At 51.3% G+C, this 67,281-nt stretch overlaps 1 protein-coding gene across 1 annotated transcript; it reads right to left on the bottom strand.

Moving 5' to 3' along the window:
* Positions 1-17,692: 17,692 nt before the first annotated feature.
* On the bottom strand, positions 17,693-60,669 carry Aacs (acetoacetyl-CoA synthetase). The gene is made up of 18 exons (XM_032886629.1): positions 60,394-60,669; positions 52,532-52,635; positions 50,793-50,913; positions 45,882-45,995; positions 41,754-41,851; positions 33,985-34,099; positions 33,677-33,758; positions 30,254-30,401; positions 27,585-27,665; positions 26,363-26,487; positions 23,458-23,522; positions 23,195-23,317; positions 22,247-22,360; positions 21,766-21,891; positions 21,034-21,103; positions 20,883-20,941; positions 20,070-20,272; positions 17,693-18,886 (listed from the first exon to the last, which is right to left on the bottom strand). Exons 1-18 carry the CDS (start codon positions 60,524-60,526, stop codon positions 18,749-18,751), a joined length of 2,019 nt encoding a protein of 672 aa, XP_032742520.1. The 5' UTR covers positions 60,527-60,669; the 3' UTR covers positions 17,693-18,748.
* Between the last annotated feature and the right edge of the window lie 6,612 nt (positions 60,670-67,281).

Consider the following 67,281-nt stretch of genomic DNA (forward strand, 5'->3'; position numbering starts at 1 on the left):
GCCTAGTGCAAGTGACGGATTGAAGCAGGGAAGCTCTGAGGTGCTTCTCTGAGAGGCCCTGGAAGTTCCTCCACCAGGCCGCAAAACCAGAGGTTGTGGCACGTATGCACCTGAGTTAGAGTCTCTGTTCTACCCAACCTGCCACCAGCTTCTGGTGTCCCGGCTTGGAGTGGAAAAATGGGTCAGATCTCAAATCGGTCAGCCGGGGTGATGCAGACTGCAATCCAGCATCCTTAGCTGAGAACCCAGCTCTGCCTGTAAAAACTCAGGACAGGCGGAACTCATAACCTTCCCAGAGCCTCAGTTTCCCAACCGGAGGCATAAAGTCATGGCAGCCTCTAGCCGGGATCCCCAGCAATGCATACAGTAAACCCCTGACCCGGTCCACCAAGGACAACACCCGCAAGCTCACTGCAGCCATTTCCCTCCACGGGGCGAGCATCAGAACACTCTAGTCTTCCCAGCTGGTGAGGGGGCTGGCGGACCTACTTCATTAGTAGGGGCTCATTAGCCCAGGCAGCTCCAGGCTCTTCCATGATTAAAAAAGAAAGAAAAGGAGAAAAAAAAAAAGAAGCAGGTGCCTGGTGTTAGACCAGGTTAGTTACCAAGAACAAATCCTGCTCTGCCTGAAGCCCCCCCTTCTTAGGGAATCCTGTCTTTGCCACGCTCCTGGCAAAGACATCAATGGGTGGACAGTGGGTTCTGGGTTTCTCCTTGGGATCGCAGGTCTGTCTGTCGCCTCGCAGTGACCGAGGCTGTGGGGGGTGTCACCCGACCTCAGGATATTCTGGGTGCTGCTCCAGTCACCTCTCCTTATTTTTTTTAAAAAGATTTATTTATTTATTTATAAATTGTTTATTTATAATGTACACTGCCATTCTCTTCAGACACACCAGAAGAGGGCATGGTTGTGAGCCACCATGTGCTTGCTGGGAATTGCACTCAGGACCTCTGGTAGAGCAGTCAGCCCTCTTAATCACTGCACCATCTCTCCAGCCCCAGTCACCTCTTCTATCTCTCCTTCATTTACTCGAGAATATCACTGAGCTATGCACCTACTGTGTGCAAGGCCTGGGCTGGATGGTGATGATGACTCAGACAGTAAATGCAGCAGGCCCGCCACTCTTGAGGAATAGGGAGTGAACAGCACCCCCATGATACAGACTCCTCAGGCTCTAGCCATAGCCAGAGGAAGGCTAGGGTGTATTGGATCAGATCATCAAGAGCTAGGATCTGTGACCAGAGGGATCCTACAGCTTCCTTCGTATGGGGTATAGTGCACAAAAGGCAGGTATGAATCCTCCCAGCAAGGCCACAAACCAAGATCCATAAAGTCCCAGGTATTATGGAAGGCATTGGTTACCTTCCCCCCACCTCACACGCAGGTCCATTCAGAGGTACCTCATCACACCTCAGAGAGCCTCTCTGTTTATCCAAGGTCGAGCTGGGCTGAAGCGAGCTCCCCAAGCTCACCCTTGCTGGTGATGATGTCATGCCACAAAGAGGAAGGAGGGGTCTGTTCTGTGGGTGGCAGAGAGAAGGCAGGTGAGTGGCTATGTGACTTGGTATAAACTAACTCTTTCTGAGCTTCCCTGCTTTGGCCTTCCCTGGGTGAGGATTTCTGCACGTTAACCAAGCTTGTGTATCAGATAGTATTTATGGAAATTCTAAGCCGAGGGAAAGCCTTCATCATCTGAAGGGTCCGGAAGAGCTGAGGAACTGACAGACAGTATAACCAGGAGGCCACAAAGCTCCCTCAATAAATTCATCTCCTCACCCCTGCTCAACCTCAAATCCCCAAGTTTCACCTGGCCTAGGAGCACCAGGCAGGACCCCCCAAGGTTCTATGCATACACGGAAAAAGCTGAGGTCAGAAATGACTCTCCCCCTGGTTCTGAAGTGTGGTAAGGGAGATCTAACCTGGCCTTGAGGTGTATCGCTCCGGCCACTCCTACCTAGCAGGTGGTTGTCCCCTTCCGATCCTCCCAGGTCTGGCCTCTACCAGGTGCCTCTGGGCTTCGGACAAAGAACAACATTACCATCTTGTGGCCAAAGCCGGCAGTACATTCCGAGGTGGTGCAAGTCCTCGCCCCAGGGAATCGGGAAAGCTGGGGGCGGAGGGTCTCCCAAAATAGAAGTCCTTCTAACTTAAAGAGTGCGCTGAGAGTCAGATATTTCAAGATTCCGTTACGTGATAAGTGGACTCCTGATGGGCCACCTTCCCTTTTTCTGAAGTGTTCAAACTGCTGATCCTCCTGCCTCCTCCAGAGGGCTAGGATAACAGCCTTGTGGCAACAGGTGTATGCAGGGGGGATCGAACCCAGGGCTTTGTGCATGCTAGGCCAGCACTCTACCCACTGAGCCACATTCCCAGCCTCCTTCCTAGTTTTATCTTCTACAGAGCACTTGCTATCACTCTGGCTTTCCCCGTTGGAATACAACCTTCTATCCATCCCCGATAGCTGGGGCCATGGCTAAACCATGCACCAGGCTTGACACAAGGAACCCTGAGTGCCAATCCGGGGAAGAAAGGCAGGGAGAAGGAGACGAAACTCGGGGTTGGAGAGCAGGTTAACAAGAGACTAGAAGCCCCCCCATAAGCCTGTGGGTTGAGACCAGAAGGGAGGAAAAGCCAAAGAATTCATCAGGAAACGACACTGGCCCCACACACCTGACTTCAGTCCCTGGAGTCCACAATGGAAGGAGAGAATTGACCACCACACGTGTGCTATGCGACATATAAACCACCACTGCCCCCACTTCATAGTCATGCACAATAATAGCTTTTTTTTTTTTTTAGTATAGAATAAAATTTATTCACGGCATGGGGAGGGGAGCTGAGAGAGAGAGAAAGTGGAGAAATAGAAGATGGCCATGAACAATTGGAGAGAGGGGGAGGAGAGGGGAGAGAGAGAGGAGAGAGGGGAGTGGAGAGAGTGTGGGGAGTAGAGAGAGGGGGGAGTGGAGTAGAGGGGGAGAGGAGTGGAGAGAGAGGGGAGAGGAGTGGAGAGAGAGTGGGGGAGAAGAGAGTGGAGAGAGAGAGGGGAGAGGGGAGTGGAGAGAGGGGAGAGGAGTGGAGGGGGGAGGGGAAAGAGGATAGAGCATGAGCAAGAAGGCAAGAGCAAGAGCAATAATAGCTTTTTTTAAAATTATTTTACATTCTAAGATTTATTTATTTATTTTATGTATATAAGTACACTGTAGCTGTCTTCAGATACACCAGAAGAGGGCATCAGATTCCATTACAAATGGTTGTGAGCCACCATGTGGTTGCTGGGAATTGAACTCAGGACCTCTGGAAGAGCAGGCAGTGCTCTTAACCTCTGAGCCATCTCTCCAGCCCAATAATAGCTTTTTAAAAATTGAAATGCTCTCACCATGTACTCCTAGCTGGCTTGGAACTCACTATGTAGACTAGGCTAACCTCAAACTCACAGAGTTCCATCTGCCCCTGTCCCCCAAGTGCTAGAGTTAAGATATGAGCTGAGAAATATGTATGTGTATAGTATTTTATAGTATATAATGTATTGTATGTTTATAATTTATAGAATATGTATAATTTGGGCTGAGAGATGGCTCAGCCGTTAAAGGCTAGGCTCACAACCAAAAATATAAGAATATGTATAATTTATATATAATATGTAATTCATATATTGTACAAATATATATATTCCTTCTGCATACACACACACACACATATATATATATATATATATATATATGACAACGCACAACCATCAGTAACTCCAATTCCAGGGGTCTTCATGCCCTCTGCTGGTCGCTGCGGGTATTGCACACATGTGGCATGTGGCACACATACATGCAGAGAAAACACCAGTACATATAAAATAATACATATTAAAATATGTATTAATAATAATAAATAATACATATTAAAAAGAGCTGTGATGACACCACCTGGTTGGGACTTTAGGACAATTTTCAGTAAAACGTACTAGCAAAAAAGATGAAGCTGGTAGTCACAGGCGAAGCCAGAGCATTCACACAAACACCGAAGGTGACAAAGTCCACATTGCCCACCGGGACCACTGGGATACGGAGGATAAGGAGGTGTTGCCTTGTTGGAGTGGGTGTGGCCTTGTGGAGTGGGTGTGGCTTTGTTGGAGTGGGTGTGGCCTTGTTGGAGTGGGTGTGGCACTGTGAGCATGGACTTTAATACCTTCGCCCTAGCTGCCTAGAAGTCAGTCTTCCGCTAGCAGCCTTCAGATGAAGATGTAGAACTCTCAGCTCCTCCTGCACCACTCCTTCCTGGATACTGCCATGTTCCTGCCTTGGTGATAATTAACTGAACCTCTGAACCTGCAAGCCAGCCCCAATAAAATGTTGTCCTTAAAAGAGTTGCCTTGGTCATGGTGTCTGCTCACAGTAGGAAAACCCTAACTAAGACAACCAACCCCTCAGAGAGAGTCATGTGGTGGCATTGCTTCTCCGAGTATTCTATATTGAGAGCATCTCTCCTGCCGTGTAATAAGTATTTCTCTGTGTGACAATTTGAAAGGCGTGCCTGGCCCTGCCCTTAGGGTAGTCCTTGTTCAGTTCCATCAGTTTCCCTGAGGAAAAACCAAGGGGATCCCTGCAGCGTTTCACTGTGGGAAAACAAAGGTTTGGGACTGGAGTGCGGCTCGGAAGTGTAGCAAGGAGCGAGTTCCACCTTCAGCATGGCAGAGGGAGGGAGGAGAAAGAAGGATAGAAAGGGGGCAGAGAGATGTCTCAGTGGGTAAAAGCATTTGCCGTGCAACCCTGAAGCATGGAGTTTGAACCCCAGTCCTTTTGTAAAAAGCCAGATGTGGCCACAGACGCCCAGAACCCTTGAAGTATGGGATACATCACCCAAAACAGGAAAGTGTGAGAGACCTTGTCTCTTTAAGGTAGAAAGTGATAGGACACTTGACTTGATGTTCTATTTCAGCCTCTACGTGTGCAAAAACAGGAGGGTACACACACACACACACACACACACACACACACACACACACACGGAACGGAGAAAGGGAAAAAGACAGAGGCAGAAAAGAGGGAGAGGGCAAAGGAAAGCCTGTCTATGCTTTGGTAGACATGGTCAGTCCCCAGGATGCACCATCAAATGCACACTGTGAAGGAAAGAGTCTCATCAGGGGTTGTCTAATGCAAGCCTCCTTATAAAACACACTCAAATTCCCACACATTAGTGGCAGCAGCCGGCAGCCTCATAGCTAATTCACAGGCCCAGACCCAGGCTTCTCTGCCTCCTTGAAGCTTTGGTTGTGAGCCTTAGCCTTTTTTTTTTTTTAAAGATTTATTCATTTTATTATATATAAATACACTGTAGCTGTCTTCAGATACACCAGAAGAGGGCATCAGATCTCTTTACAGATGGTTGTGAGCCACCATGTGGTTGCTGGGAATTGAACTCAGGACCTCTGGAAGAGTAATTGGGTGCTCTTAACCGCTGAGCGATCTCTCCAGCCCGACCCTTAGCCTTTTAAGGATGGAGTTATATCTGCACCCACTTCACTTCCTTGATTCGGTTTTAATGTGCCATCCCATTCACTCAATATATGGAATATATCAACAGTATTAGCTCCTTACCCACCCCAAATCTGTAAACAATAAGATGCTCACAATGAAATCTCGAGATCACTGCCACCTGCAATGTCATCACCTTTTATAAATATTCACTTAATTTATGTGTAGGAGTATGTGACTGCCTGTATGTGCACCATATGTGTGCAGTACCTGTAAAGGCCAGAAGGGGGCAGCAAGGCCCCTGGAACTGATGTCGCAGACTGTTAACAATACTCTTAAAGTCACTGTTGCTCAGGGTTGGGGATTTAGTTCAGTGGTAGAGCCCTTGCCTAGAAAGCACAAGGCCCTGGGTTTGGTCCCCAGCTCCGAAGGAAAGAAAAAAAGTCACTGCTGCTTGTGACTTTTGTTGCTACTGGTTTGTTGTTCTTGGTTGCTTGCTTGTTTGCTTGCTTTTTGTTTTGTTTTGGGGAGTTGTTTGTTTGTTTGGGTTGGTTTTTTGGTGTCTCTGTGTGTGTGTGTGTGTGTGTGTGTGTGTGTGTGTGTGTGTGTCCGTGTGCTAGAGGTCCACTCATAACCTGGAATTCACCAGCAGGTGCTCCACCCCTGAGCACCTTGCTAGCCCCTCTCACGGTGTTTGAATCCAGAAGCTTTGGAGAAATCCAGCATCCTTCTGTCTGCACATGGGGCCTGGAGCCTCAGGACACCACAGGCTTCCCCCATCCACACGCACTTTCTCTTGACCACATCTGCCTACGTGGATTTTTAAATCGTTTCTGTCTCTCATAAATTCTACGTACTCTCTCCTCTCTGTTCAGGAGCACTTCCTGCGGGGAAATGAGAGAGTGTTTAGTGTCACACCAGGATTCGTGCTAAGTGGCTTCTAAGGTGTGAGGAGTCCACAGTCCCGTGGTGGGAAGCAATCCCTCAGCCCAGAGCAGGGTAGGGAGACCTTGGATTGTCTCTAGAGGGAACACCTTTGGTCCCACGTGATCTTCTGAGCAAAGCGGGCTGTAAGCAACTGGCTCTCCTCATCACCGCGTGTAGCCAATAGGGAGCTGCGAGTTTCCCCCTGAACCACAGGGCCCAGCAATGGCACTCTCATAGTGACAAACCCCTAAGCAAGTAGGGACTCAGGGCTTGCAGTGTCTGTGGCTTCGGGTCCAGCTGGTGCCATGGCTCAGAATCTTCAAGGTTCACGAGAAGGTTCTCAGCAGTTAGAAGAACAGGAAATAAGGTTGACAGGATGTAAGGTCACAGTGATGACAAAATGACCCTTGAGGGTGTCTGGGTAGGAACAGAGCCTCTAAATGCCAATAAAGCAGTCTTGGTGCTGATGATGAATCCTTATTGCAAGGGTCCCTTTAATATTTCTCCTCAAAATAGGCTAAGATGCTGAGGTCTGGGCTGGTTACATTCCCTAATTAGACCTTCCCTGGCTCTAATTTTTTTTTTAATTTTAAAGATTTATTTATTTTATGTATATGTGTACACTGTGGCTGTCTTCAGACACACCAGAAGAGGGCATCAGGTCCTATTACAGATGGTTGTGAGTTACCATGTGGTTGCTGGGAATTGAACTAAGGAACCTCTGGAAGAACATTCGGACAGTCAGAGCTCCTTTTTTTTTTTTTTTTTTTTTTTATCTTCATTAACTTGAGTATTTCTTATTTACATTTCAATGTTATTCCCTTTCCCGGTTTCAGGCAAACATCCCCTAATCCTCCCCTCCCTTCTTTATGGGTGTTCCCCTCCCCACCCTCCCCATTGCCGCTCTCCCCCAACAATCACGTTCACTGGGGGTTGGTCTTAGCAGGACCAAGGGCTTCCCCTTCCACTGGTGCTCTTACTAGGATATTCATTGCTACCTATGAGGTCAGAGTCCAGGGTCAGTCCATGGATAGTCTTTGTAGTGGCTTAGTCCCTGGAAGCTCTGGTTGCTTGGCATTGTTGTTCATATGGGGTCTCAAGCCCCTTCAAGCTCTTCCAGTTCTTTCTCTGATTCCTTCAACGGGGGTCCATTCTCAGTTCAGTGGATTGCTGCTGGTATTCGCCTCTGTATTTGCTGTATTCTGGCTGTGTCTCTCAGGAGAGATCTACATCCGGTTCCTGTCGGCCTTCACTTCTTTGCTTCATCCATCTTACCTAATTGGGTGGCTGTATATGTATGGGCCACATGTGGAGCAGGCTCTGTATGGGTGTTCCTTCTGCCTCTGTTTTAAACTTTGCCTCCCTATTCCCTGCCAAGGGCATTCTTGTTCCCCTTTTAAAGAAGGAGTGAAGCATTCACATTTTCTCCAGCCCATCAGGGCTTTCTTTAAGATTTTTATTTATGTGGTGTGTGGTGTGGAAGGATAGGGGAGGGCAGGCAAAGCGCACCTGAAAGCAGTAGCCGCAGAGGCCAGAAGGGGGCGCCAGATTCCCTGGAGCTGGAGTAATAAGCAGTTGCAATCCATCATGGGTGCTGGGAACCAAACTCTGGACCTCTATAAGAGCAGTATATGCTCTTAACTGCCGAGCCATTTCTCCAGTCCGTCCTTGTCCCCTTCTAGGATTTATCATGAGTAGAAATGGTTGAGCAAGTCACACAAAAAGAGTGGACAAGCACACATTCAAATTCCCACCCATCAATGGCGGCGGCCCGCAGCCTCACAGCTAAATCACGCTAAATCACGGCAGCCTTCTCTGCTTCCTTCGAGTTTGGATTGTGAGCTTTAAAGGATGGAGTTAGAGCTCCAATCCCTTCACTTCCTAGATCGCCACCACAGTTGCAGAGGTGGTGGTGGCCACATCAACAGCAGTGGCAAGAGGGGAGCAGCACTTGGGGCAGATGTGAGAAGAAACGGAGGTGTGAGAAGAAACAAAGAGGGCTAGAGGAACGAAGCAGGTAGGGTGAAGAGTCAAGGCAAAAGGCAGAAGGCATGAGGAAGCAGATTAGATCCTGAGCGCGGCCAACTTACAGAACGGTGCACTGTCACTGTCCCAGCACTCGAGGACCATCCAGGAGCTACTAAGCAGGCACACTGCCTGCTGTTCGTGCTGCTACAGCAGCTAGTGGAAGCTGGGAATTACAGAAATAGCTGAGCCCCAAGGCCACTGGTGGTTAAAGCACGGGAGGTGAATCTCCAACAGGAGCACCGAGAGCCCAGTCTCTGGCTTAAGCCTAGAACAGTGAGTCTCTAGATCTCTCACTGAGCTGCAAACCTCTGCATCTCCAGTCCTGCCCCGGGGTCTCCAGCCCCGCCCCGGGATCTCCAGCCCCGCCTCTGAGTCTCCGACTCCGCCCCTGGGTCTTGAGCACTCTAGAGCCCTGGAAAGAATGTCTCCTCACCTACCCACAATTCCTAACGAGATAGAGCAGAGGCTGGCTGGTGGCAGGATGCCTATCATTGGCTGGTAATTGTGCCCAGCGATAGACTATAATTGACCGTCTGTGGATCTGGAAGAACCCACTCTGTCCAGACCACACCCACACCCAGCATCTTCACCCTAGACCCCCCAGGTGCCCCAAGTTCTCATGGGTAATAGTCTGAGAGAGGCAAGCACATTACGCAGGTGACAGCAGACACAGCCCAGAGTGTCAGGCACTCAAGAGTGCCATTCTGGAATGTTCTGGGAAGTTCTTCCAGCATGCCAGTCCCCGTCACGAGCTTCAAGGAGAAAGCATGGGCGTGTGAGCTCACACCTGGCAGAGGGTCACCAAATATCTGATCAGCTGAAAATGCTGATTCTGTCTTGCTGTTTACACAGTGTTCCAGCGTGACAAGCCACTTACACTCGCCCCCTGTAAGATGGAGTGTTTTACTTCATTTAGCAGAGGAGAAAGCTTGATTTGCCCCACATCAACCAAATGGTACAGGTGAAGTTTGAACAGAGATCTGGATAGCCTCTGGCTGTCCATCATGGCCTGACCACCCCAGGCCCTCTCAGCCTGACCACCTGACCACCCCCAGATTCTTTCTCTCTCTCTCTCTCTCTCTCTCTCTCTCTCTCTCTCTCTCTCTCTCTCTCTCCCCCCCTCCCCACCCCAGACACACACTCTCTCTCAGCAGACCATCCATCCATCCGTCTGTCTGTCTGTCTGTCTATCTATCTCATTCCCTGACCATCCCAGGCTCTCTCTCAGTCCTGGCCACCCCAGAAACACACACACTCTCTCTCAGCAGACACTCCATCCATCTATCTCTCTATCTATCTCTCTATCTATTTATCTATCTTATCTATCATCTATCTATCTTATCTGTCTATCTATCATATATCTATCTTATCTGTCTATCTATCTATCTATCTATCATCTCTCTATCTCATCCCCTGACCATCCCAGGCTCTCTCTCAGTCCTGGCCACCCCAGAAACACACACACTCTCTCTCAGCAGACACTCCATACATCTATCTATCTATCTATCTATCTATCTATCTATCTATCTATCTATCTGTCTATCTATCTATCTATCCATCTCTCTATTTATCTATCTTATCTGTCTATCTATCGTATATCTATCTTATCTATCTATCTATCTATCTATCTATCTATCTATCTATCATCTATCTATCTCTGCCCCTGACCACCACCCCCCCTCAGCCCCTGACATCCCCAGGCACTCCCTTATTTTCCAGTGATCTTCCTCCACCTCAGGAAAACTTGGATTTTGCTGGTTGGTTTGGTTTCTTTGGGTTGGGTTTTGTAAGGTAGGCTAGCCTGAAACTCCTCCTGCTTCAGCCTCTCATGGTCTAGGGGAAGAGAGGTGTGACTACCATGGCCATCCTGGAGACACAGACAGACAGACAGACAGACAGACACACACACACACAGACATAATATATAATACATATATATAGATATATATAAAATTTCACACATGAATGCTTTCCTTACATCATTTCTACCCCACCCTCTCCAACTCTAGCTATGTCCCAACTGTTCTTCATGTCCATCTGTAAAGAGCTCTGAGGGATTTGAGGACTGAGAGAGGCTATGGAGATGCCCAGGAAAGCCAGATGTGGTGGTTTGAATAGAAATGGCTCCTATAGGCTTATACATTTGAATGCTTGGCCACTGGGGTTGGGGATTTAGCTCAGTGGTAGAGCACTTGCCTAGCAAGCTCTAGGCCCTGGGATCGGTCCCCAGCTCCGAAAAAAAAAGAAAAAAAAAAAAAAAAGAAAAAAGAAAAAAAAGAAAAAGGAATGCTTGGCTATAGGGAGCGGCACTATTAAGAGGTGTTACCTTGTTGGATGAAGTGCATCTCTAGGTAGTAGTCTCAGAAGCTCAAGCCCAGGGTCAGTAGCTCACACTCACTGCCTGCTGCCTGTCACTCCAGATGTAGCACTCTCAGCTACCCTTCCAACACCATGCCTGCCTGTGTGCCCCCATGCTTCCTGCCAAGATGACAATGGTCTAAACCTCTGAACCCCTAAGCCAGCCCCAATTAAAGGTTTCCCCTTATAAGAGTTGCTGTAGTTGCTGTGGTCATGGTGTCTCCTCACAGCAATAGAAACCCTAAGATACCAGGGTTCCCTTATCAAGTGGGGAAGTCACCCAGACAAGGCATGACAGCCCCACTTGATGGTGGCCTCTGTAGGGCAAAAGTCCCTGGTTATTTCTTGCCTCGTGTTTGAAAGGTGTATGACATCTGCTAGCCAGGGAAGTGTCACCCAGCTGCTTGAGGACACAGTGACACCTAACTTGTCCAGTGTTTTGATGCCTGGCCACAGAGTGAGAAGGCATCTGGGGCTTCCTTCAGAAAGAAGAGCAATGTCCAACCCAGGACCAATTTCCTGGCCTGGCCTTTTCCTCAGCCCCAGCAAGGCAAGTTCATTCCCACTGGACAGTGCTTGAAGCATGGTCTTGGCCCTACAGGTCTAGGGACAGAGAGGGACACTGGCCACAGGACAGGGGCTCAGGGACGAGGGGCCTCATGGTACAGCAAGATCTCTCTATAGCATTGTGATGGTGTCTGATCGTGTCAGCAACAGCCAGTAATGCTGCGTAACAAACAGGCAGGCTCGGCGGCTTCAAGAGCACATTACTTGTGCTCTTACACCGGCCATCTGGTAAAGCCAGACATTCCTGGCAGCTATAAGCACTCTGGATCCCAGCATCTCCTACCATCCAAGATAGCACAACAGACCTCAGTGGTGCAAGTCTGGCCATAACAGACATTCCCACAGTCTACTGCATCCTGGCCACTGATGTCCCATTGACCAAAGTGTGTCAATAGCCAAGCACCATGCCAGGGGGAGGGACACTCAAGAGAGAGGAGCTGCAGTGTTGGCCACAGACAGCATCTCTGACAAGCCACCACCACAGCTGTTTTCAGCCAGGAGTGCCTTTATTCTTTTTCAGTTTTTAGGTGCACACATGCATGTGCACGCTTGCCACTGCACAAGAATGTCTCAGAGGACAACTTGCTGAGAGGTCAACTTCTACATGTAGGTCCTGAGGACCAAACCAAGGTCATCAGCCTTGTTGGCAAACACCTTTACCTGCTGGGCCATCCTACTAACTTCCTTTTATCTTTTATTTCCAAGGCCAGTTGGAATTAGTGACCAGGCTAGGCAGTAGTGGTGTATGCCTTTAATCTCAGCACTCAGGGGGCATAGGCAGGTGGATCACTGTGAGTTTAGGTCTCCAGAGGGAGTTCTAAGACAGTGAAGGCTACACAGAGAAAACCTGTCTTGACAAAGCAAATAAATAAACAAACGGATACATAAATAAACAGTCTCTGGGGCTGGAGAGATGGCTCAGAGGTTAAGAGCACTGACTGCTCTTTCGGAGGTCCTGAGTTCAATTCCCAGCAACCACATGATGGCTCACAACCATCTGTGATGAGATCTGATGCCCTCTTCTGGTGTGTCTGAAGAGAATAATAATGTAATCATATACATAAATAAATAAATTAATTAAAAATAAATAAAAATAAACGGTCTCGGTTAGTATAGAACTAAGAAGCGATATTTGGAGGAAACATCCATTTTTGTCACCAAGGCCAGTGACACGGGCTACCCCCACATCCCTCTCTATTCCCAGGACATAACACTAATTGAAATGTTTCTATAAACAGGGACAAAAGAAAGCACTGAGGGCGGGCTGAGCAGGAAGAGGGTTTGTTGTTGGAGGCTCAGCTAGAAGCCAGGACTCACACCTTGTAAGAAATACAGGGTCGTTCGCTCCCCGCGACATCGCAAATTCTAGCCTTGTACCAGGAGTGACCGCCTCCACTCAGTGACTTCCTTAAAAGAGCTCTACAACAAGGCTGAAGAGGCTCAGAGGGGTCAAGCCAGTGGATTGAGATAACATAGCTTAGTCCAGACAGTGCCCTTTGCTCTCTACCACTTAATCCCTTGCTTCCCTCTTGTGATTAGCAGGACAAACCCCCCCTCCCCCACTAGCCTGTGCCCCTGCTGGGCTGTAGCCAAGGCCAGTGTCTCCAGGTCCCCAGGGCCTCTTGGACCACAGCAGGAGACTCATCTCCCTGCAGAAGTCAAGCTTGGCTCCCTGAGCTCTCAAGAGAACTCCCAGGAGGGAAAAAGAGAGGAACCTTCGCAGACAGTTCTACAGACAGCCAGTTATGTAACAACTGCCGAGGCTTGCCAGGAACCAGGAGGCTCAGCGCACGGTGGTCTTCCTTAAACACTCATTCATTCGCCCCAGGGACCCGCCCAGGATCACGGTCAATTCCCTAGTCACACCAGGATGGCACCCTAGGCAGGAGCAGGTGGTCAATGAATGAGGAAGCTGTAAGAAGAAAATGAGATACAAGAAAGTAAATGTGAGAGGTGGGGCGGGGGCGGGGTTTGAGTGGAAAGGAGGAGCTTAAGCATGGGCAGGACGGACTGATAGGGGGACATAAGAGTCTTAACAGAGAATGAGGGAAGGAATCTCTCGGGCTGAGAGGAAGCCCTGCAGGGGGCAGAGCCAGAATGTGCAAAGACCCTGGGGTAGGATTGTGCCAGCATTAGAGAGGCCCAATGAATTGCACAGCCAAGACAGAGGCTCTGCGGACATTGGGCAGAAGAGTTTTGCTCCCAGAGTCAGAGAGTCACTGTAACTAACAGGGATGGAAGGGAGGAAAGGGACACCAGGGGAGAACTGTTAGAACCCGCAGACTCCTGGCCCCTCGCCCTCAGGGCTGACAGAATGGACCGCTGAGCCCAGATCAGAAAACCCTGGGCTCGCCATGGGTGCCCCAGCTCACATCTAGAATTCCAGCGCTTGGCAACGCTGAGGCCGGGGGATGGCTGCGAGTTTGAGAGACTGAGACACTAGCCCCAAAACCAAAACAAAAATAGTGGCTTCAGATACTTTCCGAAGCCAGAAGCGTGAAGGACTCAGAGCCAAGGGACAGCACCTGCTGGTGGCTTGGAGGTTGGAGGGGAGGATGGGACCCAGGAGCCTCCAGGTCAAGATGCAGCCCAACGGATGATCACTGAGAAATGGCCCCTAGATCCCCAGCCTTGGTCCCGGAAGAGGCCCCCACAGTCTTTGCACCAACTGTCCCCACTGCCCAGAGTACCCTTCCTTCAGATCGCACCTGCCTGGCACCTTCACATCCTTCAGGGTTCCCCAGACTGCCCACCCAGCTGTTCCTCTATGGTAGAGATCCTGCTCTCCTCCAGCACCCTCTCCCCGGTGTGGTCTGACTCATGTATAATGGCTTCTAAGCTTGATGTGTAAACTACACATCACAGGAAACCGTCCTGATGACTGTGTCCTGGTACTAGAGGGGTCCTGGCCTGGAAAGATACACAACAAAACAGAAAGATTGGAAAATTCCTCTGATCGGCTGCTGGGTATCTCGATTTCTTCCACAGGGAAGGGGCGGGGAATGGAATAATTCATATAAAAATTAAAATCTTAAGACAAAGTGGGGCATGCATTTGCATAAAGACTAGCTTCCGATTTTTAATGTCGCCCACCTCCAGAGTGAAGGTGGCAACCACCCAGGCAGGGCCGGAAGTGGTTCAGCCAGCCCTGTGCCTGTCACAGAGGAGTCAGAACCCTCTCAAGGCATCGTTGGCCAGCTCAAAGCAGCCTTGATGTTTGCCTTGTCGTTTATGCACAGCCTTGAACACCTTTCCAGCTCCCTCCTCCTTACTCATCCAGGGTAGGAAAGCTAAATGCTGAGTTTCCCAGAATCCCTTGAAGATCTATTTCTGGACCAGACACTACTCAAAGAGTGCAGATGCCTGACCACATCTCACCTCTTCGTGCTTTGAACGTAGCCTCTGTGACTAGAGCCATAGCGGTTGTCTTGGGATCCTCGGAAAGCCAGGAGACTCAGAGAGATATCTATCTGGTCCTCAGTTGGTGAAGTGCTTGCCTAGACTCATGGGCCCCAAAATCTGTCGCCGCATAGAACTAAGCATGGAGGCAGGAGGATCAGGAGTTCACAGACACCCTCAGCTACATAGGGGCTAGCCTGAGCTACATGAGACCCCATCTCAAACACACACAGCTAACCAGGGCCTGACTCCTTCAGAGCTTCTGGGTCCAAGAATCATGAGCGTTTCTTCTGATTAATGCAGGGGACATAATAGAACATCATCTGAACAAGGGTCTGAGATTTCTGACCGTACTGGTTGGTCCTCCCCAGTCTGTAGGATGAGAGGCAAGCCTGGAACTTTTGTGTGGCTCCACCTCAGAGCCGGCTGGCTAAAAATAAACCTGGGGTCTGAAGACAGAACATTTTAATGACACTGTCATTTTGACGGAGTGTCTGACAAAGCCACCATGAACAGTAGCCATCTATCATAGACCTCTGCCTTCCCGTGTAGGGAGCTGAGACACCAGGATGGAAGGGGACAGGTGGGTGGGACTAGAGGTGAGTGGCTACCTAGCCTAACTCAAAGCTCTCTACCCCATGGCACCCCAACACTCCAGTCAGTCCCCAGACTACTGCCCTGAAATCAGATAAGCAGAGGGGCTCATCCCCAAATTTAATTTGCAAGATCAACCAGGCAAGAAGGCAGACCTCACAGAACTGTCACACCCTGAGTCCCTGCTGAGCCAGTATAAGAAAACAATGACTTAGGGGTTGGGGATTTAGCTCAGTGGTAGAGCACAAGCGCAAGGCCCTGAGTTCGGTCCCCAGCTCCGAAAAAAAGAAAAAAGAAAAAAAAAAAAAAAAAGAAAGAAAACAATGACTTATGGGATACAGAATTTGTAAGAACCTGGGTTCTCACAGAGGTGAGACTGGCACAGTCCAATTGTTTGGCTCAAAGGTTAAGCAAGAGCATTGGCTGCGGGGTTGGGGATTTAGCTCAGTGGTAGAGCGCTTGCCTAGCAAGCGCAAGGCCCTGGGTTGGTCCCCAGCTCCGAAAAAAAAAAAAAAAAAAAAAAAAAAAAAAAAAAAAAAAAAAAGAGCATTGGCTGCTCTCCCCAGGACTCACAAGATGGCTCCTCACCTGCCTGAACTCCGGTACTAAGGGATCTGATACCCTCTTCTGGCCTCTGTGGGCACTGCATGCATGTGATTCACATACATATATAAGGTAAAACATTCATACATAAAATAAAGCCTTTTTTAAATTTTTACTTTATATAAGTACACTGTCGCTGTCTTCGGACACACCAGAAGAGGGCATCAAATCTCATTACAGATGGTTGTGAGCCACCATGTGGTTGCTGGGAATTGAACTCAGGACCTCTGGAAGAGCAGTCAGTGCTTTTAACCGCTGAGCCATCTCTCCAGCCCCATAAGTCTCTGTTTTTAAATGGGCTGGCATATAATTCAATGCTATATAGCACCTGCCTAGCACACGAGGCCCCAAGTCCCATCCACTGTAAATTATCAAAATAAATGAACGAAACAGGAGATGGGAAGAGTAAACCGCAGACACATCCTCACGGTAGAAACCAAAGCGGGTAGCCCCCTAGAAATCACACAACCCACCTCCATGATGGCCCTTCCTCCTTTGGGGACCTGTGGGGACATGTGTGACATGAGGGGCTGGGGAACTGGATGCCTACTAGCACATAGCAAAGGGAAGAAAACTGGTGGTCACAGCATTAGGTTTTCGAATCTCGGCCCGTGCCCGGACCGAACACACCCCGCCACCATGGTTCTACGTGGAGAGGTTTAATGTGAGAAGAGTAGAAGAGTGGAAAGGCGGCCGGCCATGGGCACGTGGAGGGGGTGTGGGGGTGGAGAAGGGGACAAGAGCAGCGAAGAACAAAGAGTAAGAGAGAAGTAAGAGAGGGTAAGGGAGGGCAAGCAGCCCCTTTTATAGTCAGGCACGGCTGGCTGTTGCTAGGCGACTGTGGGGCGGAGCATACCCGGCTACTGCCAGGTAGCTGTGCGGGTGGAGCTTAGACAGAATACCAACACTCAGGAATGGCCAGGGTCTAAGATACTACAAATGGGATGAGAGCCTACCAAGGCTTTCCAGATAACAGAGAGGCCCTGGCTGAGGAAGGAGACACCGCTAATAAAGGAGATACCCCTAATAACCGGAAGAGGCCAGAAGGGACTCATGCAGAACCTCTAGGAACCTGCCCTATGCACACTGGTGGGGCCACCTCAGACTCTGAACTAGGAGCCGCTGCTGGTGGCTTCAAGCCTCCGTGAGGACTGACCCATGGGAAACTGCGAAAGGTCCCCTCAGTGCTAGGTCCCCTGTAAGCACAGCCACTGGGTCCAGCAGCTTGACCTTGACCAGGAAAGCCATCAGTCTGTTGACCGAGGCACATGAGGCCAGGCGTCCATCACTTACCTCTTCCTGCAGGAACAGAGATGGAAGGCTTGATGGGAAAAAGCCAGACGATACCACCAGGCAGCAGATAAAACAACCAGGAATGATGGAATGGCGCACAGCAGGGACTGGATGCTCCTTTGTCCTAGAGGTTGGGACTGCCGCCCGCTGTCTCTGGTGGGAAGGCTGTGTAGGACTGAACTGGGGTCTGTGGCTCGCTGGCAAAATCTAGGGAGACTCCCGGGATAAAGCTGCCCTGTGATTCAGCTCCAAGAGGCACGGGAGGGCCAGGGTGTGACACTGGCCTAACACAAACTAGGACAACGCTAACCACCAAGAGCCCAAAAAAGACCATTACACGACTTGTGCTGGGCCACACCTCCTCACGGCACCAATGTCAGCAGTGGGCTGACATTGGTACGGCCAACCGAACGTGCAGGTCTGATCACCTCAGAGAAACACAAGAATACTGCGCATGGATAGGCGTGCATGGCACGGGTTTATTCCATAAAATTCTTCATAGCACTTTTCCCTTATAGACTTAAAATCCAAGATATTTTTAAAAGGTTTTATGTTGTGCTCAGTTTAAAAAAAAAAAAAAAAGAAAGAAATACAAAAGTATAATCACCAGGATTTATGACATATTCCGTGTGCTAGACAAGAAGCACCATTGAGTCCTGGCAGCCAAAGCCTGAGACGTCATTTACAAACGTGGAGTACAGTCAGAGAGAGAGCCCGGAACTATTAGGAGGGAGCACGCGGCCATTTTCCTCTGAGGCCGGGCAGCTCCATCCCGGGAAGACTCCAGGATCACACCGCCCAGCACACAGCTAAGTGGTAACCTAGGGTAGACACCCAGGGGATTCAAGTGCCTCCAGACGGCAGATCCTCCAGTAACATTGACGTTTGACCCATTCAAATACTTGTGCTGTTAAGACCCAGAAACAGTTGGGGACGCTCGCCAGCAGAGGGGACTTGCCGCAGCAGAGAGCTCTTGGCTGTCTGGAGGATTCACTCCCAGTTCCCTAGAATTGTGTTCTGGCCTTGGCAGACAGAGCCGTCAGCCCGGGCATCCCAACAGCCAAGTGTGAGGTGATAGGCCGGCTGGGCCAGGTGCCCTGGCTTCAGGCAGCTCTCGAGAAGACAGTACACCTGAGGAAGCCAGACCAGTTAAGGGCAGAGAATATAGGTAAGATTTCACCTTCACAGAGCGAGGTGGAACTGCGGGCTCATGAGGTTGAAGGCCACATCGCTCCTCCAGTGTGTTGTCACCAAATGTCACCAGCCCTGCGCCTGCAAGGCTGTGTGCTGACCTATAGCAGCAGGGCCAAGACAGGCCTCAGTGTACCCTTTTGGTCTCCGAAGGCCAGGCACATCCTGGAGCTCGGGAGACAGACCTGGTCCCCACCCATGACTCCGAAACAGGGAAGCGGTCTCTGAGCCCGTGTGGAGTGCGCAGTGCCTGGGCCACCAGAGCAGCTGCTGTCCCTAAGTTCCATCACATGCACAGCTGGACCGAGTGCAAGCCATTGGTTCAGAAGTCCTGCAGCTCAGGGATGTCCCGATACAGGTCCAGGGTCTCAGGGTTGGAGAAGGCCCCCCGGTGCTCCACAGTCTTCCCAGCTATCACCTGCTTCACGGCCACCTCCACTTTCTTGCCGTTGATTGTGTACTGTGTGGGACAGGCACAGAAAACACAGAAAGCAGTGTTTAAACCAGAGATGGCAGATCAGCCTCAACTCAAGTTTCTCCCCACATCCTCTCCCAAAACGACCCACAAAACCAGATATGCAGTGGTTCTGAACGCAGGCCACAGCAGACACCTGAGGGGAGCCTCTGGAGAGGACGGCCGACGCAGCACTGATACTGTCCACAGAACCTGCCACACCAGGACCCCATGCCTGGGTCAACACCACGTGAGCATGCAGGAGTCTCCAATGCCGTGCACTGCACCAGGCGCACATGCAGGTGCCCTGGCGTGGGCACACCTGGGGCCACATGGCCCTTGTCCAGAGTGGCACCATATCTGCAGGTGCCAGCCACTCCTTCTGACGAACTGTTCCTATCTATCTGATTTCTTCAGATGTGAGACGGTTGTAAAAACCTGACCCGCGGGTGTCAGGAGGCCCACGCTACACACACACACACACACACACACACACACACACACACACACGCACACACACACAGTGTACACCTCAGGCTCTCTGCCTCCCCACCCCTAGGTGGCCAGGAGGCCACAGTGAGAACTCTTTCCCAGGCAGCGTGCAGGCCACCCAGGTTGGTCCTGGTACTGGAGATCAGTGTACCAGGACGGTCCAGCTACTGTCAGCACGCTAGGGCTTCGCAGCCAGCTCAGCTCAGCTGAGTTCAGCTCCAACTCCAGGTCTGCTCGGGGAGCCGCCAAGCCAGAAGCCGTGTTCCCACCCATCACCTACTGAGCAGCAGCCCGCAAGCACGGAATGGCAGTCTCACAGCAGGGATGAATAACTGTGTGCACATGCATGCCCGCGTACCCCAACTCCAAATGTGACTGGGCCAGAATGGGGAGCCTGCAGAGGCCCCTTCCCCAGACCCCCACAAACCCCAACACACATACACCTGCAGCTCCCTTCAGACTTCACATCCCACAGCTGTCTGCAGGGCATACCCGGGCCATCAGCCCCAATAAGCCATCCCACAGAAGCTGCTGGGAATGTTGTCTGTTTGAGAGAGAGAGAGAGAGAGAGAGAGAGAGAGAGAGAGAGAGAGAGAGAGAGAGAGAGGGGGTTGCTAGGCAACATGGTACCCATCTAGAAGCAAGAGCAAGCTGCAGCCACCCAGGCTCTCATAGGCCCTGGTAAGACACAACGTACTGGAATGCCTTGGGTCTCCAGGATGAGGCTGGGCACGTGGCGAGCAGACAGGCCAAGGCGGATGGCATCACGGATGTGCTTCACGAGGTCAGGCTGGAAAGTGTGCCCAGAGGCCATCTTCAGAAACAGGACTACCCGCTCCTCACCATCCCTGTTGTACTGGGGCACACAAAGGCTGTCCTCCACCTCATCGAAGGCTTCCACTGTGGAAATAGAAAGAAAAATAGCTTTTTTTTCCACAGCAGCCACTATGCTAAAGACACCTGTCAGAAAGGAAGGCCACCAGGCCACCTAGGCAGTACTGCGGCTGCACCTGGTCTGGGGGATGTCCAGGTGACAGCATACGACATACAGATGTACTAAGACGGCACTGACAGGGAGAAAGGGGCCAGGCATGACAGGAATTGAGTTCAGGTCTCACCTGGCAACACTGACCTGGCACTACCTGGGGCCCAGATCCCAGCATGACAAAGGAGGCCACCCCCTAAGAAGGGTGACTTTGGGGCCTGGGCCAAGACTAAGTTCCTAGGCCAGAAACTTTGAGAGTCCCTCACAGGTATGCATCTAGTGTCCTGGATTGTGCTGTGTGACCTTCAGCCTTCACACACCCTCTCTGTGCCTCTGGATCCTTGCCCAGAAGGCGGAGAAAGGAGTTCTTAGGAGGCGACACAGTGGCGCCAGACATGTTCTGGAAGAGGAGGCATGCATGGTGACCAGCCCTCCCACTCTCCCCCGGCTCTTTAGGAATCAGGGTCCTGGTCCTGTGGACCACCCTGGACCTGAGTAAGAGGAGCAGAGGAGAGATGTACGAACCGATGTTGTAGATCTCCGAGCTGCCGAAGCGTACGCCATTGGGGTTGAGGGTACCATCACTGCAGAGACAAGAAGCACATGGCTAAGGGATGTGGCAATGCCCCCGATGTGTCCCCGAGCCTCCAGAGGGAGCAGCAAGAGGTCCCCTTACCTCCGGCCCAACATGACGATACCTCCTGTCTTGGGGTTGATCCTGCAGTAGTCGCCGTGTGCCCAGATACCTTCGAGAAAGGCAGAAAGATTGGTCACACTGAGGGGGTGGGCTGGGATACACCTAGACAGGCCCACGAGGCAGGGACACAAGGGAGGGGACCCTCCCTGGCCACAGATTTCAAAAGTCTAGGAACAAGCAGTGTGCGGCTGAGCACTGAAACCAGCGAGGGATGAGACAGGGGACTGCATGAGTCAGGGGTGGTGACACATGCCAGTGACTGTGCACATGTCCTATGGGGACTGAGTATGTAAACAGCGTCCGTCACCAAGGCAGGAGAAATCAGGGCCATGGCGAGGAGGGTCCTGACGAGATGAACTACAGTGCCAGAGTAAATGCAGCAGGCCTTAGTCAACCTGGTGCTCGAGCATCAGTCACCCTCCACTGTGCCCAGAGCCCCTCCCCCAACTGTCACTTTCACTGAAAAGCAGAGAGCGGGCAGGCAGCCCTCAGTTCCCCGCCCAGGGGCTCATGTGGCTCTCTGTACAGCTGGTGTCTGGAGATTGAGTGCAGGGATGAGTTAGGATAGACTGAACCAAGCCAGCGATCTTGGGTGTCTTGACACCGATAAGATGCTGAGTGAGACCCACAAGGAGTTGGAGGGGTACGCGCATGCGCGGAGACGCCCAGCCCCAGCTAGACAGGGCGTGGCGCCAGCCTGCTCCCGCCTACCTGGGTATTTGGAGAAGTAAGCCTTCCTGTACTTGCTGCCATTCTCGTCGTTCCAGAAGTGCGTGGGCTGGCAGGGTATGGGCTTGGTGCAAACCAGCTCGCCACTCGCTCCCCAGACGGTTTTCCCTGGCATACGAGAGAAGACTGAGCCTGGCGTGCTCATGAGCACACCCCGGCACACGCTCCCTTCCTGACGCTCCTACTTGGGACACAGCTTTGCTATGTACAGGCGAGAGTGCGCCCTGCATGTACACAACTGCAAATCTGCCTACAGCCTGCTACCCATTCAGCTCTCACGGCACTCCATCTTAACACCTATTTCTCTGAGATTGGGGTCAGGGAGTCTGTGAGTGCAAAACCCACCCGTGGGAAAGGACATGGTTCCCTATAGGAGAGTGCTGGAGAACCATGACAAGCCAGGGGCGTGTCTGCGCATGTGTTCCTCCCTTCTTACATCCCAGGGGGTCAGGGAGTCATTCACCTTCCTCGTCCCAGGCTTCCACGGCCATGCCGAGGTTCCGGGCTTGGATCTCACCCTTGTACACAGGAATAGATGAGTTCTGGCCCATGAAACAGGAGATGATGTCAGTGCCACCTGCAAGCAACAGCAGAGGACAGGCGACCCTAAGGGAGAGGCCACCCTTAGGGTTCCCTGTAAGCAAGATGCAGAGCTGCCTGGACAGGCACCACCCCTGCTGCAGACACATGCATGAGAGTGAGGGCTTCCTTGCAGAGAGAGGCAGCAGTGACCCAGACTGGACCCAGCTCTATCTGTCCCTGTGACTGGTGACATTCTCCCTGACTGAGCCTCCCTGCCTAAAGACTCGGAGAAAATGTTCTCAGCTGGTCACATGGAAGCCCAAGCCTTTTTTTTTTTTTAAGATTTATTTATTTATTATATATAAGTACACTGTAGCTGTCTTCAGACACACCAGAAGGGGCATCAGGTCTCATTACAGATGGTTGTGAGCCACCATGTGGTTGCTGGGATTTGAACTCAGGATCTCTGGAAGAGTAGTCAGTGCTCTAACCACTGAGCCATCCCTCCAGTCCAAAGCCGGAGACTTACCTGATGGCACTCACACACCACACACACACACACCTTCCCTCCTCCCCAGGCACACATGCACACCACACACAGACATATTCACTACACCACACATGGACACACACACACACACACACACACACACACACACACACACAGAGGCAGACATGCACACCCCACACAGACATATTCACTACACCACACATGGACACACCACACACACCACACACACACACACACACACACACACACACAGAGGCAGACAGCGATGCTCCCCTCACTACGTATCTAGATGCCCCCCAAAACCATGGCTTCCGAGGGCCACCCGTGCCTCCCTTCCTATTTGGCCATTCCCCCGGCAGCCACTGTCTTCGGCCCTACCTGAGATGGAGCCGAGGAGCACGGTGCTCTTGATGCACCTGTACACATACTCGTAGCTCTGGGCTTTCAGTGGTGAGCCGGTGGACAGGATCGTGTGCAGCGTGTGGAGGTTGTGAGTTTCCACTGGGGGCAAAAATGACCAGAGATGAACCCAAGCCCACTGCCTTCAGCCAAACTCACATGTCAGACTCAGTCAGACCAGATGCCAGCTCCTGAAGGGGTGGTGGGTGGTTCTGGGAACAGGGACTGAGGGGGCCACTCACTCGGCTTCATGTCCTTCTCCTCCAGCACTGACAGCCACTTGGCTCCCGTTCCCAGGATGGTGATTCTATGACACGGGTGAGAGAGAGCATCCTCAAGTCCCCAAAGCTTCCAACCGTCAGTCAGACTCCCACCTCCTGGTTTCCCATTTCCGTTCCCAAACAGCCCTGCCCTGTCGCCAGCCTAGCACCCAGGTCCAGCAGGGATCCTCCAGGAACACATGCCCTGATGACAGTGAGAGGTGACCGACTCTCCCCAGGGAAGCAAAGGCCACTCCCAGTGAGGGCTATCTTATTGCCACACCGCCTTCACAGGTGGGCGACTACCGTATGTCCCAAGAGGAAGAACTCAGAACTTTGGCTCCCTCTTTAACCAGAACCTTCTCTGCATGGGCTCACCTCCATAAGAAAAACCACCCTCCGGAAAAAAAAAGAAAGAAAGAAGGAAAGAAAAAAAAGAAAAAAAAAGAAAGAAAGAAAAACCACCCTCAGAGGGCCCAGTCTAGCCTGGGACTTAGAACTGGCGATGTGTTCTGATGCCAATTAGGACCTGATAACCAGTGTAAAGGTTCATTCCTAGCTTGTGTTCATGTATGAAGAACTTGAGGTCCTAAGGATGCTGTCAGCTTCCTGATTCTGACCAGAGCCTCTGGCGCCAAGACAAATGGGTTTCTTCTTCTTTCTTTTTTTTTTTTTTTTTTATATGTTTTTATGCTATTTATTTTGTGGTAGAGAGAAGGGTACACATGTAGAGGCCAGGGGACAACCCGAAGGAGTCTGTTCTCTCCTTTTACCATTAGGTCCTAAGGGTTGAACTCAGGATTATCAGGCATGGTGGCAACAAGTAACTTTAGCCACAAAGACCTTTTTTTTTTTTTTTTTTTTTCCTTTTCTTTTTTTTTTCTTTCTTTCTTTTTTTTTTTTTTTTTTTTTTTTTTTTTTTGACAGAGTTTCTCTCTGTTGCCCTCGCTATTCTGGAACTCACTCAGTAAACCAGGCTGGCCTGAAGCCTTGAACTCCCAGAGATCTGCCTGCTTCTGCCTCCCGAGTGCTGGGATTAAAGTGTTCCACCTCCACTCCCAACCACCAAGACATCTTGCTGGCCCCAACAACAGGGTTTTTGTGAGTGTACTGACCCTTGCTTTAGTCTCAGGACTGGTTGAGATGGGGCACCCTACCCACTACCCATCTACCCCACACCTGTGCTTCTCACTGCCATTGAAGGCTGAGCAGGCCCTTGAGGGCCGCAGCCCTTGACTAGGGACCAGGCTACGGCTGCCATGTTGGGCAAAGGTGCCCAAGTATGCGTGGTACCTGTCAAGAACATGTACTGGGGCGCAGGCTCAGTGCACACACCCTGCATGGGACCAACTCACAGGTCTACGAGCACACTGGCTTCACGCTCATGTGCACATGCACATAGCTGCAGTTCACGCCCATGCACACACATGCTTATATAATTTCATACACGTGTGCACTCACTTTCACGTGTGTACATGAACATATAGGCATAATCCCATGCACATGTATCACATGCTACATTGGAGCTCAGGGCCCCGGGGACACTTGCTTCCTTCTCCATACCCCTTCCAGCAGCTTCCTCCACTCCCCACTACACCCGCCCCACACCAAAACCAGTTCCTTTTCCTGAAGCCCGGCCAGCAGGTACCAAGGGATGTGATTAACCTTTGGTGAACTACAATCTCACTAGGTAACAGACTCCTCATTAACTGTGAGCTACATGTTGGGATTTTAATGCCATCATCCTGGCCAGGCAGGTTTATGTAAAATGTTAAGGGCCCAAGATTTTAAAACACCATGGTGGGCCAGCTCAGTGGGTAAAGGTGATTGCCGCCAAGCCTGTCGACCTGAGTTTAAGTCCCCACGACCCACATGGTGGAAGGAGAAAACCAACTCCACAAAGTTGTTCTCTGACCTCCACTTGCACACTACAGCATGCACATACCCACATACAAAATAATTAAGTGTTAAAATGTTAAAAACAAAACTAAACAAAAAACTGTGCAGTGGTGGAACATGCCTTTAATTCCAGCACTTTAATCCCTGTCTTGAAAAGCCAAAAAAAAAAAAAGAAAAAGAAAAAATAAAAAAAGAAAATAACAGGGCTGGAGAGATGGCTCAGAGGTTAAGAGCACTGACTGCTCTTCCAGAGGACCTGAGTTCTCACAACCATCTGTAATGGGATCCGATGCCCCCTTCTGGTGTGTCTGAAGACAGCGACAGTGTGTGTGTGTGTGTGTGTGTGTGTGTGTGTGTGTGTGTTTGTGTATGTGTGTGTGTGTGTATTTTTTTTTTAAAAAAGAAGAAGAAAAGAAAAAACAGAAAACAAAACCAGCAATAACAAGGGAAGCCACGGGGTGGGGGTTTAGCTCAGTGGTAGAGCGCTTGCCTAGCAAGGGCAAGGCCCTGGGTTCGGTCCCCAGCTCCAAAAAAAAGAAAAAGAAAAAAAAGAAAAAAAAAAAAAAAAACAAGGGAAGCCGCTAGCAGCTCCTTCTGCGTCTACCATGTTGGCTCCAGCTAGTGACGGACCATGGCAGAGCAGGACTCCTGACACCGGAAGTCTGAGCCTCCGTCACTGTCAAGGGGTTCATCCACCAAGTGCTGGCAGCACAGGGTGTCTAGGGGTCTCTATGGACAACATTTTCATAATCCCCAGCCACCGGAAGTTGTTGATGCTGCGTCCTGCCCACTCCACAAGCATCAGTGCTGAGGGTGGGACCTGTCCCGTCCTCCGTCCCCTCTGCTTCCAGCACCCTCCAGCACTCAAGCGGAAAGGTAGAGCACTGAGACAGAGGGGGGGTGTTAGCTCTGTCTGAGGCTGACCCTTCCCCAATGACAAAAATGACAGCTCGCTGTTCTGTCAGCCGAGCAGGACCCAGGTACCTACCCTATCCTGTCCACAAGGTCCCACAACACATTGGGTGTTGGAACCAGCGGGGAGCCATCGTACAGGACCAAGGATGCTCCTGTGGCCAGCGCTGACACCATCCAGTTCCACATCATCCAGCCGACCTGCCACAGAGACACCAGGTAAGCCAGGCAGAGGTGCAGGCCTGGAATCCTAGCACTAGGGGGCAGCAGGGAGGGAGACTGAAGAACTGCAAGTTTGGGGCTAGCCTTAACTACATTGTAAAGCCCAGTCTAAAAGAAACAAACCAAAAAAATCACTTTTGGGTTTTGGTTTTTCAACCCAGGGTTTCTCTGTGTAGCCCTGGCTATCCTGGAACGCACTCTGTAGACCAGACTGGCCTCCAACTCAGACATTCACCTGCCTCTGCCTCCTGAGTGCTGGGATTAAAGGTGGGTCCCGCGATCGCCTGGCCAAAAGATGTCTTAAAAGAAAATGGCACATACAGGCCCACTAACTATCCCTCCATCTCTCAATCCCTCCATCTCTCAGGGTATGGGGTAGCAAAACACAAAAGCGGGGGCAAGGTTCAGCAGGAGTCCACTAACATGGAGGGCAAAGGGGGCACCTAAGTTCCCCTACATGAGCCAGAGGGACAAAAGACACATTTATCTGGGAAGCCTAGGCAAACTCTTTGGGGGCGGGGGTGTCTGTGTGTCACCTAGCACCCTAGGGTCAGTACTGGGGGGTGGAAATAGAAATACAGCTAGTGAGGGTGTGGTGGTGCACGCCTGTAATTCCAGGATTTGGGAGGCTGCATGGCAGGGAGTCAAGAGGTCAATGCTAGCCTGGGCTACATCAATGCTAGCCTGGGCTATGTCAATGCTAGCCTGAGCTACAGGGTTAAGGTCCATATAGCCTAGACAACTCAGCTAGATGCTACTGCAAAATGAAAAAACTCAAGGACTATGGATGTGGTTCGGTGGTAGAGCACTTGCCTAGCGTGCTTGGGGACCTGGGTTCAATCCTAAGCACTGGAAAAAGGAACATGAGCCAGTGCAGATGTGCCACCCAAGAAACACTGCTAGATCCTTCTGGAACCTCTCCAGACTGGACAGGAACACCCCAACCCCCAACTCAAGCTCTGGGTTAGTGGCAGCGCCCCATGCTGCTCTAAGCCATGTGGCAGATAGAGGCTACACCCATCTTCCATCCCTTGTACTGCAGCCCCGGAGGGGCAGCAGGAGGCCGCAGGACACACCGTGGTGTAGTAGAGCAGGATGTCACTGCTTGTCATGTTGCCATGTAGCACGTGCTCCTTCAGGTGCTGGATGAGGGTGCCCTGCAGGAGGGAGGGCGAGACACGGGTGAGACGGTGAGAAGCATCACCCATCTCCCCTTCCCTGAGAAACCCAGCTGGAGCTCTCTGGCTCGAGGGACAGCCTTGATGTCATCTGACACCAGAGCATCCATCAATCAAAAACCCAGGACACCTCACCTGCCTTCGAACTCTCAGTGCCCATCCCAACAGGACGCCATCAGAGACACCCTAACCTCACAAAGAGAGGCGACTCACTGAGATGGGAGAGAGAGCTCAAGGGACAACAGCAGGTGCACCCCCACCCTTGGCTTCTCCTGGGAGAAGATATCTAAACCCGGAGCTCGGGGACACCTCCTGCCCAACCTCCACTTTTAGTTTCAGTGCGGTAGGCAATATTCCCAGGCTCCAAATCCACAACTAGGAAAAGCCCTCCTCTCCCAGTCCTTCACCCAGTTCCTCCTGCTTCCCCAAGGCCCCCTACCCTGCTCTCGCTCAGGCTCAGGCTGGAGGCTAGAAGGAGGCGGTGGGGGAGGGGAGACTTCCTTCTCAGAACTGAGTTCAGCTAGCACAGCGAGTGCCCACTGCCCAACACTTCACCCTCGACCACGGCTTACCTGCCTCTATTCTGGATCCCCTATGAGATCCCTATGAGGACAGGTTGGGGATGTCACCCTTTCATGGCCCTAGAATGTTCAGTTCACTGTCTGGGCCTAACCCACAGGTTATGAGCAACAGGTTCACAGAAAAGCCACGGGGCTGGCACAAGACCCCACGTGTCACACACTCACACTCAAGAGAAGTCAAAGGACAGGCCAATTGAAGGGGGTGGCCTCCATACAAGGCTGTAATTTGAATGACAGATGCCCCCATAGGCTTGGATATGTGAACACAAGGCATCCAGCAGGGGGCGCTGTTTGGGAAGTTATGGAACCTTAAGGAGCCAGAGCTTTCCTGGAAAAAGTGTCCAGTAGGTCTTAAGTCTGGACTTCCTGTTCTCCAGTCCCTGGCTCCCAAATGCTCTTGCGTTCCTGTTGCCCCTCCTTCCACACCCTGATGGGACCTGTTAAGCCAGGAGAATCCCTCGTCTTCTCTAAGCTGCTTTTCGATGGGAAATTTACCACAGGCACAGAGAAATAGCACACACAAGGTTGAGTAGAAACCACCTCCCAGAGAGGGTTCTTCTTCCACTCACTGTGGATCTGCAGCGAGAGGCCTCCCCATGCAACTGCTCACCCTCAGGTTCTAAGCTCAAAAGAAAGCAAAGCTTTCTCTCCTCCAGGTTCATACCTTTGATTGTTAAATGCCCATGCGACTGCCTTCCCTCAGGGAGGTGACACAGTAGTACGGTCCCCTGGGTCTCAAACAAGAGTTTCATTTTTTTCTTTCAGAACCCAGGGTATGCATGAGCCATCGAGCCGCAGCCCTGGCCCTAAGTAAGTTCAAGGAAGGGATGGGACACTGCTTTCAAAAGCCCTGTCATAGGGTTGGGGATTTGGCTCAGTGGTAGAGCGCTTGCCTAGCAACCGCAAGGCCCTGGGTTCGGTCCCCAGCTCCGGAAAAAAAAAAAAAAAGCCCTGTCATGAACACAGGAATGGCCTCTGACCCCCACACACCAGGGCAACACTCCCCCCTCACCTGGTCCATGACTACCTATCTTCAAGGCAGCGAACTCTCTACTGTAGAGTAGTAACACGTGCCAGCGATGCCAGTGTTCAGGAGGCTGAGGCAGGAGGATTGCCATGTTCAAGTCCAATCCAGGCTAGTCAGACCTTGCCTCAAATAACAATAACAACAAATGGGGGGGTAGGGCTCTCAAAACCAGGTAAGATGCTTAGTTGGAGACACAAGGGTGGGGTGAAGACAGAGAAAGCGTGACCTTTCTATCTGCCCCTCTTAAATGCACCAGGCAGGAAGAATGGTTGCCCATGAGCCCTCACCAAGTCCTCCCTTGTTGGAAGCATTCAGATCTAGAAAACAGATTAAAGCCCAGGTTCCTCATGAGAGGCCACCTGAGGACTTGTGACCCCAACCAGGCAAAGACAGAGGCTATGACTTGGCTTCATTTCCCACCCCTAGAAAGCAGGTTTCCCTCACGTGAGCTCTAGTCTCACAGCTCAGGAAACTCTGAGGGAAGTAGACTTTTTACCATAACCTAGTAGTTTTCAAGAGTTTTTCTGACCACAACCTACAGTCCCACGTAAGTCTCAAAGGCCGCCCAGCTCCTGCTAGACTCCATACACACATCCCTTGCCAACCCTGTGGCCACATCCTTTGCAAACCAGATGTGCTGGCACAATCTGTCTTCTTTCCTACTTGCCTTTTGGAAATGACAGCAGCCCACCCCTCTGAGCTCACAATCCCCTCTGGGCCCCACAACCTGCCATGTTGAAGTGGCTGGTTCTCCGGGTACACCCTGCCAGGGCTACAGCATGCTCCGCACCATCCCTGGCCTATCAGAGCCAACACAGCCCCAGGACTGCAGTGCTCCACTGCCCTGGGCCCAGCTCCAGGTCTCCCCTAGGCATCTCATTAGAGAAAGCAGCACCCTGAGGATTCTGCAGAAGGGACTAGTCTAATGACTGCTAGCCAGGCAGAGGCAAGACACCTACCCCAGCAGAGTGCACCATGCACTTGGGCGCTCCTGTCGTGCCCGAGGAGAACATGATGAACAGGGGGTGGCTGAAGGGCAGCTGTTCAAACTCGAGCTGTGGTGCCTGTGCACCTGTCCCGCTTGCCAGGAAGTCATCCAGAAACATGCTGTAGGCGGGAACATAAGCAGCCAACAGTGAACATTCCAGAACACCAGAATAGCTCTGCTGATTCTGCCCCCAGCTAGATACAGCCCAAGATTGCTCCCCTTCTACCACAAGAGCCTGGAGCTCTGGCTTGCCTGGTATCCAAGGATACTGAGTAGGCAAGGAAGGAAGCCCCAGGCCTGAGAAAGAGAAGAGTTAGGCTCCCAAATCCAAAATGGCTACAGGGGAAGTCATGGATCATGAATATTAGGCACTGGATCAAGGGCTGGCTTTTAGAGACAATACACGCGCGCGCACACACACACACACACACACACACACACACACACTCCAAATCAATACCTCGCTACATTGCTGGGAAGACTAGCTCATGGCGAGTCTATCTACTGTCCACAGACCCTAGGACCAGTATAGACCAGTCCACTTCCTTGTTCACACTTCATCTTCTTTCTGATGAGCAGCCAGGAACAGGGGTGCCTGCCCCACTCCTGAACCTGAAGGCTTCTCCACCCTGGAGCAGAGGCAGCAAGGCAGCCTTCAGGAAGGCAAGGCAACTGGCCCAAAGCTCCCATAAGCAAATCTGTGTGGCCCTCATTTATTACGTCCTGGGGCCTACAGCAGCCATGTGTAAACAGCTGACCCAGAATAAAAACAACTAACCCAAGCCTGCCCTGCCTCAGTCCACAGCCGCCAGAAGCCACCAGATGTGGGTGGCCCAGAACCACAGAACAAACAGGAACAGCGCGCCTCCATTTTCTGACAAATCAAACTCTCTCTTCCAAGCAAGGAGGTGGGATGTCATTAAACTGAATGATTTGCTGAAGCTATGACACCAAAACCCGCCCCACCTGGCATGAGAAGACATGCCTCAGAGACCAGGGAGAGGAGATAGCCTTAAAAAAAGACATTCAAAATGATTCTGACAGCCGCACCCCCGCGCACACCTCCCCCGCAGTCCTGCTCTATGAAGTGCCAGTCTAATGGACACTTCCCGTAGAGAAAAGTCCTTTCTTTCAAAGGCTCTGTAAATCACAGTAAATAACCATTGCTTTTGTTTCTCTTCTAAAAATGAAGAAAAGAAACAAAACAAAACAAAACCAGGGGTGGCTCTGCCCTGTGCTCTCTGAACCAGCAGTCCACCCTTGAGGTTTGCCTGTGACAGCCAGCAATCTTAAGGAAACAGTGGCAGCACCTGGTGCCTGGGGTCTGCTGAGAGGACTGCTGAGTGTTATACAGGGCAAAAGCAACCGTCGAATGCAGTTCTCCTGGCTACCTCACTTTATATTAGTAACCAATAAACTGAGGTGAGCCCTTGCTCTCCTCACTTCTGCATCACAGCCTCCATCAGACACATGAGGGCTAAGATCAGACCTCCACCATCTGGCTAGGTGCCTGGGTCCACAGGCTCAAACACCTGGAAAGGCTCACAATGGATTCATACACTGCCGTGGTGGTGGGTGACTTCAAGGGACAGAAGCCACTGGGACTCACCATTCGTTCCCTACAGCTAACTACACACTTGTGCCAACACTGAACTATTTAAGTCACATGTACCATCCACATTGGAGGATGCAGAGACAGGTGAATGATGGTCACAAGGCCACCGGGCTGGAATCCCCCAAGTTGGGGAGACTCTAGCAGCCAGGCCTTGCCAAACTGCACACTGCTCTCAGCACTCTTCCCAGGAAGCAAGGGCTCCACGGGGGACAAATCCCAAGGGCAGTCAGCAGTGTAAGAAATATCACACAGGAGTCTTTCCTACCAAATACTAAAACTCTGTGTTTAGTACAAAGAATTTAAATCTTTGCATCACCCCCCACCTTGTATGACTTTTATGCAAATACTTTAATCCCCACCTACTAAATCTTTGTTTAACTAAAGACTCCTGTTAAATTCCAGAAATTTAATGACCTGAGACAGTGACCCCCTTTCCTCTTGAGCAATGACCACATCCCCCCTCAGCCCTCCCCTCCCCCCCTCGCTCCCCAAACCTCCCACCCCCACCCTCTGTGCATTTCTTTTCAGACTAGCAAATCCACTGAGACTATAAAGTCAGGATCCAGCCAATGGGGAAAAGACACAGTCTCCACCTGAGTCACCAGAGTTATTTGACCCTCTGGATCAAAAGTAAGGTTTGCCTTGTCCAGACACTTCAGTTGGAGGGGCAGTCTTTTTCTTTGTGACCCTGACTTGTTTCTACCAGAGGCAACCACCCTGGATGTCACAGGGAAGCAGCCAGGCTGATAGCAACTCCAGTGTCCTTCCATTCATTCCTGGCTGATGGATGGATACATTGTGTCCTATGGACCTAGCTGTCCCCCACCCAGAGGTGTGTCTCATCCTCTGGGGCAGATGGCACCTGCAGAGGTCAGGACACATGCTTCACATCCAGCAGGGTCCCAGACCACACTCTGCAAAAATCGGTCTTCTCAAAGGGCACAAGGCCCCTGGCAATGTCCCACAACAGAAGTCTCATATAGCAGCCCATAAAGGGGCAGGATGGGAGCCTGCCTTTAGCAGGAGCTAAGGCCAAAGGAAAGATCCCTGCAAGGGCAACCAGGTCGCTTCAGTTGTCCCTAGAAGATCAAAAGATCCTCAACAATAAAAAGACACCCTTGGCCTAATCCACCAACAAACTACCTATGCCAGAAAAGTAAAGGAGGGGTCATCGGCAGCCAGAAACAAACAGCATTGTTCCCCAGTGTCCTGGGGAATGTGGGATCAACACCTACCCCCACCCCTGCAGGGACCAAAATCTGCAGGGGCTTGGCCTGTAGGCAAAAGTTGACAGTATCAGCACAGGCTCCCAGCCTTCATCACCTCCAGAGGACACACAGTGGGAATGCTGTGTAAGCAGGGCCCCACCCTCATAAGGTCAGCACATGCTCAGTTTTCCAAACGTGTGCCATCAGTAGTTGGTGATATCCACAGGTGAGGAACCCACGGATTTGGGTCGGCTGCATACACTATCCACAGACATGTCCCTCCACACAGCATCCACAGGCAAGAACAAACCTGAGTGTGACACACACGTGTGAGCACACTTGTGTACACAAGTTATGTAACACCAGCCTACTCTGCCCAGCTCAGGAAGCCAGGCCTGGAGCCCTCCCAGACCACAGCAAGACAGGAAGCAGACAGTCGGTTCATTGCTGTGTGGTCTGAAGAGATCCATCATGGAGGCTTCCCATGCTCACCACAGTGAGGTTTTCAGCTAATGGCTTCCCCACCTCAGATATTCTACAGGACCTAGTCTTGGGGTTGGTGGCTCCTCACCTGTTGGGGATCTTGGAAATGTCTATCTTCTCCCTTGGGAGGACATAGGGGATCAGCACCACTCGCTGAAGGTCAGGAAGTCCTGAAGGAGGAGTGGGACAAGGTCAGGCTGCAGCTGTTGTCTGCGCATGCGCCCAGCACAATCTGGGACTGTGGCCCACAGGACTTCTGGGGCAACCCCTCTCTTCATACACGTGCACGTACATCCAGACCTCCTGGGGAGAGCCCCATCTCTGCGTGCACATACATGCACATAAATAAACTCAGGACTCCAAGAACACACCCCCCCGGGGCAGGACCCCAAGTACCTTTCACGACTCGCTGCAGCTTCTCCAGGTGGCCGTGTTCCTTGCCGTTGTAGACCACAGCTTCCACCGAGAAGATAAGTTTCGGCTGAATTTGAGAAAAGCGGTCCAGGACACCCTGAAAAATGAGAGGAAGGGCCATCGGAGACTATACACGCAGGAGAGACATCAGCGTCAGGGCTGAGCACTGCCACTGTCCCCAGCACCTGCAGCTAATAGAGGCAGTCCCTACAAACTCCACCCACATCTAGGAAGCACATCTAGGCCACAGCAAGGAAGGCTGAAGACTCAAACATGTCCTAAAACAGAAAAGGTTCAACTCCCCTGCCAGAAGGCCCTCACTGCACAGAAAGGTATCCTACCACGGCCCTCCACGGACATAAGCCGTCTGCCTCCTAGAGGGCTGCCAGGTTCTCTGAAGCCTTGATACAAGAGGAGCCTGCATCCTCCTCTAAGTGTTCACATTCTCCTGGAGGAATGCGTACGCCTCAGGAAGCCCTGCCTGGCTAAGCAGGGTTCCCCACACAACTGTGTACCACACACGGGAATCCACAGCCAACCAAGGGTAGCCCTCTCCTGCCTCCCATACAAATTAACGTGGACAGACACAGCCTTGGGACCCCTCTGCTGCACCCCCAAGGGGGACAGATCAAAGCACTGAGGTGGACTTCCTCAGCCCCCTACCCTACCCAGGAGTGGCCAGGAGGCTGGCATCACTGCCAGGGAGGCATCTTAGCCCAGGAAGGCTCTACCCCTCTCCCCTCTGTGCTTCTGCCAAGCAGCTGCTGGGAGATACCCACAGTGACAGCACACATCACAGATGGGGTCCCCACATGGCTGCAGGCCCAGCCACCTGCAGAGGATCATTTGGTTAATTAGGGCCCTAAGTGTGACTAATTAGCTGCTCCTGCAATGTTTCCAGAACTCCCTGGGAGACTCTCAGCAGAGAGAGGTGTTGACTCAGCAGGAATCTAAAAGGGTCGGGGGCAGCTCTAGGTGGGGCCCCCTCACCCGCTACAGCAGCATCCCCTCAGCCCTCCTGGAGTTTTCATGCACCCTAACACCTGATCACCTCAGAGTTAAAGGTTCTGAGAATCCGTTCACCTCAATACTTTTATTTTCCCTATCCACACAAGCACAGAGGGCCCAATTCCACCTCCTGTGTGCTGGGCACTGCCAGGGAACCCACGAGGGACCCCACACTCCAAAAATATGGACAAAATCAGAAAGCCACAGGGAAACAATGGTTCCATTGCTTCTGGTTCCAACTCTAAAGGAGGATGTGAAGTGCAGACAGCTCGGCAAAGGAAGGTACCAGGCTCTTGCTGCTCACCCCTGTCAGCCCAGCACCCAGAGGCTAAGCAGAGGATCGTGAGTTCGAGGGTTCAAGCTCAGGCTGGGCTCACAGTGAGAGCCTGTCTTGAAAACAAACAAACTGGCTGTGGGGATGGCTCAGAGAGAGGGTGGAGGTACTGGTGGACTTCAGTCCCTGAAGCCATGTAAAAGTGGAAGGACAGAAGTGACTCTACAAAATTGTCCTCTGACCGCCACAGACACACATACACCCACACATAATTATATTATTAGTGCACAGACACAACATACACACATAATTAGTATTATTAGTAGTCTAGTAGTAGAAGAGGAAGAAGAGGAAGAGGAGGAAGACGACAACAACGGAGAAAAGAGAGTTCAGGTACGGTGGTGCACTCTAATCCCAGCACTGACCCTGAGGCAGAGGCAGGAGGATCTGTGTGAGTTTGAGGCCAGCCTGGTCTACAGAGTGAGTTTCAGAATAGCTAAAGCTACAGAGAAACCCTGTCATGAAATATAAAAACAAAAGCAAAGCAAGGGGTTGGGGATTTGGCTCAGTGGTAGAGCGCTTGCCGAGGCGCAAGGTCCTGGGTTGATCCCCAGCCCCGAAAAAAAAAAAAAAAAAAAAAAAAAGCAAAGCAAGGCAATCAATCAGTCAATCAATATTAAAACTAAAACTGAAAGGAAAGAACTGGACAGGTAGACTTCACTAGTAAAACTTATTTTTTTCACAGTAAAATAAAATCCTTGCCAAATCTGACTGAGGAGAAAGTCAGCACCGCTGGCTCTCACTCACACAGCCCCTCGCTGAGTAGCCATCGCCTCAGACTGTCTCTGTGAGGGACATCGCCACCTGCCCACCAGTGAACCCAAGTGCGCAGCACCGGGAGGGCTAACCTTTTCTGTGAGGCACTGTCAGCCCTGGGAGTTCACAGAACCCCTCTGTGGTGTTCTGGTCAGAGCAGAGGGAAAGGGAGACTCCCCTTAGAGTAATGAAGACCCAGCCTTCCTGCCCCATTCTCCCTCCCCCTGCAATGAAAGTCCCCTTTGGGGCTGAAGAGATGGCTCAGTGGTTAAGAGCACTGATTGCTCTTCCTGAGGTCCTGAGTTCAAATCCCAGCAACCACATGGTGGCTCACAACCATCTGTAATGGGATCCGATGCCCTCTTCTGGTATGTCTGAAGATAGCTATAGTGTACTCATATACTTTTTTTAAAATTTTTAAAACTAAAGTCCCCTTTGTACCCAAGGCTTCCCCGGGACAGGGCTCCAGCAATGAGAGCGTTCTCCATCCTCTATCCTTGTAAACATGATTCCCCTCCAACTCCTGCCTTTTGAGCGCCCAGGACATGGGTGGGTGCAATAACAATGGTATCCTGCCCCTGTCTCCCTCCAGCCTCATCCACCCCATCAACAACACATGCCCCAACATCACAGGACTCCTGAACACCTGCAGCACAGACACCGGGCCTGTCCTAGTCTTTGCTATAAGAAGCGTCCGACCTTGGGTTGGGGATTGATTTAGCTCAGAGGTAGAGCGCTTGCCTAGCAAGCGCAAGGCCCTGGGTTCGGAACCCAGCTCCGAAAAAAAAAAAAAAGAAGCATCCGACCACACAAGCCCATGAACTCTGTGCCTGCTCCATATCTGGCCCTTGAACAGGGATGGAGGGAAGGCAGGAAGAAAACAATTGTCTGTAAAAATACAGAACAATGTTGGAAGCGCTCAACCTGCAGGCATGTTCACACCTCTAAGGGCTAAAGCGGCTGTCTTCAGACACACCAGAAGAGGGCGTCGGACCCCATTACAGATGGTTTCGAGTCACCACGTGGTTGTGGAACACTGAACTCAGGCCCTCTGAGTTCAATTGTCTAAGGCACGCCCTCCTTTGATTCTCGTGACATCAGGCTTGAAGAATACTACTGAGAGGAAGGACTGAGTTAAGGACTTCGAGCAGACAATGTCAAGAAGCCAGAGGCTCAACTGGGATTGCAGCCTGACCCTAGGGACTAGGGCTAACTGCCCATAGGCTGCTCTGTTGGAGAAACACACAGAATGGATAGCAAGACAGAGGTGGGTATTTCAATGTCCAGGCAGGGCCAAGGATGGTGGTCAGATAGAAGGAAGGTCAAGCCTGCTATAAAGCTCAAGGCCAGAAAGGCTGGGAAGGGGGTAACCCCGGTGTGGGGCCTCCATCTCAGAGGACCATCTCCATCCATGGGTGGCCATAAGGAAGATCCAGCAGCCAGAGGCCTAAGGTTCAGACATGGTGGAGACTCCCTCGGTCTTGCTGACAGTACCCAGACAGCAAAGACAACAAGCATTCCCACATCCCAGTCTGCACGCCGCAGCTGACATGTGAGGGAGAGCGCTCGGAGCTTGTGCCGAGCGGCTAGCATGCCAAGCTCCACAGAGCTGTGCAAACTGCCTTGTGCTACAGTGAACATCCCACCATGGTGGGTCTGACCTGAACCAGTGCTCACCAACCAATCAGGTGCTGAAACCGGTGGCCCATGCGGAGTGACACAGATGGCCAGTCACTCAGAGTGAAGACGGTCGCTGTCCTACTTCCATTCAAGGAACACTCAAGCAGCTGGAGCGTATTATGAGAACGAGGGCAACAGGCTGCAGGCTGAGCCCCTAAGCATGTGGGTCTTAGAGGGTGGCCTCCCTGAGGTCTCTAAAACCACCAGGAGCTCAGAAGAAAACAGAAAAAAAACCCGAAGCGGTTGGCAAGAATGGCACTGGGTGGGTCACCTCCTGTGGGACAATGGCCCACAAGCCCACACGTGTGTGCTACACAGAGCACAGAGAATGACAGCCGGCAGGAGGGCATTGATAGAGAGACTAAGGCAGACCAAAACAGACCCCATCATCACAGATAAATGCACCCCTGCCCTCTCTAGAGCACCACAGCCAAGGGCACAGCCCAGAAGGACTCCTGGTCACTGACAGTGATTCTAACTGTAAATCCACCTGCCTGAGCCCCGCCCTACTATAAAATGCCTGGCTCAAAAACAGACAAAAACAAACAAAAAACCCACCAGGGCTGGGGATGTGGCTCAGTTGATAAGATTGCTTATCTAGTGTATGCAAAGCCCTGGGTTTCATCCCCAGAACTCCATAAAACCAGGTGCAGGGTGGCACACCCGTAACCCCAGAGAGGTAGAGCTAGGAGGATCAGAAGTTCAAGGTCATCCTCAACGACACAATGAATCTGAGACTGGCTTGGGCTATGTGCTAGGGTCCATGTGGATCTGGGCCTGACCCCACCAAGAGGAGAGTCTCTGTCATGACAGCAGAAGACACTAGATGAAATGGGAAAGACAGTCCCACTCCACTGCAGGTCTCAAAGAGTGCATGACTGGCACTTAGCTGGGCACAGTGGCGCAGGCCTTTAACTCCAGCACTTGGGAGGCAGAGGCAAGGAGTGTAAGTTAGTATTTTCTTTTCTTTTTTTTTTTTTTTTTTTGGAGCTGGGAACCGAACCCCGGGCCTTGCGCTTCCTAGGCAAGCGCTCTACCACTGAGCCAAATCCCTAGCCTAGTATATAGGAGTGTAAGTTAGAGGCCAGCCTGGGCTACACTGAGAAATGGTGGCAACATCTGTCTCAGCATTTTTATACATAAATATATATCTCAGAAATTATATATAATATATATAATTTGATATATAATATATCTGTGTGATATTTAATATATTTGCTATACATAGAAAGAGAGCAAAAAATCAAAGGGGTTGTGGAAAGCCTAAGACGAGGCGCTCTCTCTCTTCAGGGAAAGGCAGAACTCAGAGCATGAGCCCCTGGCCGGGCCTCTGACCAGTTCCAGGTCTCTCTCTGTTCCCATTCCAGAACCTCCTTCCGGCTGGTTTTCACCCTGAACAAGGATGGTCAGTGTTAGCTAAGCAGTCTTAGCTTCAGTGACTTTGGATCTATCCCAGGACACATCCCCAGAAAACAGGTGTGGAGCAAACAGGGGGCCTGCCAGGGGGTGGAGGAAACAGTGGGCCTGCCAGAGGATGGAGGAAACAGTGGGCCTGCCAGGGGGTGGAGGAAACAGTGGGCCTGCCAGAGGATGGAGGAAACAGTGGGCCTGCCAGGGGATGGAGGAAACAGTGGGCCTGCCAGGGGATGGAGGAAACAGTGGGCCTGCCAGGGGATGGAGGAAACAGTGGGCCTGCCAGGGGATGGAGGAAACAGTGGGCCTGCCAGGGGATGGAGGAAACAGTGGGCCTGCCAGGGGATGGAGGAAACAGTGGGCCTGCCAGGGGATGGAGGAAACAGTGGGCCTGCCAGGGGATGGAGGAAACAGTGGGCCTGCCAGAGGATGGAGGAAACAGTGGGCCTGCCAGGGGATGGAGGAAACAGTGGGCCTGCCAGGGGATGGAGGAAACAGTGGGCCTGCCAGAGGACAAAGGACCAGGGGTCAGCAGGCAAGAGACTAGCTTCCTATATAAGACAAGGGAGAGGACCAACAAAAGGAGACCCTCCCTAGAGGCTGACACGGAGTAGCTAAGCACAGCATCCTCCTCTGGTCAGACCTGAGGTACAGCGGAGGCCCAGCAGAATGGAGGAGACAGTGGCGCCCTACTGCCCTCTAGTGTCTAAAACAGCAAACAAGCATCATACACCCAGCAAGCAGCCTGCAAGGGGGCACTCCAGACTGCAGGACCAAAGCCATGAAGCCACTAACTGGAAACCAATCCTCTGGAGTCACAGCTGGTAACTTCCGCCCAGAAAAGAGAAGTCCAGCCCACTGAAGGGTGCTCCACCACCCCGTTCCCACCATCTGATGGCTAATTCTAGAGCTGTACCTCAGGTCCACAGTCCCACAGGCCACCCCAGCACTGATGACAACTCTCCCTCCTGGTGAGCAAGAGCCAATACTTACTAAACCCACAGTCAAGAGAATCCCAGCCACACAGTCTCCTGCGTCGTCCTCTCAGTACCCAGAGAGGTGCATTGTGGATCCCCATCGCAGGCTCTGGACCCCAGGTGTGCAGTCGCATACTAAAGGCCTTTCTGTCTCCTTATTCTAGCGGCTTCCTGAGAGACCCAAGCAGAACAGCAGCTAGGGCCACCTTGCTAGAACCTCCCATGGGGACTCTACGGGCCCCAACGAGCTCATACAACCCCACAGACGATCCTAGGGCTGGGGGCTACCTGTGGAGTTTCGATCTAAGTCGAGCCTTGTTGATCCCAGTCTGGGAGTTAGGTATGGGAAAGAGCACAGGAATAGGCAGAGAAAAGGCACCGGAAGTGGAAAAGGACACACAGGCATCACCTCAGCCCACTGGGCTATGGACCTAAGTGAGGGGTCCTGAGCAACGCCCACTCTCCTCTATGGGAAGATGAGTTGATACCTCAAAAGCCTTTGCCAAGACAACACACTTTAAAGCAGACATGAGTTTACACATTCATCCCTGCAGAGTGAGCCAGGGTGCACCACTCACACTCAGCCCATGTTCTACCAGCCCAGTACCCAGACCAATCCTCAGCTGCTGGCCACACCAACTGACCCAACCTGGGTCAGAAGCAGCTGACCCCAGGAAAGCGACTGGCAGAGACACCACGTGAAACAGCTGGCATGGACACCACGTGAAACAGCTGGCATGGACACCACGTGAAACAGCTGGCAGGGACACCACGTGAAACAACTGGCAGGGATACCACATGAAACAGCTGGCAGGGATACCACATGTCCTCCTAAAGTCAACATTCTCCTGGCACTTGTGAGTCTATGCTGTCCACAGCCCCACCGATCCAACAATTCTGGTCAAAGCAGGCCTTCCTCAGTGGCTATAGCAAACTCCAGCAAGCAGGGTCACTCTAGAAACACCCTGAGTACCAGGGTTCCTCAGAGAGCCCAACCCAAGATCAGAGCAGACATTCAGGAACCTCACAGAGTCCCAAAGCCTTCATAACACCAGACCAACACTGATCGCTACACAAGCCACCCAATAACCACACACACACACACACGCTCGCTAAATAACACACTTCACCCAATAACTGAGAAGCAAGAACCAGTGGGCAGGACTTTGAAGAAGGAAACAAGAACCAGTCTGCTGTTCACTTGAAAACAAGGTCCAAGACAGGTGAGGTGGCTTATGCCTGAAATCCTAGAACTAAGGCAGGGGGATTGCCTCAAGCTCAAAGGCAATCTGAGCTTCCGAGTATGACTTTGTCTTTAAAAAGAAAAAAATTAAGTTAAATTAATACAAACCAGATCCCTGTTCAGTATGAGTGTGTGTGAGGCCATGTCATCCATTGTTCAATCCTCAGCACCAAGGACAAGATCCGACTCCTAGCAGCCCTCCCCCTCCCTCTTATGGCGGCCCAGAGAGACACTGGCAGCTCCACTCAGATGATCAGAGGCTCCAAGGGGTTGGAGAGCCCCGCCCCACCAAGGACACTCTCTGAACGGGTGGTACCCCTCCAACAGGACCCCAACTCACATTCACACCAAAGTCTGGCGAGGTAGAACTCCAAATGGCTCCAATACTGGCAGCAGCCAGCATGGCCTCCACGGCATGGGCACTGTTGGGGAGATAACCTGTGGGAGAGAGGGGAGAAAGCCTTGTGTTTAGAGAATCAAAGCCACAGACTTCCAGAAGTTGCCCCAGGAGGCCTAAAATATCTGAGAAGCCGAAATACTCTACCTCACTGATCCATTTTCTACCCTTGAAGCAGAAGGACCCCTATGGCCTCAACAGACAACACTACCCTTCCCAGTTCTTCTCCCTCACGCCGCTGACGCAAGTGTTCTCCTGCCCCAGGGCCTTTGCACAAGCTGTTGTACTTCAGCACAGCGACGCACACACCAGTTTTCCACACTCAGCACGCACCTGTTTTCCAGCTTTTAAATCACACAGCCCTTCCTCAGGGAGGCCTTCTGTAAGCTAAGACGTAAGGACCACAATGGGGCTTCCCGCCTGACCTTGTGTGTACCAGGTATTTAACCTGGGGTGAAGGCCTCAGGTGAAGGCAAGGGCTTTCCCTGTCTCCATCTTTGCTCTGCTGAATGCCTCTCAGACTGCCCTATACACCCACAGACAGTGGTTCTCAACCTCCCCAGTGCTGCGACCCTTTAATACAGTTCCTCATACCGTGGTGACCCCACCCATAAAGTTACTTTCATTGCTACAGCATAACTGTAATTTTGCTATTGTCATGAATCGTAATGTAAATATCTGTGTCTTCTAATGGTCTTAGGGGACCTCTGTGAAAGGGTGGTTGACATCCAAAGAGGCGAAAACCCACAGGTTGAGAAGCGCTGCCCTGAGAAATGTGCTGGCTGGCACATGGGTGAGCAGAACAAGAGAGGACGGGCAAATACACACACACAGGGAGAGCTATGTGTAACCCTTTGGGGCAGAATGAGTCAGGGCCCTATCACCAGGGAGGTTGGCTCAGAACAGGGAGGCAGAGAACATTTGTTGATGGTCAGAGGGTTCACCATCCACAAAACAGACAGTGCCAGGGCTCTGGGGAAAAGGGACGTGGACAAGCACCCACCTGGGGACCTGAACAACCTTCTCCAGAGAGACAACAGCAGTCTGGACTCGATGTCTGAAAGCTCATATGTGGGGGTTGGGGATTTAGCTCAGTGGTAGAGCGCTTGCCTAGGAAGCGCAAGGCCCTGGGTTCGATCCCCAGCTCCGAAAAAAAGAACCAAAAAAAAAAAAGAAAGTTCATATGTGTCCCCTGATAGTCCACAGATACTCGGAGGGCAGCGCTTGGGCACTGTTCCCCTCAACCCCACGAGAGCACTCTGTTGCCTGGCAGGTGACAAGGCCCACGCCAGAACTGCTCACTTGCCCGTGAGCACAACTGAAGAGGCTCTCACTGTGGTTACCCGAGGGAAGCCAGACTCACTGCCCAGAGGAATGTGCACTCCAGCAGGCTCCCGGCAAGCAGCCCGCCCTTCTCCTAAGCCATCAGACCTAGCTAGGGGACCATACTGCAAACAAAAGAAAACAGTGTCAACTGTTTAGTGCGGCTCCTCACCATCTGATACTTAGTGACTCTTCCTGTGGAGCTGCAGTCAGGGCAGAGGGAAGCCGACTGACCAGGAGCCTCAGAAGGGCAGGCCAAGAGCCAGCCAGACGGAAGAGCCCTGACTTCTGGAGAAAATCATCCTGTGTCATGAGTGTGTCATCGTCACCCCACCCACCTCAGGAGAGCCCAGTCCCAGAAAGGGTTTCAAATGTCTCCAGGCAACCCTGGCTCTGTTTCCCTTCTCTCAGAAACACCTGCTGCTGCCCCCTGATTTGAAAGAATGCAAATGAGGGGCTGGCTCGAGGCTCGGTGGTGGAGCCTTGCCAGGCATCGGCTCTGAGTTCTGATCCAGCACCAGAAAACAAACTGGAGGGATGAAAAACAAAAATCAGAAGAGGTTTCGGCCTTGCTTAGCCAGATTTTAAAAAGTGACAGCTGGAGAGGGGCTGGAGAGATGGCTCAGGGGTAAAGAGCACCGACTGCTCTTCCAGAGGTCCTGAGTTCAAATCCCAGCAACCACATGGTGGCTCACAACCATCTGTAATGAGATCTGATGCCCTCTTCTGGTGTGTCTGAGAGCACTCAGATACATAAAATATCCAGATAATCTTTTTCATTTATTTTTCACTTATTTACTTTACATTCCAAGCAATCCTTTTTAAAAATTAAAAAACAAAAAACAAACAAACAAAAAAATCAGCTTACATAGAACCAAGAAGGGCACAAGAAAAGTGAATTTTCAACCTTTAAAGCCCACGCTGGCCCTAAGCAAAGCATAAAGGCCCTGGGTTCGGGTCCCCAGCTCGAAAAAAAAAAAAAAAAAAAAAAAAAAAAAAGCCAAAGCCCACGCTGGCTGCACGCAGTGATACATGCAGGAGGACCAAAGTTCCAGGCCTGGGTCACATAACAAGAGCCCGTCTAAAATACAAACAAACGAAACCCTGAACAGACTGAATGCTGGCCCGGCCTCACGCGTATTCACCTAACAGCCATTTATTAGACGCCAGCTGTGTGCTTGGCCTTCCACAGCAGGGATCGGGCCCAGAACGGAAACGGGGCCTATCTTCAGGGACAGACGCACGCAGAGCCTGTCCCTGGGGGCTGCAGAGCAGACAAACAACATACAGATGACATCAGAGGCCACAGCTCACAGAGCAAAGCCAAGCTGATACTGCAGATAGGGCCAAGCCTTGCCTGGGTAGCCTGAGTGAGCAGCATCTGCTCACCCTGATGCCGGGTACAGCAGGTACACGCAGAACACGGGCGACAGCGCAGGGCCTGCCAACCAGCACGGGCTGTGCTCATGACCTGTCCCCGGCCTAAGAAGGAGCTGCAGGGCTCCCGCGCCAGCCCTGGACCTGGTCCCTGCTCTGTGGCTGCAGACCAACCCTCTGCGAACACAAGCTGGCGCCTGCTGGCAGGCAGTGCCCTCAGGAGAGGCACACTCTGCCAGAAACAGCACATAACGACCCAGAGCTGGCCCTGGCCTATGGCCTTGTCCAACTGAGGGGCAGGAATTGAGCCCCATGCTGCCCTGGAAGAACAGTTTGCCCGAGGCACACCCTTCTGGCACTAACTCAAGTTACTGGGTGAAGGAAGGACAGATCCCCATAGGCTTTCCTGCTGCTTGGAACTCAAGGCCAAAGGAGGCCTGGAAAGGCGGCTGAGCTCTCAGCAGGAAGTGTGATGCCACCTGAGGGGAAAATCGGGTGCAGGGACATTCAGGAGGGACCTCCAAGCCTAGAGGCCAGCAGACTCCAGGGTACCTCCTGAACAGCAGTCCCCGACAAGCTCCTGGACCCAAGTCCAGAGGTTCCCCTCTGCCCACTCCCACTGCCTGAGGGTACTGCACATCTCTTTCCTTGCCTTGTGTCAAAAAGGGGGGCAATGAGGAGTAAGGCTTAGAGCAGGTCGGGGTGGGGGCAGGTAGAAGAGGAGAAAGCCATGACAGATCAGGGCTGGGCATCTGTCCCAGTGCCCTTGTGCCTACAGACACCTGGTTCCCAGCAGCCACAGGGCCTTTGCACAGGCTATGGCTACTGTCTGGCTCTATTTCCTCCTTCATGCTGCCCCATGGCAACAGAGCTAACTTCTACCTACATGCACCTGTTAATCCACGGACTGCACAGACCACTCGTGGACATTCTTGCCCCTTTCCATCCATGAAACACAACCTCCGTCCATTCCGGAACAATGAATAGAGATTCTTGGTTTATCCTTTTTTATCTTTTTTTTTTAGTTGCTATTGGTTTTCTTCTGAGACACGATCTCCCTGTGAAACTGGTCTGACAATCCTCCCACCTCAGCCTCCCAGATTCTAGAAGGATGGGTGTACCAGTACATCAAAGACTCTTTATGCAATTCACCCTGTGTCAGCCCTGACCCACGTACACAGTCATACGATGGTGTGTTCTACACACGGCTAAACTTTTCCCGAATTTCAAGTCTCTCCACCTTTTGTTGTTGGTTTGCTTTGCTTTGGTTTGAGTCTGGGTTCTAAGGACTGAACCATCAGAGCACTGAAAGGTATTTACCAAAGAAGGGGAGGGGAGGGGAGAGGAGGGAGGGGAGGAGAGAGCCCTTACCGACCACACGGTCCCCTTTCTTCACGCCCATCTTCCTCATGGCAGCTGCAAACAGAGCCACCTGCTGCCGAAGCTCTTCGAAAGTCACCTTCGCAATCTCCTCTCTGCCTTCCCCTGAGGAGAGAACAAGGACCACTCAAGCATGGATCAGGATGAGGATCAACCGGTGCCCAGGACAAAGGGATCTGGACATGGGAGATGTGCCCAGGAGAAGGGAACCTAGACATGGCCCGGGGTGGTGCTACTCCACAGGAGAACCAGGCAGGGTGGAAGCCAGGCTCCAACCCCAGGCAGGATGCCCCAGGAGGAACTGCTGATGAAAATAGCAGACTGGTGTGATGATGGGAGAACCCCACAACCCTGGAGGTTACGTTGTATGAATAGAGAGTGCGATATGGAAGCCTGGAAACTAATATGGAGACAGCATGTGAACAGCGGTCACCTGAAGTGCCTCCAGGGCCTGCCACATGCCTGTCACCACCGAGTTATTCTTTGGTCACAAGCCCCTCATGGTCACCTCCATTTCCAGATATCTGAGTAAGGAAAGAGGTTTCTATGGCCAGCCCAGCCCAGCAGCCCAGCCGCCCCCCAGACCCCCTTGAGACGAGCCTTGAGCTTGCCCTCCGTGTGGCACACCTCGGGCTCTCTCTGCTCAGTTTTCAGCAGTAGTCGCTAACTCCTTCTCAGTGCTGAGGAGCTGTCTACCCTGGGCCAGGCTTTGATAATTACCTCTTGACTGACTAGCTAGTGCCAAAATTAAATGGTGCAAATTAAAAAAATAAAAATTAAAGGAGCAGAGTGTGGTGGCCCAAGCCTTGAATCCTAGCACTCAGGAAGTAAACGCAAGCCAACCTGTAAGTATGAAGTCAGCCTGGTCTACATAGGGAGTTCTAGGCTAGCCTGGGCTTCATAGTGAGGCCTTGTTAAGTGTCCCCCCCCTCAAAAAAAATTAAGTGACCACTGTTGCAGGCGGAGGCCTCGCTATGAGGGTCTCTCTAAGGCCCACAAGAGTCCTTACCCAAGAAATTATGTCAAAACATCAATGCCAATTTTTACCTTTTCATTAGGAAGAACTAAAAATGGCAGAATAGGTGCCTCACACAGCCCCTCCCAGCTCCACAGGTCTGGTCCAAGGTGACCAATGGGTCATTGTGGGGGCCACAGAGTGACCGCTGAGCCTTGGTCACAAAAGACATCATAGCAGCTGGGCCTGGTGCCTCAAGACCGTCATCCCAGCTCCTCAGAAGACCGAGGCTGGAGAATTACATGCTCCAGTCCAGCCGCAGCCATTTAGCGACTGACACTGTCTCTAGGTCAGTGCTTCTCAGCCTTCCTAATGCTGCAGCCCCTTAATATAGTTCCTCGTGTTGTGGTGACCCCCTAACAATGAAATTATTTTCACTGCCACTTCGTAACTGTAATTTGCTGTTATGAATCATAATGTAAACATCTGGTATGCCACTCCTTTTTCTTTTTTTTTCTATTTTTTTTTTTTTTTTTTCGGAGCTGGGGAGTGAACCCAGGGCCTTGCTCTTGCTAGGCAAGCGCTCTACCACTGAGCTAAATCCCCAACCCCATGCCACTCCTATGAAAGGGTTGTTTGACCTCCAGGTGGGAGCCACTGCTCTAAGCAGAAGTAAGATCGACTGTCAGATAGAGCTCAGAGAGGACAGCACATGATTATCTCAGCACAAAAACAAGATCCTGCACCTCCCCCGTGGTCCACTGAGGGGAGCCAGCAGCCTGCTGTGAAAACTCATGCAAGCCTAGGGAGAGGCCTTTGCAGGTAGCCTTTGGGTTAGGCACACTCTGTCGGCCATCCAGCTAAGCCAAAAGGACTGAGGTGGAAAATTTGTCCAAGGTGGGCTGTCAGGTGATCTGTCACAGCAACTCGACTATGCTGTGGAGGAACTGGACTTCTCCTGGAAGAAACAATGGCCTTGGGAAGGCGCTAGCCCTTCCACCATTATCTCTGAGGCAAGGTGCTTTCCACAAGTGAGTGAGCCTCCTCATCCTGAGGCCCACACCTGGTGTCCCCCATGTTCGAGGGACGGACGTAAGCCCACCAGTCTCTCTTTGACCATGCTGGGCTGGTCCTGCAGCCACACCTATGTCTATCAGGCCTGGCCATTTCTGTCAGGCCAGTGCACTCAGAGACAAAGTGTGCTGTGCAGACACCTGTGCTGACAAAGCCTGGCGGGGCTGAGGAGCTGGCTGCTCACTGGAGCACGAAGGCTAAAGTACCTGTGGTGTTAGAGAAGCAAAGCTGAGTGCTGCAGTGGACGCCTGGGTGAGCAGGGCACAGCCAGCCAACATCTGTCAGGGGCAGGTGGCAGGGAGGGGGGAGGGCAGATGACACCCGTTTAGAAAAAACAGAGAAAATGTAGGCCAGCCTTGGGACTTGGGGAGGCCAAGTGCGAGCCAGGGAGGAGTGCAGCTCAGTTTGACGTGTTTGCTTCTAGGCACCTGAATGGCTGTCTGACAGAGGTTTGTAGGCCATCAGAGTAGAGTAGGCATCCGCCACTCTAAAGCTGTGAGGAAGGAAGCTGGCTCACCAACGCTCCAACCTTAAAGGGAAGGCCCCAGGGAGACTGAGACAGCGGCCTCCTCTGCCCACTCAGAGCAGAGCTTCCACAAATGCCAGCTCAGGTGATCTGCATTCCTCTGAGAGAGGGGATAGGGTGACAGGAACTGGGGATCATCCTTGGTTCAGTGCCCACCTGGATGCCCTCACCACGAGCACTGACAAGCAGCTCCTCAGTTTCCCCGAGCATCAGGAATGCCACTGTGGCTTGGGATTTTTCAACTAGAGACTGTTCCCATTTTGTGGGGGGAGAAAGCAAGAGCTCACGGAGTACTGAGTGAAGCACTTAAGTTTATATGGGTCCGGAGAGGAAGGTAAGTTGGTGTCAGGCTAGAACCCTGGGCATAGAACACAATGGCCTTCCCCAGTGGCCTTCCCAAGACTCAGATGGACACACACATACTTAGAAACCCAGGAAATAGGACTTTGTCAGTGTTCAGGAAGATAACATGAACAGATGCAATGAGATAGACCTTGAAAAGCTGAGGCTAGCCCAGAGTGGTGGTGCATGTGTTTAATCCCTGCACTTGGGAGGCAGAGGCAGGTAGATCTCTGTAAGTTCAAGGCCAGCCTGGTCTAAGTCTAGGATAGCCTGGGCTACATTGAGAAACCCTGTAGAGAGAACTACCTCCCCCCACCAAAAAAAGAAAGAAAGAAAAGCTGGTGCTGGGTGCCAAGGCCATGCAGCATGACTCCAGGGACAGGCGACAAGGAGTAGGTGAGTTCTCAGAAAGAAAAAGCAGACACTCTGCACCAGGCAGCTCTGACCAAAGCCGGTCCCCCTCAGCCCCTCAGCCCACCAGTTCCTACCTCTTGGACTATCTTATTTGTTCTTCCTAATACTAAGGCCTCTCCCTTCCCTCCCCTCCCCCAGAATATCAGCCTCATGAGAGCAGGGAGTTTGTACCACGAAAGGCTGCAGTCCTAGCATCTGCCTGGGTCTGAGGAGCAGGTGCATGAGGGGTTAACAGAGACACCAATGCTCCTAAGAGCAGGAGAGAGGCTGGCAGGCATCTACCTGAGCCAGGGCCTCAGACTGAACTACACCACAGGGGAGGAACCCAGGGGAGGAAGAAGTAAAGGGTGATCAACACCCAAACCCGACATGAGCCCTGTGCTGAATGTGTGTGTGTCAGAAGTGACTGTAGGCTCTGAGACCTCAGGCCTGGTCCTCCCTGAGGTGCTCCGTGAGAAGCTACTGTGAGAAACAGACAGCCACCATGTTGAGAGCTGCACTGATTTTCAACCTAGAACCTTGACAGAGGAGCCCACCTGTGCCAATGAGCTGTTCTCTCTCTCTCTCTCTCTCTCTCTCTCTCTCTCTCTCTCTCTCACACACACACACACACACACACACACACACACACACACACACACACACACGAATGCCCAGCTCAACCCAACAACAACCCTGAAGTAGGTGTTATCATGGGTCCCACTTGGTAGTGCAGAAACAGCCAGAGAGGCTGAGTCACTTACCTAAAGTCACACAGCAACAGCATGAGGCTGGGCCTTGAACTAAAATCCTCCCTCAACCTCATTCAGTCTTACGCCAAGCCTAAGGATCTGACCCTTCCCCTGGCAACACTTCTGACTAAGTAAAACAGAAATTGATAAATAGTAGAGAAAACTGGCCTCTGCCAGACCAGGACAGTGACAGCAAAGAGCACAGCACACCGAGTTCTTTTCAGAAGCCATTAGGGCCAAACACCCGACGATGCTGCCACTGTCTGAAAAACTGAACCTTCACTTACAAAAGCCAATGGCTCCAGGAAGCTCCACCCACCCCCTACGGGGTGATCGAACTGCCTGACTAAAGAGCGAAAGTGTTATTACTCAAGGGGAGCCTGCACCACTTGAAACATCCATCTCCACAAACTACCTCAGACTAGCAGGGACCCAAGTGGTCCTCTTGTCTCTCACGAGCACACGTGCGCCTGTGCACTCCTGAACATGGACGAACATGCACTGCACACGCAAGAATGATGGGAACAGACGGGACAGCGGTGATGCGCACCCTGAGTCCCTGGCCCTCTGATAGCAGAGGCAGGAGGATCTCTGTGAATTCGAGGCCAACCTGGTCTATAGAGTGAGTTCCAGGACAGCCAGGGCTTCGCAAAGAAACCCTGTCTTGGGTGGGGGGGGGGGGGGTTGGTGTCAGGGGAGATGACAGAATCAACAAGAGTCTCTGGCCAGCCCTCTCTGTCTCCCAGCAGAGGTGTCTGTTATGCCGGAAAGATGCTGACACTGCTGAAACCCTCCTAGGAGCCCCTCCACATCCACAGGGCCATACACGGTCACCACCCCAGGACACCCGTGGGACTCACGGGCCACGTAAAGGGCGACTCTGTCGTTCTCCTTGTGCCGCAGAAGGTTCTCTGCGTAGTTGAGGCGGCTGCCTCTGAACCACTCGGGGACATCTGCAATTCCTTTGGATGTGTCCACAACCTGCAGAGGGACAGCAGACAGAGGCTCAGCACAGAGCCTTGTGACATCACCCATATACCAACCTGAGGAGATAGCACAGCCCCGCACCCGGGGAAGCCGTCCCGGAAGTTCTTACAACAGAGATTACCGAGAACCTAACAAGACAGCTGCTAAAGAGGAAGTGGAGGAAACGCCCAGGCCAAAAGTGGAGTTCAGGCCCGGTACCTGGGAAGTGGAGGTGAGAGGATCAGGAGTTTGAGGCCAGCCTGGGCTACATGAAATCCTGTCTGAAAAGGAGGAAGGGAGTCAGAGTGGTGGTGTGTGTCTTCAATCCCAGCACTCAGGAGACAGAGGCAGGTGGATCTCTGAGTTTAAAGCCAGCCTGGTCTACAGACTGAGTTCTGGACTGGCCAGGGCTACACAGAAAACTCTGTCTCGGGCGGGCACGGGTGGGCATACACTGTCTAAAACTGAAACTGGGCTGTAGTTCAGCACCCCAAAGACCTGCCACCCCCCATTTGTCCCCAGCACAGAATAAACGAAGAAAAGAAAACCTGTTGGAGAGCCTTGTCACACAGACACGCTGAAAATAGGAGGCCCCGGTCCCCTCAACCCACAATTCTGTGGGAAAATGACTCTGCCTTTCCTGTGGTGCTGAGACCTTAGTCTCTGTCTCTGAGAGCTGGCAGCAAAATGTGCTTCAGACAGGGGGCTCTTCCTGGGTATCATTTTACTGACCAGGAGCTGAGAGCTCTCTGAAAAGTCTCCTCAGAGACCACAGTGGCATGGATCTGCTTATACCTCCGACTGCACACTTCAAAGCCATGCCCACACTACATCTCCCGCCAGTGTAATGTGAGGAGGAAGGTGTCTGGGGTTATCTGAGACAGGGACTTCCTACAGCTTCGGTCTCCTGTGTGCTAATTTTAATTTTTCTTATTTTATAGTTTGTAGGGGCGTTCTGCTGGCACGAATGTCTGTGCACCATATGTGTGCAGTGCCTGTGGAAGGCAGACGAGGACATTGGATCCCCTGCAACTGGAGTTAGAGATTGCTATGAGCTGCTGAGAAGTGAACCCAGGTCCTCTGGAAGAGCAGTCAATGCTCTTAACCGCTGAGTCACCTCCTTACATTTTTAAAGTGTGCATGTATGCATGTATGTGTGTAAGGGGTATTGCATGTACTACCACACATATGAGATCCGAGGACAATCTGCAGAAGTCAGTTCTCTTTCTTTTCTTTCTTTCTTTCTTTTTTTTTTTTTTTAAATATTTTGCTTTCTTTTATTTATAGCACACTGTCACTTTCTTCAGACACACCAGAAGAGGGCATCAGATCCCATCACAGATGGTTGTGAGCCACCATGTGCTTGCTGGGAATTGAACTTAGGACCTCTGGAAGAGCAGTCAGTGCTCCTAACCACTGAGCCATCTCTCCAGCCCAGTCAGTTCTCTTTTCTACCACATAGGTGCCAAGGATCGAGCTCAGGCCATCAGGCTTAGCAGCAAGCACCTTTCCCCACTGAGCCATATTGCTGGTCCACACATGGGATTTGCAGGCATGATTCAGTATTCCTTAAGCAACGTTTCACTTGGAAACAACCATAAAAGGAGTCAAGAGTGTGGCCAGATTCACTTACCTCATCATACATGCGAGAGTAGACGATTCCACTGAACTTCCAGAACTCAGCCCAGAAGTCTGAATACGACCGGACAGACCAGTGGTATAAGTCATCGTAATTCCCTAAAAAAAAACAAGCAAAACAGCAATTCTTCAGCCTGGCCTCTAAGGGTGGCCCCGTGGTGGGAAGCTACAGGTCTAAGGACCTCACGTGCTAGTGACTCGGTGACTCCACCACCCCTGGATGACTGGGAGGAGCTAAACCTCATGGGGCAAACCCTTCATTCACAATCCCCAGGAAGCACAGTGAGATGATGAGGATGAGGATGCTGCTGCTGATGGTGATGGTGGTGATGATGGTGATGATGATGGTGATGGTAATGCTGATGGTGATGATGATGGTGGTGTGTGTGTGTGTGCGTGCACATGTGGAGGTCACAGGTCAACCTCAGGTTCACTCCTCAGTCATCATCCATTTATTTGTCTGGTTTGTTTGTTTTTTTTTTTTTAATTTGTTTATGTGTATGTATGGGTGTTCTTGGATGGATGTCTGTGTATCACGTGTGTGCCTGGTAGCCGTGGAGGTCAGAAGAGGGAATCTGGCTCCATGGAACTGGAATGACAGATAATTGTCAGCCCCCGGGCTGGTGCTAGGAACTGAATCCAGGTTCTCTACGAGGACAGCATGGCCTCTTAACTATAGCTCCTGCCCCAAGCTCTTTTTTTTTTTTTTTTTTTTTTGAGACAGGGTCTCTTACTGGGACCTGGAGCTGACTAAGTAGGTGAGCCTGGCTGGCCAGTGATCCCCAGCTATCCGCCTGTGTCCACGTCCCCAAAGCAAGGATGACAGGGACACCCAGTTTCGTTTTACGTGGGGCTTAGGAGCCATCAAGTCCTTGTGCTTGCGGAATATGCATGAGAACTATCTCCTCGGTCTCCCTGATTTTATTTATAAATATAAATATAAATATATTAAATTTGGAACTAGTACACATACCACAGCACATATGTGGAGGTCAGAGGATGACGTTCAGGAACCTAGTCTCTCCTTCCACTATGTTAATTCCAGGGATCAAACTCAGGCCATCTATCCTAGCGACAGGGCCTTCCTTCCTGAGCTACCTCTCTAACTACTCTGAAAGTTCGTGTTCTCTGTCTCTGTCTCTGTCTCTGTCTGTCCGTCTCTGTCTCTGTCTCTCTCTGTGTGTGTGTGTGTGTGTGTGTGTGTGTGTGTGTGTGTGTGTGTGTGTCTCCTTCTATCTCTCTGTCTCTCTTTTGGAGATAGAATCTCACTGAGTGCCTCTGGCTGACCTCAAACTCACTGTCTAGATCTCAACCTCACAGGGGATCTCACCATCGCTGACTCCCAAGTGCTGAGATAAAACACTTGCGAGTCAGAGACAAAACATATGTGCCACCACGTCAGGCTGTCTCCCAGTTTTCTCTCTCTTTTTCTTAAATATTTATTTATGATATATAAGTACACTGTAGCTGTCCTCAGACACACCAGAAGAGGGCGTCAGACCCCATTACAGAGGGCTGTGAGCTACCATATGGTTGCTGGGATTTGAACTCAGGACCTCTGGAAGAACAGTCAGTGCTCTTAACCCCTAAGCCATCTCTTCAGCCTGTGTCCTAGCTTGCTTTCTTTTTTTTTTGGAGCTGGGGACCCAGGGCCTTGCGCTTTCTAGGCAAGTGCTCTACCACTGAGCTAAATCCCCAACCCTGTCCTAGCTTTCTTAACAGAATTTATGAAAAATGTCATATGGGCCTGGTTTGGTGGCAAGAATTCCAGCTGCCCCAGAAGCTGGGGCTGGGAGATCAGAAGTTCAAGTCCAGCCTGGGCAACTTGACTGAGACCCTGTTGCAAAATAAGAGTAAAGAGGGGACCTGGGGTGCACCTCAGGGGTAGAGGACTTGCCTAGCATCCACAAGACCTTGGGTTTCATCCTCAGGATCACAAAGGAGAAAAAAAAAACATCAAATGGCACAGTCTCCTCAATCGTGGGGCTGCACCAAGTAAGCACTACTGGAGAAGAGAAGCTTTGAAAGAAACAGAGCAGGGATAGAGTGATGGCTCAGTGGTTGAGAACACTGAGTGCTCTTCCAGAGGTCCTGAGTTCAAATCCCAGCAACCATCTTTGATGGAATCTGATACCCTTTTCTGGTGTATCCAAAGACAGTTACATACAAGTAGAATAAATACTTTTTAAAAAAGAAAGAAAGAGGGTTGGGGATTTAGCTCAGCAGTAGAGCGCTTGCCTAGCAAGCGCAAGGCCCTGGGTTCGGTCCCCAGCTCCGAAAAAAAAGAAAAGAAAAGAAAAGAAAAGAAAGGAAAGGAAGGAAGGAAGGAAGGAAGGAAGGAAGGAAGGAAGGAAGGAAGGAAGAAAGGAAGGAAGGAGCCTAGTTTAGCCATTCTGGGATTTTTTTCCTGATTCACTTATCATGCAGGTCAGCCCCCACCTCCACCCCCCATAGGCTCAGGAGAAGCCACGTGTTCTCTCAAGCGAGGGCAGGGTATCACTGGAATCTAGAACTCACTCCCTCAGACTCCTGCCTCAGGGGATGCAGGGCTGGGGCCTGGTCTGAAACCAGCTATGCATGTCTGTATTTCTCAACAGGACAAGGGAACACTATGTGCAAGGAACCCAAGCAAACTACCTGAAACAACACCCATGAGAACTCAATGCTTTCAGAGACGCTGGCAAGACAGACGCATCTGGGGGCCAGAGGGAGAAAGCAGCAGGCGCTGGTGTGCTACAAGACAGCCAAAGCCATCGCCGAGATCCCCTTCTGCAGATCCTGCCCAGCTAAATTAAAAGCTGGGGGAGCTGGGGTAACAGCTCAGAGGTTAAGGCGCTTAGTGCCCAAGAGCCCACAGTTGCAGGGGAGGGGGTGGACACAGGGACAGAGGGGGCGTGGCAGAGGGAAGCACAAAGTCTGGAGATACAGAGCCAGCCAGCTCACAGATGGGAAAGCCATAGCAGGGCCAAATGTGAGACTTTCTGGCTCTGGGCTCCAAGGAAGGACCTGGACAGCAGCTGTAAGATCTCAACTCCCTGCAGGCCCCGGGCAGGGTGTATACAAAGTAAATCTAGCAGGAAAACTACAGGGTCCAGGGCTTGTAATGCTTGAGGCTGCACTGACTTTGCTGGGGACCTCAGACCCTCAGACAGACCACTCTGCCACCCCAGGACACGGTTTTCCCCCATGGGTTACCTCGGTTGTCAAGAGGCAACAGATCCTCCCACAGCAGTGGAAGAATTCACTCTGGCTCCAGATCAGGCACCCACTCTGCCGCTTCTGAGCAAATGGCCTGGGGCAAGTGGCCCTACTTCTCTGCAGTGGCGTTCTTGTCTGAAGAGTGGGGATGTTGTGAAAACCAATAGGATGCACTGCTTAAGAGCCATGACAGAAGCTGGAAGGCCGACGGCTCAGCAGTTAAAACTCCATATGGCTCTGACTGAGGACCCAAGTTTGGTTCTTAGCACCCAGGTCAGACAGCTCCCAGTGTAACTCCAGTTCCAGAACTTCCGATGCTCTCTTCTGTGTGAGCGACTGCGCTCACGTGCATGACCGCACACGGCCATATGATTACACATAATTAGAAGTAAAAATACTCCAGTGGTAGTGGTGGTGGCGGTGGCAGCGCAGTGGCACACGCCTTGGATCCCAGCACTCAGAAGGCAGGGGGAGGCGGATCTCTGAGTCCAAGGCCAGCCTGGTCTACAGACCAGGACAGCCCAGGCTACCCGCACAAAAACAAAACAAAGCAAACAACCCTCTTACATTCAATTGTCTGTCTACCACCCTTGCCACTCTAAGTGATCTCAGACACTTCATATGAGCCTCAGTTTCTCCCCCTTTAGAGGAAGCTGATGGTGCCCACCCTGGACCTAGGAAGTGCCCAGAACACTTCCTGGAGAGGAAGGGCACCCAATGCCATCTGTTACTGATGTCACCCCTCCATTTGCATGAAGATCACACATGGCACCTCGGCGGCATATACTGAACCCATCCACATATGGCCAGCCAGCAAGAGAGTTAATATGCAGTAGTGTGTGGCGCTTTAATTGAGCCAGGCGTAGGGCAGCACAAGGCTTGGGCAGTTCTACTGGTGAGACAGCTTTGTGCACCTGTGGGAACCAACACCAGCCAAACAGGCCCCACAGCCCCTCTCCCTCCCTCAGGCTGAGTCACCTAGGTCCTTGTAAATGGCCAGCTCTCGATGCAAACGTTTCCCAAGCTGCTGAGACTGGCTAGATGCTAGAAATCTTCTCTGGACATAAAGGTGGATTTAGGCTGGGCCTGTTGGCTCAGGTCTATAATCCTAGCTACTCAGGAAGGAAGCTGAGGCAGGAAGTTCAAAAGAGCCAAGCCTGCCTGGTCTATGGAGCAAGTTCCAAGCCAGCCTCAACAAGTTTTTTTTTTTTTTTTTTTGGTTTTTTTTTTGGGGGGTTTTTTTGGGTTTTTTTTTTTTTTTTTCTTCAGAGCTAGGGACCCGAACCCAGGGCCTTGTGCTTGCTAGGCAAGTGCTCTACCACTGAGCTAAATCTAACCCCCCCCCATTTTTTTAGATTTATTTATTTATTTATTTATTTATTTATTTAATGTATAGGAGTACACTGTAGCTGTCTTCAGACACACCAGATCTCATTACAGATGATTGTGAGCCACCATGTGGTTGCTGGGAGTTGAACTCAGGACCTCTGGCAGAGCAGTGCGGAGCTCTTAACCGCTGAGCCATCTCTCCAGCCCCAGCCTCAACAAGTTTTAAGACTGGGCCTGGCCAGCCACGTCTTTAGTCCCAGGGCTCAGGAGGAAAAGGCAGGAAGAACTCTGTGAGTTCAGTGCTAACCTAATCTACATAGTGAGTTCCAGGATACCCTGTCTCAAAATAAAATAAAATTTTATTTATATATAATTATATATATGGGGGGGTATTGGAGTGTGGCTCATAGTAGAGCCTTGTCTAGCACGTGGGAGACACTGGGTTCAATCCGTAGGAATTTAAGAGAACAGAAAGGCACCCAGCAACAGCATCACTGAGGGGTGTGGCCAGCCCCACAAACCTAGGGAACTTATGGTCACGTGGGTATCTCAGCACCTCCAGGACGTTGTGTGGAGACTTGCTCACTGTTGTATCCTATCTCCACCACATCATGGGGTGAGCCAAGAATTCTCTCAGGTACTGCAATCGGAAGCGCAGGTGACCGCAGGCACATTTGGTTCGGTGTGTTGTAGCACCAAGAGTCGAAACCATGCGCTAGCATTTAAAACCTTAGTTTGAAATGAAAGGGGTGTGTGTGTGTGGTGCGTGACTGCAATCTCAACACTCAAGAGTTAGAGGCAGGGGGCTGGAGAGATGGCTCAGTGGTTAAGAGCACTGACTGCTCTTCCAGAGGTTCTGAGTTCAAATCCCAGCAAACACATGGTGGCTCACAACCATCTGTAGTGAGATCTGATGCCCTCTTCTGGTCTGAAGACAGCTACAATGTACTTACAAATAAATAAATCTTAAAAAAAAAAAAAAAAAAAAAAAAAAAAAGAGTTAGAGGCAGGAGGATCATGAGTTCAAGGTTAGCCCCATGTGGTGGACCATGCCTGATTTTTAATCCCAGCACTTGAGAGGCAGAGAAGCAAATGGCCTCTCTGGGAGATTGAGGCCAGCCTGATCTATATAGTGAGTTCAAGGTTAGCCAGGATTACAGAGTGAGACCCTGTCTCAAGGGAGAGAAAAAGGAACTGGGAGGGAGCCATTGTGGGGGGCTCTAACTCTACAGAAGAACGCTCAACAACCATGAACCAGCGAGACAGCAAAGCCCTAAAAAATGCACATGGATACTGGGAGAGAAAGGACACATGACAGGGGAAAGACAGCATTTGAGGTAGACCTGAAAGGTGCCCAAACCTCGGGGCCAGGCAGGTCCGAAGGAAGGAGAATGGAGGAAGTTTCCGGGAAAGGGAGGGGCCGTGCAACCACCATCGGTGGCTGCTGCGTGAGGGGACTGCGCAGATGGCAGACAGGCTCCGGCTTTCCACATCCAGCCCCTCAGCTTTATTTTGTTGTCATTCTTTCTGAGACAAGATCTCCCTCTATAGTCCAGGCTCTCCTTGAACTCGCAGCAATCCCTCTGCCTTAGCATCTGAGTGTGTGTCAGTATAGCTAGTAAGCTTTGAAACACAACATAGTCAACGGAGCTTCTAAAGAACTAAAGAATGGTGAAGCCAGGTCCAAGCAGGGGTCAGGTTACAGCTCCTAACTGTTACTCTAGCTAAGGAGAAAGCCCTGGCCCACTTCAAAAAGGCTGCCCTCAGTGGGGTGAAGTGCCAGCCTACCAAGCCCCACGGGAGTTTGTAAGCCATATGGGTACCCTATCACTGCTGACAGGAGACAGATGAAGTCCAGGAAGAGACGATGGAGGACAGAAAAATGGGTGCAATGCCGACAAAGATCTAGTTAGGTTAAGGTCCTTCTCCTAACACCCACCAGCAGACCAAGTACCCAGCCTGCAAGCCCTGCAAGTGGCCAGGCAAACATCTGTCTCCAGGTGAGAGGACTGAGAGGGAAAGGGCGGAGCCATGTTGGGAAGGAAAAAAAAAAAAAAAAAAAAAAAAGCCCGAGGAAGCTCTACTTTCGATCTCCAGGCTCTGCAGCAGCAGCGAGCAGGTGCACAAGCAACAAGGGGCGGTAGAGAACCTGGAAGACCTGCACTTGGGGATTACCCCAGCCAGCAAGGGGGTGCACCAGGCAGAGGGGACAGAAGCAGGATAGCCAAGTGCTGCTGAGACACTGAGAAGGAGACCCAGAGGACTGGTGCTCAGGGTGGGGAAAGGATTCAGGAAGGATCCCCTGAGACAGATCCAGGGAGCAAAACAGACATGAATGCCAACGGAAACAAGGGAGTCCCTGCAGTTAAGAGCGGTAAAAGAGGTGAAACGAAGAAGGCGACCAGCGTGAGCTGCAAACCCCAGGCAGACAGGGATAGAGAGGAGCAGAGCAGGCAAAGGGACTAAGCAAGCCCTATGGATCCGGGGTGGGGGTGGGGGGCAGATGGACAAAGGCCTCACCTGAGAAGGCCTCTGCCCCACCCATAATCACACAGACCAGGGTGGTGGCTGGAAGCAGGATGTTTGGCGCTGGGGAGTTTAAACCTAAACAAGAACTCTACCATAACTCTGAAGGAGGGAGGAGGAATGAACTCTGACCTTTTCAGGGACCTGAAATTTCAAGTCGGTCCCGAGCAGAGACAGATGGAGGGAGCTCGTCACGTGAACCCCGTGAACTCAAAAAGAACTGTAAACACATCCGGAAGGAAGCCCCCATACGCTGGAAGTCAAGACCTCAGGAGCCTCTTTCCAAGCACGCGAGCCCTTAGCAAAAGAGCCGAGGAACCAGAGAACATGTTTGCCACTTCCAGAGGATGAGACTCACCTGCAGAAAGGAGGCCTCTACAGACAGTGATATCTCCCAAACAGTGAAGGATACGCCATTAGAAGACCAGCACCTCCTAGAGGAGGGCCCAGAGCCAGGGAGCTCCCCCAACCCAAAAACAGGGACACTAGCCATCCATCCATCAGAAGCCCATGGCAACAAGTAGGAGAGACCTCTCTAGAGGGGACCCCAAGGCAGCGGAGTCATTCATCAAGGTACCATCCTAGCAACTAAGCAGGGAAAGGGAGGAACCTCCCTAGACGGGGTACCCCCAAATCGGGGGCTTTCCTAATCCTAAAACAGGAACGCTGGTCCGATAACCATTCATCTAACAGGTTTTTATCCCAACAGCTAGAAGGGACCTTCCTAGAGAGATCCTCCCTGGCGGGAATAGCTTCCGGGAAGGCCCGTGACCGGGGTGCACTAGCCGCGTGCCCCGCACTCACCAAGCGCCAGGCCGCAGGCGGTACCCACGGCCGCCCGGAAGCGGTCCATCTGCGTGTCCTTCTTGCTGTCAGGCTCCCACATCACCTGGCACTCCATGATCTCCTCGCGCTCGAGCCGTGCCAGCTTGGACATGGTTGCGGAGCTGCGTGGCCGGGGCTGCCCGGGCTTTGGCTGCGGAGACAGCGGAGAGCGCAAGGCGTGGAGCGGCTCAGCGTGGCGCGACGAACCACAGCGCGAGACTGAGCCAGCGCCGGCACGGCCTGCGGGACATCCGGCCTAGTCACACCCCCAAGCAGGCTTCGCCCCGCCTCCAGAAGGCCACGCCTCTTGAGACCACGCCCTCTTCTGTAACCCTCCGCCGCGCGGAGCCGCGCCTGCAACTGGTGCGCTTGCTGCCAAAAAGAGTGCTCGCCTGCGCAGGCGCGGTAAGCATGTTCCACACCCTCACTTGTAGAACTTAACCGGGTGTTGCTCTCTTATGGCCCTCGTTCATTCATTCATTTATTCATTCATTCATTTATTCAGAATTAAGTTGCTTCCCCTACAGTCACTGCGGAGGTGTCTTAGGCAGAAAACGCATGCAGATAGATGTGTAGAAGGAAGACCTCTAAAATGTGTGTCCGCGTCCTGTGTGCTGTAACAGGGATACGTGGGGTATATGTAATAAAAGATACTGAGTGAGACCTTAAGTCTATTCTCAGGACCAAAAATAAAAGCGATAAGCACGGGACATTCTGGGGAAAGCCTGAAGCCCAGCACTCTGGAGACTAAGGCAGGAGGATGACAGTAAGTTCCACTCCAGCCTGGGCCCCAAAGCAAAACTTTGTGATCCCAATACTTAGGAAATAGAGGCAGGAGAGTCCGGGCTTCAAGATTATCCTTGTTACAGAATGAGTTCGAGACTAGCCCGGGCAACGTTTAAAAAGCCCTGTGTTAAAACGAAAAGAAAATAGAGGGTTAGGGATGTGGCTCCATGTGACTTCTCCCAGTGGCTTGCAGATGACAGGAGGGATACTTTGTCCTATGGGGTGTGCACAGACAACTTTCTTTTTTTTTTTTTTTATTCATTTATTATATATAAGTACACTGTAGCTGTCTTCAGATACACTAGAAGAGGGCATCGGATCTCTTTACAGATGGTTGTGAGCCACCATGTGGCTGCTGGGAATTGAACTCATGACCTCTGGAAGAGCAGTCGGGTGCTCTTAACCGCTGAGCCATCTCCCCAGCCCCACAGACAGCTTTCTAAAAAGGCCCAGGACTTTGGTACTATAGCCCTGGAGTAGAAGACAAGGTCAGTGAAGGAAATAGGAGCAGCTTAAGCTGGTCCCCAGCGAGCATCAGAGATGCTGACTTTGAATCTGGGTGCGACCATAGGAAGGCTCCAGAAGAGAAAAAGCATGCTCGGAACCTACTGTGGTGAGGACCTTCTGGATGTTGATAGTCTCCTCAGTCCATTTTGTACTTTGCTATTTATCCAGTATCTAAAATAACTAAAAACAAAGTTAACTTTCTTTCTTTCTTTCCTTTTTTCTTTCTTTCCTCTTATTCTTTTTTCCTTCCTTCTCTCCTTCCTTCTTTCATTCTTTCTTTCTTTCTTTGTGTGTGCCTGTGTGTGCATTCTTGGGGGTGGCTGCATATGTTTGAAGGCCAGAAGTCAATCATGGGTGTCATTCCTCAGTTGACACACACTTTGGTTTTCATTTTGTTTTGTTTCATTTTTCTTTTGTGAGACAGGGCCTTCCTAGGTAGCTTCATTAGCCTAGAATTCACTATGTAGACCAGACTGGCCTCGAACTCACAGAAATCTGCATGCTTCTGCCTTCCAAGGGCTGTGGCTGCCACCATGCCAGGCTCCCTCCTTGTTTTGTTTTAGGAGGCGATGTTTGTTTGTTTGTTCATTTGATGTGTATGGGTGTTTTGCCTGAAAATACACACACACACACACACACACACACACACACACTATATATATAGTGTGTGTGTGTGTGTATATGTGTATATGTGTATATATATGTGTGTGTGTGTATATATATATATATATATATATATATATATATATATATATATATTACCATGTGCATTCCTGGTACCCATGGAGGCCAGAAGAGGATTTTGTATATAACTCCTGAAACAGTTATAGATGGTTGTGAGCCGCCATTAGGGTGCTGGGAATCAAACCTGGGTCTTCTGAATGGAAGAGCAAGCCAGTGCTCTTAACCACTGAGCCATCTTCCCAGCCTCTCCGTTTTTGAAAGACAGGCTCTCTTACCAGTCCAGAGGTCGCCAATTAGACCAGAGTGCTTGACCAATGAGCTCCAGGGATCCTCCTGCTGCTTCCTCCCCTCTCCAATGCTGGGATTACAGATGTGTGCCACCACACCTGGCTATTTTCACACAGGTCCTGAGGGTCAAACGCAGGTCCTCTTTCTTCTACAGCAGCCATTAGCCTATCCAGCCATCTTCCCAGGCCCAAGGACGATTTTTTCTTCTTTTTTTTTTTTTTTCTTTGTTTTGTTTTTCAAAACAGGGTTTCTCTGGGTAGCCCTGGCTATCCTGGAACTCATTCTGTAGACCAGGCTGGCCTTGAACTCAGAGATCCTCCTGCCTCTGCCTCCCAAATGCTACAATTAAAGGCATGAGCCATAAAAAAAGGGGGGGGGTGCTGGCTGGAGAGATGGTTCAGTGGTTAAGAGCACTGACTGCTCTTCCAGAGGTCCTGAGTTCAAATCCCAGCAACCACATGATGGCTCACAATCATCTGTAATGAGATCTGATGCCCTCTTCGGGTGTGTCTGAACTCAGCTACAGTGTACTTATATATAATAATTAATTAATTTTTTTTTTTAAAAAAAGCATGAGCCACCACCACTGGGATAGGGGTGATTTCTTATGGGTCTAGAACTGGGGTGTAAAAAAAAAAATTCTAGACCTTTCCTCTGGTGTGGGTCTTCTTGCTTTCCCCAGTTCGTGAGGGAGGCAGAAGGATCAAGAGAGAGCTTGGGGCATGAAGGGAGGAAGAAAGCAAACACAGAACTCAAGCTGGCAGCCTCTTTTTTTTTTTTTTTTTTTTTCCCCCTCGGGCTGGGGACCCGAACCCAGGGCCTTGTGCTTACTAGGCAAGTAAGCTCTACCACTGAGCTAAATCCCCAACCCCAGCTGGCAGCCTCTTAAGAACCAGCACAGCTCACACAGATCGAGCCCCCAGGACTATGTACCTGGCCTCGCCTCCTAACAGGAGACGCTGGGGATTAAGCTTTCAATGCGGGGTTGGGGATTTAGCTCAGTGGTTAGAGCGCTTGCCTAGCAAGGGCAAGGCCCTGGGTTCAGTCCCCAGCTCCGGGGGGGGGGGGGAAGCTTTCAATGCATGAGCCTCTGGACACACAGCAAGAATTCAAGAAGGGAAGATGGAGGTTGTTACAAGAGATGGTCGTGATTTGGAGACAGGCAGCTCAGGCAGTGGGTAGGGTAGGGGGGGCATGGGGAGGGCTGTGAAGTGCCCCCCTACTGTGAGTTGGTTCTGTGTTTGTTGTGCCGTGATAAACAGAAAGCAACTTGGGGAGGAAAGGGGACTATTTGGCTTACACTTCTAGGTCACAGTCCATCCCTGAGGGAGTCAGGGCAGGAACTCAAGCAGGAGCAGAGGTTAAAAAAAAAGAAAAAAGAAAAAAAGAAACTTATTCCTTGCTCTCTAGCCTGTTTCAACCTGATTTTTTTTTTTCCCTTCTTTTTGGAAACAGGGTTTCTCTAGGTAGCCCTGGCTGTCCTGGAACTTGTCTGTAGATCAGGCTGGCTCAAACTCACAGAGATCCACCTGCCTCTGCCTCCTGAGTGCTAGGATTAAAGGACGTGTGCCAACACCGCCTGGTCCTGCTCCCTTATACAGCCCAGGACTCTGTACCTCTTAAATCAGTCAGGATTCAAGACATCTCTCACAGACATGCCACAGACCAACCTAGAGACAGTTCCTCCGCTGTACAAGTTCTGAGACCCTCGGTGCGGCTGGAGTCCTACGAAGCATGTCCTGCCTCCTCCATCGGATCTTTTTTTAAAAAAAAAATGTACTCGTATTTATCTCTGTGGGTGTGTTCGTGACACCAGAACGGGGATTCAGATCCCCTGGAGCTGGAGTGACAGGTGGTTGGGGGCTGCCAGATGTCAATGCTGGGAACCAAACTCAGGTCTTGTGGAAGAAGATAAGGTGCTCTTATCCACCGAGCCACCTCTTCGGCTCTCCCACCAGCAAATGCTAACCACTTTCCATCTATCAATCGTCACAGACACACAGGGATTCCAACTTCAGTCTGGGCACACACTGCATGCAAACGGCTTCCAGACACATCACTGCCCCGCCCCCCCGCCCCCCCCCAGACAAACACGTACACACCCCAGTCCCACTCCTGCTTTGGGATGTGTGTGTACAGTGTCTCTATCTAGGGGGTGTGTAGTCACTCAGAAGTTGGTTCACCTCAAAGAGCCCCTCTGGGGTTGGGGATTTAGCTCAGTGGTAGAGCGCTTGCCTAGCAAGCACAAGGCCCTGGGTTCGGTCCCCAGCTGGGGGGGGGGGGTGTTAAACAAAACAAAGGCCCTATTGGGTAAGAATGTGTAGCTACTGGTGTGTGTGAGTGTGTGTGTGTGTGTGTGTGTGTGTGTGTGTGTGTGTGTGTGTGTTTCATCTGCCTATAAGCCAGGAAGGACACTGTGTGATCAATTACAGATCTCAGGGAGCTGGGCACCGAGCTGTTTTGGATGGCAGACTCAGCTGCTGTGCTTTGGGGCAAACACAGAACTCAAAGTAGACAAGAACAAATCTCTGATTCAAGACCGCCCTTTACCTGAGGCACAGCACAGGAGGTTCTCATACAGGGCCAAGTCAGAGCTGAGGCAAAGTGTAAGCCCTCTAGACCAGGCCAGAGTAAGGCAAAGTGCATTGTGGGATGGGTTTCCTTTCCTGCCTTCAGAAGTGAGTGGGCTCCGCCCTCACTCCACACCCCAGAGGGCTATGAAAACAGGGCAGGTGCCAACCAACTCCTTCAAGCCAGAGGTGCCCCGAGGCCACAGCACAGCTCAAAGGCAGCTTCTCCATCTCCTCCCCGGCACCCAGCAGGGATGTGGGGATTAGAAACAGGATTAGGAACAAGGCCGCCACAGACGCAGTGGGAAATCCTACAGGGAGGAGTGACACTGGGCAAGGAGGCAGACCAGAGTGTTGGTATTCTGTCTAAGCTCCACCCCCACAGCTACCTGGTAATAGCCAGGTATGCTTCGCCCCACAGTTGCCAGGCAGCGGCCAGCTATGCCTGACTATAAAGGGGGCCACTTGCCCCCGTCGCTCTCTCTTGCTCTTCCTCTTCTCGTGTCCTCTTTGTCCCTGTCCCTTCTCTACCCATCCCCCCTCTTCCCTCCACGTGCTCATGGCCGGCCTTTACTTCTCCACGCTTCTCTCATTAAACCTTTCCAAGTGGAACCATGTTGGCTTGGTGTGCTCTGTCCGGGAAGCGAGCCGAGATTTCAGCCCCAACACTGAGGATTCATAGGATGCTGAGCTCTGGGCCACCAGATAGAGAAGTGTCTGTACTAGGACTGTTAGGGTTTAAATATCGGCCTGTGCCCGGACGGAACACACCAAAGCATGGTTCCACGTGGAGAGGTTTAATGAGAGAGGAGGAGAGGAAAGGCCGGCCATGGGCATGTGGTGGGAAGTGGGGAAGGGAACAAGAAAAGAGAAGAGCAAAGAGTAAGAGAGGAGTAAGAGAGGAGGGGGCAAGCAGCCCCTTATATAGTCAGGCACAGCTGGCTGTTGCTAGGCAACTGTGGGGCGGAGCATACCTGTTGCCAGGTAGCTGTAGGGGTGGGACTTAGACAGAATACCAACTAGGAGTTTCCATGACAGAAGGCCTGCCCGGTACAAGCAAACCCCAGAACTTCTTAGAACCACACACTTGAGAAAGCAGAGAAATGGATCATCAGTTAAGAGCATTTACTGCTCTTCCCAAAGGGCCCAGATTCAGTTCCCAGCACCCACATCAGGTGGCTCACCCACATCTGCCATATCTTATCTCTGAGGGTACCTGCACACATGTGATGCACTTAAACTCAGGCGGGGCTGGAGAGATGGCTCAGCAGAGATGGCTCAGTGGTTAAGTGGCTGCTCTTGCAGAAGTCCTGAGTTCAAGTCCCAGCAACTACATGGTGGCTCACAGCCATCTTTAATGGGATCCAATGCCCTCTTCTGGTGTGTCTGAAGAGAGCAACAGTGTACTCACATTCATAAAATAAATAAAAGAATTTTAAAAAAAAAACCTCTATACAGGCCTATACACATACGTAAATAAATAAATAAAATTAGTAAACAAAAGCACACATACACTTGGAAGCTAGGGAAATGGCTCAGCAGTTAGGAACACTTGTTGCTACCAGAGAAGACCTGGGTTCCGTTGCCAACATCCACATGGTGGCTCACAACCACCTATTGCCACAGGCATGGTGTAGATACACTATATGCAGGCAAAGTGCGCATGCACATAAACCTGCTGAGGTCCAGCTCAGCATCCAGGTACCCAAGGAAGGAAGCTAGGGGTTAAGGTGTCAGTGATTGGGGCCAAAAGCTGATGACTTTTGATCTGGGCCAAAAGCTGGTGGCTTCTGGCAATTGACTCCTGCTGATAGCAGCAGGGTAGAGTAAGAAAAGAAGCTTAAAGTTTCTTTTCTCTTTGGCTTAGAGACCTCTCCGGGCCAGGCCAGAGGGTTAGAGTTCATTAACTCTTCCTGAGTCAAAGAGAAAAGGAAAGGGAAGGGAGGGGAGGGAAGAGTAGGGTAGGGAAGAAAGTCAGTCAGACACATACACACAGTGTGAAGCAGAAAAGTTCTGCACCAACCTTTATTCT

The sequence above is a fragment of the Rattus rattus genome, chromosome 16, assembly GCF_011064425.1.
Source record: "Rattus rattus isolate New Zealand chromosome 16, Rrattus_CSIRO_v1, whole genome shotgun sequence".
NCBI classification, from domain to species: domain Eukaryota; kingdom Metazoa; phylum Chordata; class Mammalia; order Rodentia; family Muridae; genus Rattus; species Rattus rattus.

What these genes read in the sequence shown, in the direction of transcription:
- Aacs (XM_032886629.1), bottom strand. Translation starts at nt 60,526, where the DNA reads ATGTCCAAGCTGGCACGGCTCGAGCGCGAGGAGATCATGGAGTGCCAG. An exon ending in ACTCTCGCATGTATGATGAG is followed by an intron (nt 50,914 to 52,531) that starts GTAAGTGAATCT and finishes GTCCCTCTGCAG; the next exon opens with GTTGTGGACACATCCAAAGG. An exon ending in GCTGCAGCGAGTCGTGAAAG is followed by an intron (nt 33,759 to 33,984) that starts GTACTTGGGGTC and finishes CTCCTCCTTCAG; the next exon opens with GACTTCCTGACCTTCAGCGA.